At 36.7% G+C, this 66897-nt stretch overlaps 4 protein-coding genes across 4 annotated transcripts; 3 read left to right on the forward strand and 1 right to left on the reverse strand.

Annotated features, from left to right (window-relative positions):
* Window positions 1-3284: 3284 nt before the first annotated feature.
* LOC306862330 (solute carrier family 13 member 2-like) lies at window positions 3285-11611 on the forward strand (the record flags this gene model as incomplete). The annotated part of the gene is made up of 12 exons (XM_079405082.1): window positions 3285-3386; window positions 5353-5481; window positions 6622-6758; window positions 6840-7072; window positions 8717-8900; window positions 9080-9202; window positions 9305-9514; window positions 9616-9751; window positions 9851-9979; window positions 10923-11084; window positions 11202-11339; window positions 11474-11611. The coding sequence occupies 12 exons, from the start codon at window positions 3285-3287 to the stop codon at window positions 11609-11611; spliced, it is 1821 nt and encodes a 606-aa protein (XP_079261208.1).
* Window positions 11612-12789: 1178 nt separating this feature from the next.
* Window positions 12790-34707, reverse strand: LOC306862790 (protein unc-119 homolog A-like). The gene is made up of 5 exons (XM_079405782.1): window positions 34280-34707; window positions 19675-19788; window positions 18148-18247; window positions 17196-17368; window positions 12790-14264 (listed from the first exon to the last, which is right to left on the reverse strand). Exons 1-5 carry the CDS (start codon window positions 34563-34565, stop codon window positions 14152-14154), a joined length of 786 nt encoding a protein of 261 aa, XP_079261908.1. The 5' UTR covers window positions 34566-34707; the 3' UTR covers window positions 12790-14151.
* A 3408-nt stretch (window positions 34708-38115) lies between these two features.
* Window positions 38116-40724, forward strand: LOC306862791 (beta-crystallin A1-2-like; the record flags this gene model as incomplete). Its single annotated transcript, XM_079405783.1, has 5 exons — window positions 38116-38182; window positions 38873-38991; window positions 39080-39221; window positions 40203-40345; window positions 40577-40724. Exons 1-5 carry the CDS (start codon window positions 38138-38140, stop codon window positions 40722-40724), a joined length of 597 nt encoding a protein of 198 aa, XP_079261909.1. The 5' UTR covers window positions 38116-38137.
* Window positions 40725-42262: 1538 nt separating this feature from the next.
* LOC306862178 (carboxypeptidase D-like) lies at window positions 42263-58548 on the forward strand (the record flags this gene model as incomplete). Its single annotated transcript, XM_079404857.1, has 21 exons — window positions 42263-42858; window positions 44235-44437; window positions 44531-44673; window positions 44744-44910; window positions 44992-45335; window positions 50205-50396; window positions 50464-50646; window positions 50735-50817; window positions 50979-51069; window positions 53090-53235; window positions 53335-53504; window positions 53582-53857; window positions 54060-54255; window positions 56195-56333; window positions 56421-56552; window positions 56761-56856; window positions 56960-57021; window positions 57158-57289; window positions 57389-57574; window positions 57911-58007; window positions 58231-58548. 21 exons carry the CDS (start codon window positions 42263-42265, stop codon window positions 58440-58442), a joined length of 3846 nt encoding a protein of 1281 aa, XP_079260983.1. The 3' UTR covers window positions 58443-58548.
* Between the last annotated feature and the right edge of the window lie 8349 nt (window positions 58549-66897).

Raw genomic sequence — 66897 nt, forward strand, 5'->3', positions numbered from 1 at the left:
GACATGTTTCCATTTAAGGAGAATAGCTCGTCTAGCTAAAACAGTAGTAAAGGCGATGACCTGGCGGGATGAGACGGTTAAATCGGGTCTCGAGGAAATGCCAAAAAGAACTGTCAAGGGGTTAGGGTCTAAGTCTATGTTAAGAGCATTATTAAGTGTATCAAATACATTGGACCAAAAGTCTGTCAGCCGAGGGCAACTCCAGAACATATGAAGATGGTTGGCAGGAGATTGCTTGCAGCGATGACAAGCATCACTCCTATCTGGAAAATTTTTTGCTAGTTTGGCATTTGTTAAATGAGCTCTGTAGAGCACTTTACACTGCAATAGGCCATGTCTAGCACATATAGAAGAGGAGTGAACCAGATTTAAAATTTCTCCCCATTGATCATCAGTAATAGAGATACCTAGGCCATGCTCCCAAGATTCTCTAAGAGAAACAGTGGGGTCTTCATTAAGTACACTTATCAAATTATAAATAACTGAAATTAGATGCTTCTGGCTTGCACTTAAAGTGAGAAAGTGATCAAGAGGGCATTCAGGGGGACGGTTGGGAAAGTGGGGAAACAATTTCTTAACAAAGTGCCTAACCTGAAAGAAACGAAACAAATGGCTACTGGGCAGACTGTATTTAGTGGATAAAAATGAAAAGGATGCGAACACCCCATCTTCATACAAGTCGTTGAGCTCAACCAGTCCGTTGGTTGTCAGCTATCATTTTTAACTACAGTATGTAATTATTAGCTTGCATATTGGTTGTTTATTAGCACTTAAGCACATATTAATTCTGTATTCTGCATGACCATATTCTGCATCCCATAATCCTAAACTTAACAACTACAACGACTACCTTACAAGCTATTAATAAGCAGTAAATGAAGAGTTTATTGAGGCAAAAGTCATAGTTAATAGTGAATATGTGTTTATCATTCTAACGTGTGTAAATAATAATTTAGGATACAAATGATTGGTTATTGTTAGTGTACTTAATGTGTTATTTTCTTCTGTATGTCACTATTCCCTGTATGTACATGTTTCAAACACTGCTTTATTTGCTGTAGACAGAGGCAGAAGTGAATACAGAGTTGAGAGTGAATGAGGCAGAAGGTTTCAGTGAGGCTTCAGAGGTAAAGATTATTTACAGCATTGTCTATGATAAGATATTTCTTATACCTTAAAAAATAGTACCTTTATAAGGACATCTTTGTAACTTATACTCAAAAAGGTGCACATTAGTACATTAGAGTACCAATATGTACAACTATGAAACTTTTTGGGGTAAATAAGGTACAAAGATGTCCTTTTAAGGGTACTGTCCCAGTGACAAGCTGTTGTATTTCTTTCTTTTTCTTTTTTCTCTCTTTTTTTCCTTCTGTTTTATAATCATATATAATAATATAATCATAAAGCATATTAAGCAAAAAGGTATGATTAAAAATAAAACCTGTCAATTAGACAAGGGTTAACTGAAAAAAAAACAACAACAAAAAAACAGGTATAACACTAGACATCCCCCCCCCCCCACTTTTGAAATGATGGCTATACCCCTGCATATGTTGGACCTTTAGCACATATTAGCCAGTTAAAGCCATAATAGATGAAAGAGACTTTTCATAGTACTGGTCAATGGGCTTTAAAGGTGAACAACTGATAGTACTTGATTTAATTTCCAAAGTATGTCCTTAATAATTACAAGCGGAGAGTGCAAAGTCTGTAAAGGTTACTAATTAATGTTGATAAAGCTGTAAGGTCTCAGATTGTACCGAGCCGAAGATTATCAGGTGTATCACATGCTTGGCTGATCTGTTCCTCACTAATCTGAATGTATTACCGTAATCCGGCTCAGCACATTATGCTTATGCATGAATTTGGGTTTTATCTAAAGACTGAATTTTCTATGAAACATTCATTAACCCTTATCTTTTTTTGTCAAAAGTAAAATAAAAGCCATATTGCTCTTGTACAAGGCTATATACAACTATGACATTTTCAAAGTGAAGTTATAGAACTGTAAAAGTCCAACTGTAAAGGCACAAGACATTTTCATCCATCATCTGTTCCATACATTAACTCATTGTCATTTATTAACAGAATTATCTAGTCTGTTCATACGTTTGTGGTTAGTAAGATTTTAAATTTTTTGTTTTTTAAAGAAGTCTCTTGTATTCACTAAGTACATGATCAAAAATACATGTCATATGATCCTTCAAAAAATTAGTCTGACATACCGATTTGGCGATCAAGAACCCCCCCCCCCCAATCGATTTAATGAACAGTAGTGTGTGTTAAACAAGGCAACACCAAAGTGTTTATGTTTAAAATGTATACATTTTCTTTTGAATTTTCGCAAGAACTATTAGGTGTCTCCTAGTGACAAATTCATTACATTTGTTTTTTGACCATCTTAGTCTCTGCTTTTTGCTGTAAACAATCACGGCTAGTTTTGTGAATCCAGCAGGAAATGCTGGAGAAAATTCTTTGGATTCCATTGACATTAAATTCATTAAATAACAGATGTTATATAACACTTTCCAATAAGGTTCAATGCGCCAACATTCATTTTTATAGCATTATTAGTTTTGTTTAATGTTAATTTCTATATATAGGCTACCAACACTTTTTTTAACATTCATATAAATTAACACAAATGTATTATTAATGAACATATGACTTAACAATAGTAAATAATAGATCATTTATAAATTGAAAAGTAACCAGGAATAACAAACATTGTAAAAAATATTTCATGATACCTAATTAATTAACTAGTGTTAACTAAATTAAAGTGTTACTATTAAATCTTTTTTTGTTACTCATTTTCCAAACAACTCTTGACAGTGACTTTACAAGCCAGCTCAATGACAATTATATTCATACATTCCCACACTTTCCCCACATTTTTCCAGAAGTGAAACATTCTTTGCATATTTCTGGTGTAAAAGAGACACTGCTCTTCCATGATGACATTGGCAGTGGGAAAAGTTCATATATGCTTTTAATAAATCCATTAGTAAGTGCTTCAACAATACAATGAATTGTGGCCTTAGAAAAAGATAACAAAAGGGTTAATCTTTTGTGCTTCCCATCTCTTTTACCCTCCCCTCCTTCATACCCCTATTTACCCTCCCCTTGTTCACAGAGTTAATGTTTAATTTTCCTGATGTGATGATACCTATAAACACATTGATCAGACACGACCTCCTTTGCTGCGCTCACACCATCAGCACTCTGTTGTCCTCTCCATCCAGCACAAACCTGACATCTGCAGCCGAGGGCCAGAAGACATGGCATCGGTTCTACGCTGGCTGTGGGTTAACAGAAACTACTTCATCATCTTCATCACCCCCTTTCTTATATTGCCCCTGCCGCTAGTCGTCCCAACTCCGGTAAGTGCTTTTCTGTTGGAGCAGAAGTATTTTGTGAAAATCTTCTGCAAAGTCCTTGACATGAACTTCTTAAGCAAAACTTTTTTTGTGTTTGGGAATTTATATAAGCCAAATGACTGAACTATGAAAATGACATCTGCATATTTGGTTTTACTTGATTTTGATGGTCCCTTTAACACATTCTGTTGACTCTGAGTAATGTTGCACCTAACTCTCATTAGGGTTAGAAAAGCTGACATGTTCTTGCAAAGTTACTTATAGTCAGTAGAATGTCTTCTGGGAGACCATCACAAGAAAGAGTTAGCAGATATGAAGCACACAGTTTACTAATACTCTAATGAGAGTTAATTGACATGTAGCTGCAACATTACTTATTGTCAACAGAATGTTCAAAAGGGACCATGAAAATAAAGTGTTACCGTATATTTTAAAAGATTCGCCTCATCAGCAGCTGACTGATGGCTGAAAAATGCACTGTTCTTATTTATGAACTGCGGAACGCTGGACACTATTTACACAGCTTGCAGAGGTCATCCTCAAGTCACAAACAGAGAAAACAAAGTCATATGGCCCAAAGTTACTCAAGATCTGATCAGGTTACTCTGACCTAGAGAGCTTCAGCTGAAAAAATATTGAACAGAACTGGATATTTGACTCAAATATTGATATTACATTCTTAATAAAACGGAACAATCAGACATTTAAGAACCCTGAGTGGCTAAACTATTGAATGCACTTTATTTTTTGTATTTTTAAAAGCCCTTACACAAGACAGAATTTCACAGATGCTATTTAAACTAAACTGAGCTAGACTAAACTGAAATGCCTTTAACTGAAAATTGAGTGTTTAATCTTATTATTATACATTACTGACACTCTATCCTCCAAATTGATACTGTTAAATGCTTTTACACAATCTGTATTTTTAAAAGCGCTATATAAATAAAGGTGACTTGACTCTTGTACTGTACATTTTTATACTTTTTTAGCAAGTAAATTACTTTTAAAAATGTTCACCTTCAGGTCGTGGTACATGTGTGCTTTTGCTGTGAAAACCTTTACTGTAATAAAGTATACACAGGACATAGATATAAAGTAAACATTTATATAACATTGAATATTGTTAGTAATATTTCAAAATGAACACTTACTGGATTGAAGCAATTTAGGTTTAGCTGATTATCCAAACATCATATTTAGGAGGGGGGGGATGTTAAAATTATATCTAATCAAATATGCTTCAAATTTGACATACAACATATGTTTTGCCCGCTACTACAAACTAGCCACTTACTGTAAATATCTTACAAAGTCATAATATTGAGAGATACAAAGTGATCAAAACATTGATTTACATTACAAATTATGCGAATGTCATCTTACTTTTTGGCCATATAAACAGCAGCAAGTGCATCAAATTGCATATTTTAGCTCAGTTTGGGCCTTCAATAAAATTAGGTAAAAAATAAAACCGTATGAGCTCCATATTCTCATTACATTATTACATACATTGTATGGACCATAAATGATGTATCAAATATGATATCAAATATGTCAGACTTTATTAGGTTAAAGAGATTATACTGCCTTTTCTCTAGTGATAATATTCCTCCATAAAATAAACCAACCCATAAAAGAAAATGCATTAAAAATAGTTTATAGTCGTTTATGGACAAGGGTTACTTTCATCAGCATTCTGAGAGTGATAGATAAGTCTAAATGCATAAAAGCACAAGATACAGTAGTGACCCCTGGTACCTTCACCAGATGTAATAGATAGAATCGAAACCCACCTTTTCCTCCCCTAAAATGAAAGGATTGACATAGATCTAAGATTGCATCTTTTGATGTGTTATGCATCTCATTCACATCAAATAATTCTCTTCTATAGAAATGTGTTCCACTGCCACTTGAATAGGTGATGTATTCTCAAGTTCACTTACCTTGTGACACTTCTGCTCTTCAGGAGGCAAGATGTGGTTTTGCCATCATCCTGATGGCGCTGTACTGGTGTACAGAGTGCATGCCGCTGGCCGTCACTGCCCTGCTGCCTGTCATCCTCTTCCCAATGATGGGCATCATGGAGTCTGGAAAGGTATCTTACAAAAACATTTTGCATCATTGTATACCTAAACATAATGTACAAGCAAACTACTCACATAGCAATCGCTTAAAACAAATGTGTATATAATAGTTATCATAAAAGAAGATCAAGTATATTACCATCGTCACAAGCACTAAAGACACAGAAATTACATTGCTGGAGAGATTTTCCTTCATCAGCACGAAACCTGTTTCTATAAGTAGGGATGCACCGATACCACTTTTTACAGTACTCGCCCGATACCGATACTTTTATTTTTTTGGTACTTGCCGATACCGAGTACCGATACTGATATTTTTATTGCATTTGTACATTTTTAAAATATTGGGTACAGAAACCAAAAAAGTATGTATAATGTTAGTTTCTTAACTTCATTTATCAAATAGATACAGTCAAACCAAAATTTATTCAGACACATTTATTCAACATTTCTCACATTATCAGTTTATTCGCTATAGTTTAGAAAATGGTAATAAAATATGACAAGAACTCAGAGTTAAACTGTGTCAGAACAAATTCAGCTTGATAATGTTAGATAACTTTGATAGAAAGGTATGTAATGAATTACAATCAACCAAAAATGATTCATAGTAACTTGTGTTTATAACTTGAACGATCTTGACTGTTTTTTTTTAGATTGCCAACACATTTTTACACAAAGATGGATTAAAAATGCAAAATGACCAACTTTATTGTGGAGAGGTTAACTATTTACTACTGAAATGTTTACCATTGCATAATGGATTTTTGAAAAACAGTAGGTAGTATACAGTATACGACAGAGCCCCTAAGGTTGGACATGGGGAAATATGAGATGGAAAGAAAAAATGCTTTTGGATTCACTTGCAAAACTTTTGCCTTCTCTCGAAAAAGTCTTGCAAAAACAATAAAATAGTTTTCCTCATATTATTTGTAGCACAAACATTTTGCAACTGAACAAAATGTTTTGCGAGAGAGCAAAAAAAAAAAGATTGAAATATAATTTTTCCTAACATCTAAATTGTTTCCCATTGCCGTGTTATTTTGATGGCTCTGTAGTTCAGACTGTGAACAGCAGGCTAGTATTGCATTATAAACTGAAATCATATCGAGCAGAGGAACTAAATATGTAACTGTTACTTTGTCTTTCAGGTGTGTGTTGAGTACTTAAAGGACACCAACATGCTGTTTATTGGGGGTCTGCTGGTGGCTATAGCTGTTGAACACTGGAATCTCCATAAGCGCATCGCTCTGAGTGTCCTCCTAATAGTTGGAGTTCGGCCTGCTTTGTAAGATCACACACATTGAAAACGTATAGCCTATTTTATTTCTGTTTCACACTCACCTGTTTTGTCTGTTAACTTCTGCAGGCTGATGATGGGGTTCATGATCGTAACAGCATTCCTCTCCATGTGGATCAGCAACACGGCCACAACAGCCATGATGCTGCCCATTTCTCAAGCTGTTCTTGAACAGCTCAGCGCCACAGAGGCAGACTCTGATGAGAAAGAGCTGAGGGAAGGCCAAGATAACCATGCGTTTGAGTTGGCCGAGGTCAACATCAAACAAGCTTTAGATAATGTCACTGGAGACAAACCCAAAAGTAAGTCTGACATGTTGACACTTAAAACTTATTTTGTTATTCTGCTGCTTAGCAAATAAATCAATTTACACTGAATTGAAATTATTTTATTTTATTATTTTATAATGTTACGCTGTATAGACCTTAGTAAGTGCAGTTCATTTTTGACAGGAATAAAAATGAGGTAGTGAGAAACAGAAGTACAGCACATTCAATGGATTGGAGTGCTGTTGTTTAATGGCATACCGATTGCTCAACTGACAAAATGTCGTTCTCGAAAAACTTTCTGTAGACAAAATACCAAAATAGAGTTGTGAAAATTGCATGAGCTACCTTTATACAGTGCATGGCATTGTAAAGACTGTAGCGTTTCCTTCACAGCCTCGTTTATGTTAAATTAAATTATGAAAATTAACCATGGTTTTATTACAGTAAAATGTAGTAACTATGTTTTTTTGGCGTATTGATTACTAATTGTATAACCACAGTTTTACTACAAATAACACGGTTAAACTATGGTTAGTGTAGCAAAACCATGGTTAATTTGTGGTTTAACTATAGTAACCATGGTATTTTGGCTTTATTTGTAGTAAAACCATAGTAAATTTTCATAAGGGTATATGGCATCTAAAATAATTTAGGTCTACTATCTTAAATATCTCATAAAGCCTTGAATTCGCAAATCACGTGATTTCAGTAAATCAGGTATTGAAGCATTTCTGTATTCTGATTTGCCACAAGAAGGTGTTGATCTGGTAACCCACAAACCAGAGTCTAATATATCGGTTTAACTGATCTCAGGCCAGTTTTATAATATAGGTCCAGTTTTTATTTAATTATTATATTATTATATGTATATTACACGTTCATGAAAACATCTGCAACTGGTTTGTGTCTTTGCATTTGGGCTGTGTTCTCATTGCCGTTTTGATAATCAGCCTCCGACTTTCTTATTTCAAATGTTTCCAAAGAATGAATCAGAATTAAGCGATTGGTTCAGTTAATTTACACTCTAAAAAAAAATGGTGCTATATAGCACTAAAAGTGGTTCTTTGGCTCGTAATCATAGGGGAACCACTTTTGGTGCTTTATAGCACCAAATCTTGGTGCTTCAGTGGTTCTTCAGCAGTTCTTTGGCACTGCTACCATATACAGAACCTGTTAAACTCCTGTATGGTTCTTCAGCGGTTCTTTGAGGTGATTAAGATGCTATATAGCACCACTGCCGAACAAAGAACCTGTTAAGCTCCTTTAAAGGTTCTTTACGAGCCAAAGAACCATTGTTGGTGCTGTTTAGCACCATTTTTGTTGAAGAAATACAGTGCAATATGGCACCTCTTATGGTTCTAGATAGCACCATTTGACAAAGGTGCTGTATAGCACCTTTGAAGATATGGTGCTATATAGCACCAAAAGTGGTTCCCCTATGATTTACGAGCCAAGAACCACATTTAGTGCTATATAGCACCATTGTTTTTAGAGTGTAGAGTTTCAAAAAAATACATTTTGACTACAATCGATAAATGAGATCCAAAGTGGTGCCATGCTTTTGTATGAAATAAGAGAGTGGACTGAACGTTGCCAATATTGACCAATCAGAATCAGTGGTAATAGCCTAAAGCACAGTCTTAAAACTTACATCCCACCTGCTCTATATCTTGACAGACAACCCAGACATGGAGGCAGGAATCAATGCACTCTCTGAACGCAGGAGGAGAGAACGGGAAGCAAAGTACCTTTGTCTCTTTAAAGGAATGAGTCTATCTGTGTGTTACTCTGCCAGCATTGGAGGAACAGCCACCCTAACAGGCACCACACCAAATCTGATTCTCAAGGGCCAGATGGATGAGTATGTTTTTCAAGTATCCATTAAGTCTACATAAAATAACAATAATAATAATACATTTTGATATATATATATATATATATATATATATATATATGTGTGTGTGTGTATGTATGTATGTGTGTGTGTGTGTGTGTGTTGGTCAGGTCTCTTCTCACACATATTTTTGCACATTTTTGCAGCATTTTTCCAGATAACAATGACGTGATCAACTTTGCCAGCTGGTTCGGTTTTGCCTTTCCTAACATGGTGCTGATGCTTGCACTGTCTTGGGTTTGGCTGCAGTTCATGTACTTGGGCTTTAAGTAAGTAACTTGCATGCTTTACATTAAATTAGAGTGTTTCTAGGACATACAGTAAGTGTTATTAGTTAGATTATTTCAATTCAAGGTGATTTTGTTTTTCAGCTTTAAAAAAACTTTTGGCTGTGGTTCAAAAAATCAGGGAGACAAAGACGCTTACAGAGTGATGAAGAATGAATACAAGAAGTTGGGAACGATATCTTTTGCTGAGAGTGCTGTGCTAGTCATCTTTGTGATTTTGGTGATCCTATGGTTCACACGCGAACCAGGGTTCATGCCAGGCTGGGCTACTGAGCTCTTTAACCAAAATGGACAGTGAGTAAACTTTACCTAAAAACTTATTAATTGCTCACATTAAAAAAAGTTATGTTCTTTGCATTTTAATTTCTTTATATTTTCTATTTTTCTCTGCAAAGATATGTCACCGATGGCACTGTGGCCATTTTCATGTCAACCCTGTTCTTCGTCATTCCATCTCGGCTAGACTTTTCATGTTTAGCCAATGCTAAAGATGAACATAATGAAGATGCTGAAGAAGTGGAGGAAGGTAAGGTGCTTCTGCATTTGAACAGAACATTGTGCCATAAGTTTAAATTAGGTCTTAAACCAGATCTACTGGTCTATCTGTTTTATAAAGGAGGAGAAAAACAGAAGAATGACAAGAAGAACAAACTGAAGGGCACTCCTACTCTTCTAAACTGGAAGGTGGTGCATGAACGCATGCCCTGGAACATAGTTCTGCTCCTGGGCGGAGGATTTGCCTTGGCAAAAGGAAGTGAGGTAAGATGACTTAAAGGTGACATCTCATGAAAATCTGATCTGACTTTTTCCATGTTTAAGTGCTATAATCGGGTCCCCGGCACACCTACTAAGCCAGAAAACATGAAAAAGAACAACCCAGTAACTTACTTTCACAGACATAATCAAATCTATTGGTAACTCGTGTATTTGACAATTTAATTGCAATAAGACATGAAAGAGAAGAAGAGTTCAGTACTCACATGCCATGTGACAGCCGCTTTCTGTGCGCGTGCTTCAGATGTGTGCACTCAGAAAACCCTATATCAGAAGTTAGAACTAATACGGTTTAAAACGCATGATTTCAGCGCCATAGACATGATAATCAAAACCAAACAGATGTTGTTGTTTTTTTAGCAGAGTATCCGAGGAATAAGCTGTAAAGACACAGCCCTATTCTGGAAAAGGGGGCAGGGAGCAGCAGCTCATTTGCATTTAAAGAGATATGCTCAAAAACAGCGCGTTTCTGCTTCCACTCAAAATAGGCATTTTCAAAATGATATAATAAATGACCTGCGACTTATATTACATCTTGTAAAAAGGGGCATAATAGGTCTCCTTTCATTTGAAATGTTATATTAAAATAATCTAATGTACTTTAGATGCTAAAAAAACATCATATAATTAGTGCTGTCAAATGATTAATCGCGATTAATCACATACAAAATAAGTTTTTGTTTGCATAATATGTGTTTTGTGTATATTTATTATGTATATAAATACATAATTTTGAAAACATTACATGTCTATATTTATATAAATAAATATATTTAATATATAAAAAAACTTTTCTGAAATATATACGTTTATTTATATATACATAATAAATATACACAGCACACATACATATATTATGTAAACAAAAACTTTTATTTTTATATAATATAATAATGCCATGGTGTTTTTGTCTGTTTATTTTGTGTAGGTGTCTGGTCTGTCAAAATGGCTGGGTCAAAGTCTGGCTCCACTGAAGAGCATCCCACCCTTCGCCATCTCTCTGATACTGTGTTTCCTGGTGGGAACATTCACAGAGTGCTCCAGCAACACAGCCACCACCACACTGTTCCTGCCCATTCTGGCCTCTATGGTGAGTGCACAGAGTAGCCCAACAATACCTACCACATATTCTATGTTGCTGCGCTTTTCAGAAATGTAACTTGAGTATGGAAGTGCAAATAATAGGCTATGTCGCCTCTATTTGCAGGCCACAACCATTGGGCTCCATCCTCTCTATGTGATGCTGCCCTGCACCATCAGCGCATCGCTGGCTTTCATGCTTCCTGTAGCCACTCCACCCAACGCCATCGCTTTCTCCTATGGCAACCTCAAAGTCTTGGATATGGTATGGCTGAGCACATTTTACATGAATCTTTGATGTTCCAGTGGAAGTTTAACTGGGAGTTAAATGTCAAAATACATTTTTGAAGCAATGTTTATGAACAAATTTGTGGATAATTGTACTATTTTTGTTTGAAGGCAAAGGCAGGCTTCTTTCTCAACATCATTGGCATTCTATGCATCAACCTTGGCATCAACACATGGGGAATGGCCATGTTCAATCTAGGAACCTTTCCCTCATGGGCCAACGCAACAAATGTCACAAGTACACCATGAACATCACATCTAATTCTTTGGTTTTGTGAGAATGCTGAAGGGAGAGAGAGGGGGGGAAATCCCATCATCAAATGGACAAAAGGGTCACAGTATGCAGAGCATGTAGCGTCCGTCCCCTCACCGCTGCCCGCTGGAGCTAAAACTCAGTTTTTCTCAAATCTTTAGACATTGTATTGTAAGTGGCTGGTAAGGATTTACAGCCTCCATTTAGTGTTTGAAATTCTGTTTCATTATTTACATCTTTAAAGTCCCTCAAGTGTGAGGACTTTGTAAATGTGCGTTAGCTTCCATGTAGCGCTTTTCCTACCCCAGTACGGGTAAAAGGTTTTCTGGTCTTCCATTTGTGCTGGTTCACGAAAATTAATTTATAGGGTCTGGACAAGACCTTTTGTATTTTAGATCCCTTTTTGGATCACAGTCTATTTAATACATTTTAATATATGGCTGAATCATAAAATCTTAATCTGTTAAGTAACACAGTTGAAGATTTTCAAATGCCCCTACTTTGTAAAGTAAATAGTTGTAGGTAAAAGTCACAGCATTTTTCAGAATATGTGCCTTTTGTCAAATAAAAGTAATTTTGTGAAGTCTTGTGAGAAATGTCATTTTACAGAATCTGCAGCAACATTGATGGGAATCGATTTCAAGCATTTCAAGTAATCGTTTCATAAAATGTCATTTAATTGAAGAAAATTGCTATTGCAAGGTAAATATCAGGACCTGTATGTGTATGCTTTACAGATTTTTTTTATATATATATTTTAACTCTTACATCACTGATCAAAAGTTTAGGATTTTTGATAGAAGATGATTACCAAAGTTGCATTTATTTTATTAAAACGTTAATATTGTGAATGTTAAAATAACTGTTTTATATTTATTTCTGTGATGGCAAAGCTGATTTTTCAGCAGTCATTACTTCAGTCTTCATTGTCACATGATCACGAGATTAATATATCAATTTGATGCATAATATATCATTACAAATTTTGGAAAAGTTGTGCTGCTTAATATTTCTGTGGAAACCATGATGCACTTTTTGGGGGGATTCTTTGAAGGATACAAATTCTTTTTTTTTTTTTTATAATGTAAATAATTTAAATCAATTTTGATAATGCTAAGCACTAAATTAAAAATCTGAAATAAATGTTCCTAAGAAGATAAAAGACAACTTCAATCATTTCAAAAAAATTCAACATATACATTTATTTCTCTTTCATTCCAGACTGGCGTTTGAACTGTCCGAAACATACGTTTCATTTTCTCCCCCCCTCAAAATCATTTACAATAAATCACAATCATAAATAAAGCACATATTACATCTGACTAGAAACATTTTTCAAGTTATTCCTCCATTTTTCGCGCTTGTAGAAGTCTTTGAAAGCCTCCTTTTTATTCAGAAACCAAAAAAACAGGTAAAATCAATCATTCTCCTAAATGCACTTTTTGCACTATGAATACAAGGATCATAGATACAACACATCCTTGGATAAAACATTAAATCTAACCTCTGCTATGTGCACTAAACAGCCATGAAGGGCCTGGCTTTACTGGAATGTGTGAGAAAGGGAAATCTAGATGGAGAGATGAGAAGAACTACTGCACTACTGTTGTTTAGACAGCTCAGAACGGCTATTTCTTTCCTTTTGTTTTGTTCGAAGACATAAAGAAACCACACGAACCAGACGTTTGAAATGTCAAGGCTTATAACGTGCGCGGTGTTCCCTTTTCAGTAGGCGTTTTTTACAATGTTGTTTCATCTACAAAACCTCTCATTTGGAGCGTTAACTATGCATAATCAGAAACTTTACGCAGACCTTTGAATGCAAAAGTTATTCGTTTTCAGTTTTCACCATGAATGTCTGAACTGATTTGACTTCATTTTTTGCTTGTTTTTTTGTTTTTATCCACACAAATAATCAACATCTCAAAATTGAAAGCTTGTTCAAGTATCAAAATATATCTAATGCAACACAAATCTATCAATTATGTCAAGGTCTCACCATAAAATCATATCATATTCTATATCCACAAATATCATGAAATATGATGTAGCTTATTCTGACAGGGAAAGAAATACTCATCGACATCAACAATATATAATGGTCTTATCAGTGTTAAACATCCCCTCACACACACACACACACAAAATCATTTCATCAAAACCCACACACACACACACACAATGAATAGTAAAACCTAAGTACCATTCACATTGCAGTGCCTTGCCCATACAAAACATGGGACTGGAGGGAATTTGCTGACAAGTTTAATATCAAATAAGTGAAATTGATATTAAACACGTTAATATCTATTTTTGCTGATGTGAACGATGGCAGTGTGAAATCAGAATAGGATATGTATGCATTGGACGAGACCTTACGATACGACTCTCTAGATCTCAAACACAGGCATGGCGAACTGCAGGCGGTCGTCTATGACACTGATTCAAGGAAGGTGTGACTGCTGGACAAAGACATGTGATTGGTTCTTAGGTCTGTCAGTCAAACTCTCTGCCTCAGTCCCCTCCCACGGCTGTCCTAAGGGCCTCCGCTGTACGAATAATCTGCTTTGTTGTGCATGACCAGCTTGTTGTCCACAAAGTAGAAGCTGTCAGACTGCGTCTCGTAAGGATGGAGGATCATCTCACGTACTGAAATAAAGGGAAAACGCATAAAGTGATACACAAACAACAATTAAGCTTTTTAAAAGCTACAGTATTTTCCTTTCATAGATGCTAGGTCAATGACATGCTCATTTCTTTCTGGGTCTATTATTACATTCAGTGTATATCTCTTTCTCTTAAATGTATTTTTGTATATATTAATAGACCCTTCTATGATGAACTTGCTTTGAATATATAACATTTTTTGTGCTATATTCATTATTGGATGGATGGATGGATGGATGGATGGATGGATGGATGGATGGATGGATGGATGGATGGATGGATGGATGGATGGATGGATGGATGGATGGATGGATGGATGGATGGATGGATGGATGGATGGATGGATGGATGGATGGATGGATGGATGGATGGATGGATGGATGGATGGATGGATGGATGGATGGATGGATGGATGGATGGATGGATGGATGGATGGATGGATGGATGGATGGATGGATGGATGGATGGATGGATGGATGGATGGATGGATGGATGGATGGATGGATGGATATATAATTTTTTTTTTTTTAATTGTCCACCAAATTAATGTTGTGCAACCAACATACAGGTACAGTACAAGACCAAATTATCTTCTTGTATGTTGTTTATAAAGCTAGGAAGAGAATTCAAATAAACTTTTTGCATTTCCATCAGATGGGGTCAGTAAGGAAAATGAAAAAAAAAAGAAATGAATGAATACTTTACTCAAAAGTAACAGTAAAAATATTTATAATGTTACAAAAGATTTCCATTTCAAATAAATGCTGTTCTTAAATTAAAATTAAATTTCTGTTTAAAGATTCCTGAAAAAAGGTATAATTTTCACAAAATCATGATTTAATCAGTACAATTTTTCAACATCGAGAATAAACGTTACTTGAAGCTCAAATATTAGAACGATCTCTGAAGGATCACATGACACTGAAGACTCGAGTAGTAATGCTGAAAATTCAGGAATAATTTTTGACAATATTATGGTTTCTGTTGTATTTTTGATCAAATAAATACAACCTTTGTAATTAGAGGCTTCTTTCAAAAACAAAACAGTCCTACCCCTTTACAACAGAGTTTTGAGCGGTATAGCTAACAGTCTTTACTGATTTTTATTGCCATCCCAGCATCTATGACGTCTATGAAGATCAATGTATTTTAAAAGAAACAATAGTAACAGAAGTAATGAAAAACAACAATTGACAACCAACTCGCATCAATATAACAAACAAACAAACATAAGATTTTCATTACAATATTTGATAAAGTTCAAGATTATTCCTGGTGAAACATGTTTAAAAACACCTATTAGAGAACTTTGAGTAAAATGTTGCCAAGTAACATTGAAATCAGAACATTATAACAAAATATGCGGTCACACTTTATATTAGGTGGCCTTAACTACTATGTATTGACATCAAATAAAAGTACAATGTACTTATTGTATTGCAAAACACTTTTGCTGCTATTGAGGTGGGATACGGGTAAGGTTAGGCATAGGTTTGGTGGTATGGGTAGGTTTAAAGGTGGGTTAAGGTGTAAGGAATGGGAAAACAGTGTAATGACAGAAAATTCATTACATACAGTATGTAACTAGATAAAAGTTGGCTTGAGAAAGCCTGACAAGAAAGTTTGAAAAAGTTTGTTTAAAAAGTTTTAAGTTTGATGTTTTCAGTCTGAAATAGTTTGAAATTAGATAGATGGTTGCTAGGATGGGGTGGTTGCTAGGATGTTGCTATGCGGTTGCTAAGGTACCCAGGTTGGTTGCTAGGGTGTTGCTGTGCAGTTGCTAGGGTGCTCGGGGTAGTTGCTAGGGTGCCTGGTGTGGTTTCTAAGGTGTTGCTATGCGGTAGCTAGGATACTCTAGGTAGTGTCTAAGGTGTTGCTATATGGTTGCTAAGGTACCCAGGTTGGTTGCTAAGTAGTCTCTCGTAGCCAGACCTTCTGGAATCTATGGCAGGTTTTATTGGCCAAGGCCCGCCCCCGAGGCCGTTTGACCGACATGTCAAACAACCAATCATAGTTCGTTTCGTTCAGCGTCACGTTTCGAGGCGTGGAAATGTCGCCACAATAACAAACTTGTGTGAAACTCTCGGATGTATTTTAAAGATTCTTTCCCGCAAACTTTAAATATTCCACATCCTTTTGAAAATCCAGCATTTAGTTGACCCTGATAAGCGTTCGTCGTCACATTTGTAAACACGACGGCTTTCTTCTTTCGTGAGGGGGTTTGGCGACACGGCATCTTTGTTTCCCAGCAGACCGAAAATAAACGCGTCTCCCGGAAATCCGGTTTAATTCAACCAGTCAGATGACGACTTTGACATTCCTGAAGTGTTTCCAGAAAAGTGTGCCATATGCATCAGACGTTTAGCCAGCGATCCGTGGGCATGACGTCTGAGGCTGAGACTAGTTGCTAGGATGTTGCTATGCGGTTGCTAGGGTACTTGGGGTGGTTGCTAAGGTGTTGCTTGGATGTTGCTATGTGGTTGCTAGGCTAAAACATGCATGTACACACTAAGTGCATTGTATCAAATGATTAATTTAAATGTTAGTACATAGTAGTTAAGGAAACCTAATATAAAGTGGGATCAAATATGCTTCATACACAGGGGGTCTGACAAAAATTACAAATTGGTGGTAAATTGCCTTTCAGTAAAAACAAATGAGTAAGTTTGGCATGACCAATATGGCATCTTGTGTAAACAGTCTGTGGATGTCAAGAAAATTTGCACACACACAAAAAAAAAAAAAAAACTTTCACATATGACTGGATTGACTTCATGTAACTTATTATCTCAGTTGTCCCATTCAATTTGAACGGTGTATGTCAGCACTGAGATCCAGACAAACAATCAGCATAAATTAGCAATAGTATCTGCAGGGTTATATCTGACAGTTTACAATCTTCATGGCACTTACTGAGATCCTCTGAGAGCGGTGGGAACTCATAGATGTGCTCACAGGTGTTCTTGCTGCTCGGGATGCAGAAGCCAAACTCAAAGTCGAAGCTCTTCAGCAGCTGTTCACGGAAATAGTGCCTCTCGATCATCCGGAAGTTATTGATGGGGATGTCTCCTACTGTGAATTCAACACTAAAAACGCAGGAAAGATATTTAGTTGACAGTTTTAGTTCTTCAGTGTTCATTTCACTCTATAGTTCTTCACTTGGGTTTGTTGTTAACTACATCCTATTAATTTCCAACAACTGCTCAGCATTCCATTCCTCAATGTATTTTGTGAACCGGATTCATTATTTACGAGTAGCTTACTGCATCTACTTCTATATTCTGACCTTAAGCATGATGACTATATTCAGTCGACAGGTTTAATTTAGAGAAATGATTTATGCTTGCTTTGTTTTTATTATTATATCTGACCTGAATAAGCATGCAACTGTTGTTCTGGAATATGAGACGGCTCCACTAATGAATATCAGCTGTCTGTCCTTTCATGTGCTACTGTTTATTTTCTAAATATATAATCTCTTTGCTAGAGAGGACAATATAAGACAAGACAGCAGGACTACAGTGATGATCTAATAATAACCTGCATGGGCTCATTTTTAGTAACTTTACTTAACTCCAGTGTTTATTTGAAAAGATATTTAAATTCGAAGAACTGATCATTTAGTAATCTTTTGGTTTCTAGGAAAACTGTGGCCAACATATTTTGGATAGGTAAGATTTTTAATGTTAAATGTCTCTTCTGCTCACAAAGGTTGCATTTATTTGGGCAAAAATTAAAAAAACAGTAATATTGTTAAATTGTAATATTTAAAAGAACTATTTTCTGTTTCAATATGCTTTATATGTTTTTGAAAACTCTGGATTCTGTAGTGTGTACACTGACTATTGTTATGAGCTTTACTTACGTGGCTCCTACTTGACGTAACCGTAAGAAAGCTGGTGTGAACTGATAACGTACAAACCGGCCAGCATTTGGATCAACATCTCTTTTATCCCCTCCTTTATCTTGAAAAAAAAAACATCACAATGAGAATCAGTATAGTAATATAATTCATCATTGCAATTGATGAATCAAGTGTCTTCCTGGGCTTCACTTAAACTTATTAAATGGACTAAAACAACTAAGCAAAGCAGAGACAACAGACTTTTTCCATTCTTCCTGTTCCTCATATATCCACAAATATACATCATACACATTCAGAGCAGTTACTCCATGAATCACATCCCAGTTCAGTCCAGTGCAATAGTTTATGTTCACACAGTGTTTCTGTTCATATTCAAGCACAGCCATGATGATACCGGAGCAGTTTCAGGACAGTTCCACCTAGTGGTCAGAAAATTATCCTTACCTCTCTATAACTCTGGAAATCCTTGTAGGTGGTTAAAACGGTTTAATTTTCTCAAAACCTTTGAACTGCTCTGTCTAATATTATGTTTGTGGAATCATCAGATTCTTCAGACAAAGAGTCATGAATAATGAAACTGAAAACAGTCCTGGAATTATTATTTATAACATTTATAACAAGTCAAAAGCCAAAAGGCTAGTAATTACATAAATGGTAACCTCATGCAAACAAACACCTTTTTAGTGGCAAAAGATATTTGATATTCCAGCATATCACATACCACTGCTGCGCCTTATTATTAATTAATTTTATCTGTAACCACACACTCAAACTTTTCTTTGCAATGACAAGCGCGAAGCCCATACGTTTGTTGTCTAAAAAGGACTGTCAAGCAGTAACCCATTAAATATACAGTCAAACCAAAAATTATTCAGACACCAGATATAAGTTTTGATATCGTTTTACTAGTGGGTGCAGGACACTATAGTTCATTTATATAAGGATAGCAAAATAAAGTCAACTGTGACATATTGTACCCAAAAACTTTCTTTGATTGCTAATGTGACCTTTTTACACCACAGACTGAACAAAACTAAGCATTGCTGGTTGACCTGGTTGACCTAAATTGGTATTATAATGTGTACTTAAATGTAACAGCTGACAGCGATTCATACATTATCAAGATGAATTTGTTCTGACAGTTGAACGGAGTTCTTGTCATATTTTATTACTATTTTCTAAACTATAGTGAATAAACTGTGATAATGTGAGAAATGTAGAAAGTGCCTTGGTTTAACTGCATCTTGTTCAACATGACCCAAAACAATAAGTAGATGTAACAAAATGTAACTTGTGTAACAAAAGTTTGGGTACACACACAGAGAAGTAAATTAACTGCCTAACTGTGTCAATAACTGTGTATTTATGAATGTAACGCATTTATATTGGTAGCAAGTCCAATAGAGAACTGAAAGAGAGTGCACCTGACTTGTAAATGTTAGATAGCCACGAGATCCAATAACTCTCCATGGCACTGATCACATGACTAGAACCAGTAACCTGCTGGAAGTGGGTGCTCACACTCACCTGCGGCTGGTGGTTTGGTGATCTCAAACAGTACTGTTCCTGTCTCCATATCCCTGATCTTGAACCGTGTGAAGTCAATATTGTATACGTTCTCTTCTGGACTACACAGATAGTCTGCAGGAAAAAAATAAACAAATTTAGATTTTACAAATGCCATTCTACAAATTAAGTGATCCTGCTCCCTACAAGCATTATATAAACTTTGTGAGTCAATGTTGTAATGATTACATCAGCAGTTGAAGTTAGTATCTTTATACCCTCATGGGCAGCACTCTGACTTGTGGAGTCTCTATTGTCAATTAAATAAAGGTAAAAATGCCAAAAATTAATCTTAACCAAACCAAACCAAACCAAAAAACAAAAGAAAGAAAAACAAAATACAAAGAAAAGAAAGAAATATATATAAAAAATAATAATCACAATTGGAATTATTTTGACAAAATTTGGCCATTTAAAAGCATCTAGGGATACAGAGGTATGCGGGCATTATTATAATTATTAAAATACTTTTATTTTATTACATTTTAAACTAAAGAAACATAATAATAATAAAACATATATACAATAGTATAATATAAACATAAAACATACACAAAATTCGGATTGCACAAGACTTATTCAAGTGATTTCATATGTCCTTACATAAACTTATAATAGGCCACAGCAGTTTTCTCTTTCGCCTCTGAGTAAACAGCTTGTGCAGCCTTTAAAACAATGATAATTATTAACTAGTTCCTTATTAACATTCATCTTACTAGCATGTTGGCTGGATATTAGTACTTAGAAATGCCCATATTATAGATCCCTTTAATATCCTACCCCAAACCTAAACTTAACTATCTTACTGACTATTAATAAGCAGCAAATTAAGAGTTTGAGGCAAAAGCCTCAAAAGTCTATAGTTATTTAATAGTGAGAATTGGTCCTCACACTAAATTGTGACAGAAGACACTGTAGTATCTGCTACAAATACCCATGCAATCATTCACTTAGATGTTACAACCAAAATTGATCTTTAATTTGCACCTGAACTGGAGTGTTCTGTTAAAATCACACTGCTTCATGGTTGCAAAGGTGCTTGATTTAGTCAAGATCAGTGTGTTTCAACACTAAACCTGCACACATGTAATGTAAACACACGTGCACTCACAGACCACGCTATTTTTGCTTCAGTAATCCCCGCAACCATGAGAAGTGACAGTGCCAATTAGTGTTTGCTGCTCTGTAGGTAGTGCATTGTGGGTATGTTTTGTGAGACGTACCCATGAATTGTGCAGATCGGTATTCTGACTCATTCTTAGGCAGTTCATTAGAGATGCCAGAATGACTGTTCCCGTGGGATGTTATTTGACAAATAAATTAGACCCTGCTTAGACAAACAGAGGCCACATTAAAAATAAGCCATTACAAGTCAATGATTCGGTCATCACCCTTATGTTTTACTCAAAGCAACGGTAATCAATGAGTATTTTAGGCTAAGAGCAGTGATTCGTGATTTCCTGTTCAGAGTGCTAAAACAAACTACTGGGTATTTATAATATCTGTATTAAGATCCATCTTGAATAAACTTCCAAATGAGCACCAACTGAACTAAGTCTGGACAGATATAAATGTCTGAAAGGAAACGAACCCCTATCCACAGCATTTAGCCAAACAAGGACAAACAATAAAGCGAGTAAAAACATCACATGCAATTCATCAGGGCTTACACAACAGCAGCATTTAAATTGCAAATGAGTTCTCTATTAAAATGCACAGTTGCTGGCACTTAATATTCAGATTTTTTGTGTGTCTGATTTCCTGAGCAGACATTCTGGGGAGTGATTTGTGAAATCAGGGCTGGATAATGTTATTTCAGTTTCAAAATAAACCCCTTTTAGACATGATTGTGTCACACATCGTCTTATTGTGTAGAAATACATCGTCTGTTTAGTAATACTAAGTACTAATAATAACATGTTAACTGAAAACTCAGGATGATTTAGTATGTAATTTGTTACACTTTAAAAACATAAATGTAATAAAAATAAGTATTATTTGAAGAAATAATAAAGATGTTTGGTGACTTTACAAAATGTAGTTTGACAGTAGTTTTCCACAAATAAAAGCTTGTGAAGTGGCTTGTGGTCTTCATATTTGCCGTCATGATATTTGCAAATACTGCAAAACCGTATTTGTGACAAATTCTTCTATACCATTTAGAATGAATATGCACATCCAAATACATATATTATATATTCTATTTAAATATATTCCCCAATCATGTGCAATAACATGTTAAAACACATCTCCATTCCACAGTTATACAGATCCAGCCTCAGTGTTTTCAACACCACATCCATTCAGAATAACCATGCAGAATTCTGAGAGAGGGCGCATTCCCATGGCCACATGCAGCAGTTCAGCTCCTCTTCTCTGGACAGTGTACATGTGCTCCCCCAGGAGCCCAGGGCCCAGATTAGGCCCTAAGCAGCTTAAAGCGTCTCAGCATGGCAGGGGCGGATTGGGACGCGATCAGGAGATTTAAAGAGAAGGCAGGTTATGTGTACCTCTCTCTGCAGCGCTTCAATGTGATGTAACTGCAACTGACCAAACACAGTCCTCAATCATATGTTTTCCCATCCAAAACCGGTTTTGTAATGGCATTGCTCACACAGCACACAAAAACAGACGCTGACCTGGAAATGACTGAACAGAATGCCAACTGACCCATAATGCAGACATATAGTGAGCTCTCCAGAATAAGTTGGTTTCTGGATTTTGAGACGTTGCAATATAAAAATAATAATAATTTAATAAATCAGCAAAGAACCTGAAATTGACTTAACAGATAAACACTTCACAATAGTTTAATTTATTAATATTACTTAACGAAATTCATTAACATGAACAAAAAAATTTAAATACTAATAAAAATGCAAAATTTCTTAATCTTAATTTCAAAATTGCAAAAATATATAAACATACTATCTATACAGTAAATGGCAAAATACAAGATTTTCTTAAATTGTAGTAAATAAATTCATTTTCTACAGGAGCTGAGGGAAGAACATTGTGAGAGCGTCAAAAAGCAGAGAAATGCTCAACTTTATGCAAATGAAAAGGCTAAATAACTTGTTCAGAAACCAATTCTTGATGTGAACACACTGACGTCTGTCATAAGACTTTCAAAACATGTCAATAATTAAAGATCCGTATTTCTGTTTTTAATTCAGATTTCAAATTCAGTTTACACAAACCTTAAGGGGTTCGTTACAACCAGGAAGTGAGCCATTTCTATAGAGGTCAGAGGTCAAACATGCAGTAAACAGTCACACAAAAACAGGTGATGTATATTCATTCACTGGACGATGTTTACAATAACCTGACTCACCATTAAACCCATTAAGTAATCCGTGCAGTGAATGACAGTGATAGTAATGAGGATTATTGCTGCGATGTAATTCCGCTACATAACTAACACCTTCAGAGCAACACAAATTAATTTAACATCAACTGTTGTTCACTGACCACAAATGAAGCTTTGTACAAATTCACCTCTCCACCCCATCATGCCATCTGGCTATTCATCTATGCCAGATTTTTATCCAAGAGAGATGTGATGGAGTCTGCACGAGCGTGTATAGGAATGTGTGTAGCGGTACATTAATAAGAGGTGGCCTGTAATCCGCTCTCGGGCATGTCGCCCAGAACAGTGAGGTAATACACAGAGTAGCAGGTGTGTGTATATGAGTCGGGAATGAGCCGGTGTCACACTAACATGTCTCACGGTGGGCGGTAGAGACAGAGCGTGCCGGAAGCTTTCTACTCAACAGCTCCTGGAAGCTACACTACAGATTTTCTCTTTAGGAATATGGCCAACATTTTGTCAGAGCCATGGTTTAGGAGTTCCAACTTTGAGCTGTGGTGCTCAAGCAAACAATGATGCAACACTGAATCCAGCATGCAAATGTGAATGTAATGATACTAATTCCAGTTATGAGGGACAAAGGATTTTGGATACATTTTATTTTAAGGTGTCCTTGTTACAATGTAATTATCATTTAAGCACTGAATAATAAATAACAACATGGTTAGGTTTAGTGTTAGCTGTATGTAATTATGCATAATATACTGTTATTACTGTAGTAAGTGCATGTAACAAGAGCCATAAAAAATAAAGATTTTACATTCTAAAGTTAGCATTTATAAACTTTACACATGAACACTATACACAAACACTTACCCCCATGTCATTCCAAACCCATAAAAGTTTTGTTCGTCTTCGGAACACAATTTAAGATATTTTGGATGAAAAACAGGCTTGTGACCGTCCCGTTGACTGCCAAGTAAAAAACACTCTCAAGGCCCAGAAAAGTATGGTTCAATCTGACTGTTATGAAGCATCGAGAATACTTTTTGTACGGAAAGAAATTAGTTATTTTTATTTTCTTTGTGTACAAAATGCATTCTCGTCGCTTCATAGTGTTCAGATTGAACCACTGATGCCAGATGGATTTTTACGATGCCTTTCATACTTTTCTGGGCCTTGACAGTGTTATTTACTTGGCAGTCAATGGTACAGTCACGCGCCTCCCGGTTCTCATCCAAAACATCTTAAATTGTGTTCCGAAGACGAACAAAGCTTTTCCGGGTTTGGAACGACATGGGGGTAGGTGATTAATGACAAACTCTTAATTTTGGGGTGGAGTAACCCTTTAAGAGGGTTAACAATTTTATTACTTGGATGAAAATGCTTTGCAGATGATGACTGCCTGTAGTCTGGAGCCCATGGACATCACCAAATTCTGAGTTTCCTTCCTGGAGATGCTTTGCCAGGTCTTCACTGCAGCTACCTCGAGTTGCTGCTTGTTTGTGGGTCTTTCTGCCTTCAGTCTTGTCTTCAGTAACTGAATAGCATGCTCTATTGGATTGAGATCAGGCAACTCACTTGGCCATTGAAGAATATTCCATTTCTTTGCCTTCAAAAAGTCTTGAGTTGTTTTCACAGTATGTTCCTATCAGTTTTATAGCATTTGGCTGAATGTAAAAGCTGAGAGTATAGCCTTAAAGACCTCAGAATTCCTCTTGCTACTTCTGTCAGCAGTTACATCATCAATAAACAGCAGTGAGCCCCATTCCATTGGCAGCCATACATGCCCATGCCATAACACTGCCGCCACCATGTTTGGCACTTGATGTGGTGTGTTTTGGATTGTGAGCCGTTCCTTTTTTTTGCCATACTTTTCTCTTCCCATCAGTTTGGTACAAGTTGATCTTGATCAATCCAAAGAATCTTATTCCAGAACATGGGAGGCTTTTTTAGATGTTTTTTGGCAAAGTCTAATCTTGAATGTTACCAGTGGTTTGCACCTTGTTGTAAACCCTCTGCGTTTACATTCATGAAGGTGCCTCTTGATTGTAGATTTTGATATTGATGTGACTACCTTCTCCACAGTATTCTTGGTTTCTGTTGATGTTATGAAGTGGTTTTTCTTCACCAAGGAAAAGATTCTGCAATCGTCGCCTTTAGTTGTATCCCGTTGGCTTCCAGGCCTTTTGATGTTGTTAAGCTCACCACTGCTTGCTTTCTTCTTAAGAATGTAGCCAACCGTTGATCTGGACACACCTAAGGTTTTTGCTATCTCTCTCATAGATTTATGTTGTTTTTTCAGCTTAACGATGGCCTCCTTCACTTTCATCGAGATCTCCTAGGACTTCATATTGGTAGCACCAGTCAAACAGCTTCCAAATGCCAGTTTGATACCTCATATCAACTCCAGATTTTTTATCTGATTAATTTGTCTTGAAGAAATCAGCACCTGACCAATTAACCTCCTCTTAGTCAACTGTCCAAATACTATTGAGCCAAATCCATCGTAGTGGTGTTTAAGTGCGTAGTGGTGTTGTGCAAAAGCACAAAAACTCTGTCAGGTCCAGAAGTATTCGGACACTGACTGTGTGTGTGTGTGTGTGTGTGTGTGTGTACACACTAAAAATAAAGACAAAATATAAAAAACAGGCTAAAATACAAAAAAATAAAAAATTAAACAAGATAATGAAAAATATATAAAATAATGCAAAAGACAAGAAAATAGACAACCCCACATCAAAAAAGCACTACTTGCTTAAAGAATTTAGTGCTGGTATAGACTGTGAAGTTTTAATATGGACTAGATAATGGCCAATACAGCACAAATAGAGAGATGTGCATGAAACATGCCTCATTAAAATGAGAACATCAGTACTTTTTTTTTACCTTTAGGCACAACGTAACCAAATATTTAAAACATGCTGTGGTATATTCATACCATACTTGCTCAAATCACAAAGACCACTAGAGGCTGCTACATTCAGGCAGCCATAAACTGAAAAACAGCTTGCTAACTGTATCATCAGCAAAATAAACCACAAGGTCAGACGAAGCCTATACATGAGCAAACAATTTACCAATCAACAGTATATCACTAATACAGACATAGAATTCCACTTTACAGTGTTTATTTCATACAGATTAATTTTTTAAATATTTTCTGAGAATGCAATCAAAAGCTAAAACTAGATGTTTCAACATAAGTACAAAGCAATCCTTAACTAGCACTGACATTTTCAATGAATGGATCCAGATAAGTGGTTCTGAACTGACCTAAAATACATCACAGGTCTGTTCTGACAGGGTCAGCTGAGAACCACTGATCTAGACACATTCAGTAATCGCTCTGAACGGGACCAGAACATTTGTCATTCAGAAAGCATAAGAGAATTTCAGTGGTTTTGCACGGTCTTGCACGACTTGCACATGCTCACGAACAGGATGTAAAAACCTCAATAGGTTCTTGATGTTCTTATCAGACAAACATACATGCTCATTGTAGGGCAACAGAACCTGATAGAGGTCACAAAACTACATGTCTGGTAGATTTAGGCTCAGCTTTGTAAATGCCCATCCAAGAAATTCACTTCATGGCCAGCACAGGCATGACCGCCGTGCCTTTGGCAGGTTTAACGTGACCCTGGATCATTCTGCATTAGCATCAAGCAATGCAAGTGTGAGAGGATGGGCCGCTGTATAGAAACAAGACCAGCATGATATAGAAGTGTTTGAAGTGCTGAACAAGAATAGAAAACATGAGTCAAGTAATAAAAGAGCAACAAGAAGTCACTGAATGCATGTCTGGCAGTGGATGTGTGTGTGTTATATATAACTCTTTCTCTGTGCACATGTCCTTTAGCATCATCGAAACGTCAAAACTGAACAAATTTGTCTCTTTAAATAACCGTTCTCTGATTACAGAGTCTGGCTTTATACAAATATGTAAATCTATGTAAATGAGTCATATGACAAGTTGGATTTGTTTCGGATCAGCTGTATTGCTCTACAAAAACTCTTTGAATTAGCTTTCAGATGTCAGTTTGTCTCAGTGATTCATCAGTTTGAACATTGCAAAACTGACAAAAAATGCAAACTAGTCAGATATTAAAAAATAGTTCAGCATTATTAGACAGCCAAGCAGCCAATGGCGTATAATGCACACAAGAACCATCCAACGTTATTACTAATAATACAAGCAGAAAAAAAGATTGTATGTCTAAATTGGTCTAATTATTAAAAGGAACTGTTCGCCATCATGTCACTCCAAGCCCTTTAAACATAAAAGGCAAATTGTATAGTTTTTTTTTTTAAGTACTGTAATTAGTGCCCAATGAGACCGAGGTTTTCAAGCTTCAAAAAGGGTGCAGAAGTACAATACATCTCACATAGTACAACTCATGCACCATAATCTAAGTCTTGTTCAAACAGTAGCAAATAACAGGCCAAAATTTAAGTTATTCACTGATAATCCTCCCATGCATCCGGTAAACCATTAACTGCTGTGAACAATCACTGAGCCACATTCAGATTAAGAAACACATTTTTCTGATTTGTAAAGAAATTATTCAACCAGGTTTTACATTTTAATGCATTTAGCAGGTGCCTTTATCAAAATACACTTACACTGCATTTAAGATTCAGTTTTCAGTTCTTGCTTTCTCTGGGAATCAAACATATCACCTTGGCATTGCCAGGGCCAACCTCGCTGTTTGAAATACAGGATGGCTTTTGTGAATCTGATCAACCAAGTCAAATGATCCGACTCAAAAAGTCAATGTATCGTCATGTGCTCTATCTGCAGTCTAGGTACAGTACAATCAGGCACTGGTCCTGACAACCTGGCCTTTACCAAGTTAAAGTGTGTAATCATCAAAACCAGTTCAAACAAGAGGTCTTTTATACAGACTAGGGGTCTCATTTATAAACGTTGCGTATGCACAAAATGGGCATATACATATGCATAAGCAATTTTCCACGCACATTTCCGGATTTATAAAAAATAAACTTGGTGCACCGTACGAACATTAGAACATGTGTACAAATTATTTTTTCTGGAGTGAGAAAAGTAATGAAGTAAACAACGCTTTTAAACTGCTTTCATGTCGATACACACATTTCCATTAAATATTCCACTCTCATTAAAGAAGATAAGCACTGAAATGACAAAGAGTCATTACGCAGAAGCTAAACAAAAAAATAAGAATTTATAGACTACATATAGGCAAGTGGATGCGTTCGATCCCTTTTCCTGTTTTAATGACGCCGAGGAGTGCTATAGATGCACAATAATTCATATTTAAACTAAACTGCAGATCTCATGATACGAGTAACGGTCCATTCTCCGGTTTGAATAGGACCAATGATAATAGCTTACTGTACAACCACAGCACAGAGGTGTTGATGTCATGTGAAGGCATCTCCACAACATTATGAAAAATACCGCTGTATTTGAAGGAAACAACTTGAAGAAAACGGTAAGATTTGCATATTTACTTTTTAAAATAATGCGCCGAGTCTATTTAGACTGCAATAAATATAGGCCTAGCCTATCTGTTTCCACTAAAAATAGATGTTCACATTATGTTAACCTTATCAACAAAACTGCATAAATTTAATTTGTTTTGTTTTTATGGATATTTTATGGATTCATATATTTATTATAAAATATAAGGATACTGGATAACTTTTAGCAATACAAATTAATATGTATGGTACAAATGGCATTTAGTCCGTGTCTCATATGTCCTTAGTTTCTTGTACCTTTGACGGTGTTAAACATGGTGTCATGTGGATGGAATATGCATGGCAGTGATACGCAGATGAGGTTGTGCATAGTAAAACTAGGCGTTGTAAGCTCCATATATGGTGATTTTGGAGAGGCGTCGGGGTGGAGATACACGTACGCACAATCTTCTCATTACTGGGATTTATAAAGGGATTTTTGCGCAGGTTCTATACAACACATATGGTCAAGTGATTTTAACGGTAAAAAACTGTGAAAATGCTAAGGTAAAAACCTGTTACATGGTTAACGGAAAGTTCCTGTAAAATTTACAGGGAAAAACCGTAAACTTACGTTCCCAGAATTCCCTGCGTTCCATTTCAAATTCTGTTTGAATTTGACGTTTTTTCTTTGAAATAACTGTTTCTTCTTAGTTTTTTCTTATCAGTTATGTTTATTAGGGTTGTATGTTACATCTAATGTTGTTAAATTAATGTTTATAGCATATTTCAGTTTAATGAGTCTCACCATGATGGTGTTTAGTGCTTGTGTGAATGACACTGTGCACCTTCTGTATATTCTATTGTTTAAAAGTTGCTTGTGATGGGCTTTGGCTCATCATGTGACTTTCTCATCATCACCTGCATTTGGTGGATATCAGTGTATTTCAAAGGAACAAAACAGATTTCAGTACTTTAATAGGTTGGCATATTAAGATTATATCAGTTAAAGAAATTACGGTATTTAACTGTACATTTAAGTTAAAACCGTAAAACCTAAAACGTTGCTACCGTATTTTTACGGTAGAATTCTGGCAACCACAGCTGCCAGTTTTTTACCGTAAATTTTACGAATTTTTTTTTACAGTGTGGTTTTCAGTTAGCATATAAACCAATTAGCCTGCCAAGCTAATATTTCATCACCCATGTCCTAAAGTTTGGATACTTAATCATATCAAAACATTGATATTAAACATGGTAATACCATACATTCTATTCAAAAATATTAATCTTCAGATGTCAAAGGGAACAGTTATTATGAGCACTGTCATCATCTCTGGACAGGCATTACAAAGGACTATCCCTTGGGGTCCAAGGGGATTGGATTCTGCAGGAGGATTGAATCTTTCACGACACCGGGCCATGCTAAGGACACTAGGTTGCAAAGGAGTGGTGTACATTTTTAGCACATTAAGCTTGGCAGATTAGCCATCTGGAGTTTAGAGATGTAGATATAGACACTAGAACAAGACACAGGAAATGACAGTAAGAGCAGACAGTGGAGAGCACCAAAAGAGCAAGCGATGCTGTCAAATCTGTATGCACCTATATAGTTATGGTCAATAATTGTTATATTATAAACCGTATAAATGTACAGTTGGAAATACGGCCTGTTCAGACCAGTGTTGATCATTAAAATAAAGGCTAAAAATACAACATTTATGTTAGATTAATATTAATACTAAATTAATATATAGTAACATATTAGCCAGGATGATTTAAAATACAATTCTGCCAATGAAGCACAAGTTTTTAAAACAGAGATTTGCAGTATTTAATCAGTGGAGGAAAAAAGTTCAGAAGAAAAGATCAGGAGTTAGACTCTCACATGTCTTTAGCACTGAGGGACTAAAGTAGGCCTATACAGTATGAATCATTGTCATTCACACTGAAGATATGCATATATGAGATTTGATGTTCGAAGTTAAATTTTTACGGTCTGTATCAATTTGGCCTGGAGACAAATGGGTCAAGGGTAGTTTCACAGCAAGAACCACGACTAATTTGTTTAGTTAAAGGACAGTTTTCTGAAATAGTGCCTTAATTAGTCAAAATGTGGTTTAAATAACCCCATTTTTAATAAAGCATTTTAAAACTCCATCCCTGTCTTATATTCCAGTACAACTGGATTTGTTTAGGACTAATTACCATGAGAACTTGATTTCAACAGCCTGCCATCAACACAGAACAGGAAGTGAAACAGACACCGTCTTCTGGTGGGCTACTATTTGATGCACCTTTCACCTAGTATTGGTTAAGGTTACAATGAGGGTTAACTAGAGAAACAAAGCTAACTGTCTGAAAAGACCACTTGTTCTACAGGCCTAAAAGCATCTGACAAAGTTACTTTGATGACATTATGGCCTGATACTGACTTACTGTAAATTTAAGATAGTCATGCTCAGGAAAGACATTTACAATGATTAAAAAAACTATGAGCTCATCTAACATCCTGTGACCTTCATGTACTTCCCTTCCCTGTGGACAGTATAATAACTAATTTCATGTGGCAAATCCGCTGTAGTGACAGGAAATGTTGATACAAGGCAATTTGGATATGACACTTCCAACACTATAGACTAAAGCAAAAATAAATGCAATTAAATTACCTGGTGAATTTGGAACGGTTAGGCACTAAACTTCAGAACAATGATTTGCGATCAAGACTATATGTGATAACAAAACCAGTCTTAATTGCTGGGGTATATTTGTAGCAATAGCCAAAAATACATTGTATGGGTCAAAATTATTGATTTTCTTTTTACGCCAAAAATCATTGGGATATTAAGTAAAGATCATGTTCCATGAAGATATTTTGTAAATTTCCTACTGTAAATATATCAAAACGTAATTTTTTATTAGTAATATGCATTGCTAAGAACTTCATTGGACAACTTTAAAAGCGATTTTCTGGAACCCACAGATTCCAGATGTTCAAATAGTTGTATCTCGGACAAATTTTGTCCTATCATAACAATATATATCAAAGGAAAGCTCATTTATTCAGCATTTTGAAAAATTGACCCTTATGACTGGTTTTGTGGTCCAGGGTCACATATTAACATTACAACATCATACAAGCAAAGAAATAGATTTTATATACACTGTAAAAAGAAAGTTGAGCCAACTTAATTTTAAGGCAACCAGCTTTTTGCAGATTTTTGAGTTTAGGAGACTCAACTTTTTGTTGTATAAACTTAAAACAACAAGTTGAGAAAACTCAAAAATCTGCTGAAGCTGGTTGCCTTAAAATTTTAAGTTGGCTCAACTTTTTTTTTTTTTTACAGTGCACTACATTTATAAAAACAATGCCCATTTCTACATGAAACTGCATATATGTAATTGCTTCTCTAAAGCTTCAGGTCTCCAGGAAACTCTTAATGAGGCGATAATGAGGGACTCCTGCCCCACCTTCAACCTGCAGAAACGGTTGCCATGGTAAAAATCTCAACATATGCCTCAACAATTACGGAGCAATCAATGTTTTATCTAAAGGTGCTACTATTGGTCACTCAGAATAATCAGGTGCCAACACATATTTCTTCCAAGCCTCTGTCAATTACAAGAAGATATGACATGTTAAAGGCTCAGCAATAGATTAGATTAATAAACAGATTATATTGATATAAACATTATATCAATGGGCCAAGCTAAAATAGCAAAGAGTCAGATCAAAAAGAGTAGGACATGGTTATGGTGCACTAAAATTAATCAGGACTGAGGTTAGAATCGCTTGAGTCAGAGCAAAATATCGAAAGAAAAATATGTCTTGTGTACTTGTGAGCAAAGCACAGGTTGGTTGCTTTGAGTGGGCAGCATTTTTCAGATGATCAGAGAGGCCCAACAGGAAAGCTTATGAAGTCAAACACAGCAAACAGGTGAAATTATGTAACTGCTTTGAGCAAATAAACATGCTGGTTGAGTGGGCTGGAAACAAACATGATCTGCACATTTGTAGGGCACATCAAAAACTCACCACCCGACAGAAACAAGGCCCACTACCCTGCTCATTTACATATGCCACTTTACCAAGATATAGTTACGAGGGTGGCGAACACAGAACAGAACTTACTAGTCTCCAACAAACTAAAACAAATAAAAGCAGAATTTTCCAGCAAGAGTTCATAAATGTTTTTTTGTTCATGAATCTGTGTTATTGTCATGAGTAATTATAATTAATAATAATGTTTATAAATTATGAATAGCTGTTATGAGGTGAGGTAATTATTGTAATTTCAATAGCTTATACAGTTATTCAATAGCTTTTATTAATTTCTTTGACGCATAAAAATGTGTATCCAAACATACAATTTATCAAGTCTTGTGTTCATTCTTCATCTTCATTTGAATTTAACTTGTATTAAAACACCTGATATACTCTATATATTTTTAAACTTTTAATCCTTTCCTAAATTCTTAAAAAAAAGAAGAGAAGTCAGGTTTTTTATACATGATACAAAAATGATACAAGGACGATGCGCTAACATATTGACTGTAAACGGAGAAAGATGGCTGCCAAGAGAAGGATATAATCCTACACTCGTAAAAATAAAGCTGCTTCAAAAGGTTCTTCGAGCGATGCCATAGAGGAACCATTTTTGGTTCCACAAAGAACCATTCAGTCAAAGGTTCTTTAAAGAACCATCTCTTCCTTACCTTTTATAATCTGAAGAACCTTCCTTCAGCACAAAGAACCTTTTGTGAAACAGAAAGGTTCTTTATGGAACGATTTAGACAAAAAGGTTCTTCTATGGCATCATGAGGCACCTTTATTTTTAAGAGTGTAGGAAGTGAAAATATTTTACATATGCTTTACATAATTTATAAATGCACACATTTCAAGAGTGTTTTCAAATTAGGTTTCAGTAACCACTGAAGTTATTCAGTGCGTGCAAAGTTGCTCAAAAGTCACAAATGGATAAGTTAGCCATGGGACCTCGAGGGTTTTCTGCTCACCATCAACAGGAAAATGACAAAACTACTTATAATTCTATTGTAGATCCTAATTATGACCGAAAAAAAATTATATAATTCACAAAATGGTTGGAACTGATCAAATATTTATATATATATATATATATATATATATATATATATATATATATAAAAAAAAAAAAATTAATCAGAATGCAATTTTTTTTTAGGAGTCATTTCCAATACCTTAGCATTACATCCAGCCTCTTCACAGAGGTTCATGGGATGTGGATGTTGTATAAGCCATTGCACGGGCCTTTAAAAACAGTAATGTAGGGCTTATTGGCCACCTGTTACCTAACCATAGCCTACTTAGGACGGCAAGGCTGAAGAAGGTTAATTATAGTTGATCCACTGCTCATGCCATTTATTTCTTCCCATTTTCAAAGTCATTCAATAGCTGATAAGTTCAATTTCAATAGCATTACCAGTAAGATGAGGTCATATAACCCTAAAGACCTCTGAGGAGTGAGCTACATTGATGCACTGTAATGCAATATTTGCACACCAATAGGTCGAAATGTTGTTGATGGTCTGTATAAAACCTAATGTTTGGCTCAGTCTGCTCCTCAAGCAAGTCTTTCTTATTAAAGAAACCCGGTGATCTAGAATTGCTACAATATGGCGTATATAGCATAGTGAAGTGTTCATAAAGAAGAGGATCTACTGAAGCCTGCGTTGATACAAAGCGCAACCTATTCAATAGCGTTGCGACGATGTAAGTTACGATGTTTGGCGAAATGTTCCGAGTGTGTTCCGATCCTCTGGGTCACTTACTTTCAGTGATCTTCTGCAATCCCAGCACATCCTCCGGGGTGATCGTTTTGTTCGCAAGCAATTCCTCCTCTGTGGTGACGGGGACCCCGACGTCTGTCGTGTTGCAGCCCTTCTTGACTTTCATGGCCTCGGATAAATCAGGGTTCGAGTTCGCTTTGCTGCCGCGGATGCTGTGGCGGTTATTGCCGGTGTCTCCGCTGCTGCAACTACCGGGATTAACGCCGCCGGACTTCTTAGAGCTCGATGGGTCCTGGCTGTTGCCTGTGCTGGTACAAGAATAGCTCATTATCCGTTCCTCCTCCTCCTCCACCCCCCTGCTCCCCTGGTCTAGCAAAGACACAAAACAGTCACCCTCCCACACCCGAAGGGCTGAGCAGGTCGCCCGCTTAGCGGTATTTAAATCCTCCCGTTCTCCGCTCGATCTGAATCGCTCTGGCGCTCCAGCTGAGGGACGTACCACTGCACGCCGGAGGGGGCCGCCTGCAGTTCTGTGGCGCACGGCGACAACAGATGATACTGTTTGACTGATTAAAAAAAGACAGCTTTGAGTGCAGCGCGTTGTATTTCTAAAGAAATTGATTTAGATCTAATCAGTCGTCGAGCCTGAATTGAATTGGTCGTTCTGTAGTGTGCGCTTGCTATCTGTCTCGAATTCTCACCCATTTCTTGTGTGGTATGATCCAAGTTGATTCGTGAATTGTGTGAACGTAAATTAATTCAAACTCAAAACAAATCGAATAAATAAAACACAAACCCCCGCAAATACGAGACGTTGTAACGCCAATATTATTTATTATTAAAACATTAAAAATAAAACTTATATAGCTGATATAGATTTATTCAATTTTTTTTCTTTTTTGAACTTATTTATTAATTTATTTTAAGTTTGCTTTGACATGTTTGACAACTCATATGTCCCCAGGAGTTTAAAAATTTGATTCAACACTCTTAAAAATAAAATTTCCATAAAGGCTTCCCAAAGAACCTTTTGTAAACAGTTAAAATGGCCCCGCTTTTCTTTTAAGAAAAAGAAAACTTTTTAATAATTTAAAGAATCTTTTGCCACCATAAAGTACTTTTTGTGCAATTAAAAGTTCTTGATTGAACTATATATGCCAATAAAACTATCTTTACTGAATTTAGTGTAGCATTGAAGTCATGACAGTCCACCAGAGGACGCCACACGACAGTACAACAAAAAATGGCCTAACCTTTGATATAAATGAAATCAACATTTCATTCATTTATAACAGAGAATGAGACACTGCTTTCTAAACACTATTAAGAAAAAAACAACAACAACAAAACAAGCAGCTAATTCAGCAAATATTACATTTATAAGAGCTTGTATTTTCATGGTGTTGGTTTGCTTTAAAAGTTTTCACCAAATTATATAATAATGCTCTCTAATTAAATTTTGTGCCTGCCATCTTCGGATATGTCAAAAAACTCCCTTTTAACCAATATAGTTGTATTTATTGGTGTAATAGCTGTTATATTATATTATGATACAAACTAAGATAGAATCAAACCTTTATAGCTTAAAAGACAAAACAAAAGATTAAATAAATGTCATCGGCAACACGTTTATATTACAGTAATATTCATACAGAGGTGAGTTTATTAATAACATGACTGAGAGTGTGTATGTTTGTAGAAGAGGACACGCTCATTTCATCTCACGGGCCTGCTGAGCTGGCTTGTCTCTTTGTCATCACGATGTGGCTGCTCTCATCAGCAGAAATCCACACACACACACACACACATGCACATACAGACATTTTTACACACAACCAGAACTACATTTGACACACACACACACACACACACACACACACACACACACACTCACTCACACAGAGCTTAACAGATACACACTCTACACACACACACCTCCACCCTGGACAACAATGTGCTGACTGCAGTCTGTGTATGGCCATTGTTTTGCAAAGAGACCTGGGTCGAGGTTGTGAGCTGAGCATCAGAAGTCATTTCACAATGAATGCTAAAGCTGTTCAGTTCATCTCAAATCACACGGACAGAAATGTTCAGGTCTAGAAACTGTTCAAAAATCATTTTTTGAAATAAAAAAGATGTGTTTTACCAAAAAAAACTCAATTTTAGTCTTTCAGCTTCAACATTTTGCATTAATTCAATGCCATGTGAAATTAACCAGAAATTGAGTAAAAAATGTTTCAAAGTAAATCCTACACTATGCATATATGCATCTTTCAATGTAAATGTCTACTAGACTACATAGTTTTTCTAAAAACCCATGAATTGTTCCTCAATTTAATATAAGTTGCATTGGAACACAGTAGTTTTAAGATCTTTAAAGTGCTGTAATGTTATTTTTGACTGTATTTAAGGTCAAGCAGTATCCGCTTCTTCACTTTGGACTGATTCATATTAGCATCTGCATTGCAAAGTTTTTTCATTTGTGGGCCAGAAACTCATCCGCGTTACTCACTGCATTAATCAGACATCACCTCCGTAATCTGACCAAACCCCAGAAAACATGTAAGCAGCGGCTTGAAGATTGCACTCAGATGAACTGGAGACTAAAAACTGGAAATATAAATGAAGAGTTCATTTGCAAAAACAGATAACTACGTTTTTAACAATTCTCATTGTTTTTTTCATTGTGCATTCCAATTAATCTCAATCAAACTAGAGTTGGGTTATTTTGACTAGGTTAAAAAATAACTTTAATACACAGATAACTAACACAATAAAAACATGATAACATAATAAAAAAACATGATTTTTGAAAATGTAAAAAAAATGGAGTTATCTGTTTTTGCAAATAAACTCTTCAAATATTCACTATTGTTTAGATTATTATCATTTCATGACAGGCATCAACAAATTCAAATATTGTACATTGTGAAAACCACATATTGAAAGTAAATATATTTCAAATGCTGTTTTATCTCCGTAAAGAGTCTGTGAAATTCAAAATATTGTCGCAAAGATGTTTTCAATTCAAATTCGAAAGGCCTGAAATGAAAATCTTGTGTTATAGTAAATTACCTTTTATGTAATTCACATAAATATAACCTAAAATCAGATATTGGTATGCATTGCTACCTTTAGAATGTAAAAGTGAGGTGATCATCAGGGAAAGAGAGATGGTCGTACGGCTGCCATGCAGCTCCATGGCCGCTCATTGGTGGAGATCACTTCATTGTAAAGAGTATGTGGAGGAAAGAAAGGCCTACGGCTCAGGTCAGAAACAAAAGGCATCCAAAGCAAAATGCTGACAGCAGCCGGGGTCTGTGAGTATGGGAGCCCCATTGAAGCGGCGTCTGTATAAATAGCCCCACAGATGCCTGAGCAGGAGACCGCGTGGTGGATTCCCCTCAACGCATACAGCTCATTCTATTGGGTAAGTCTGGTAAACCCTGTACCTCTGCCAACTTTAAACCGGATAGTGATTAAACAAGCTTGGAACGCCATAGTGAGCATTAAATCTGCAGAATGATAAATCAAACAATGATCCACTGATACAATCAGGTATGCTAATTATAATTATGATAGAGGAGATACTTATGATTCAACAAGGTATTTGAACAAGATTGTTTTCATTACCTGATGTGCATTAGACAGTAATATAATCCACTCATTTTAATTGATCCAACAGAGTTCAGGCTTGTTGCACAAATAATGCTATACATGCCATTATCCTTGACAACACTTGTACTGGGTTTTTTTTCACAGTAGGACCAGTTAGTGAAAGTAGGAATGTATGAAAATTGATCATCATGCATAGAATTGTATAGATGTTAAACAATGGTGCAAACTCTTCTGACATGATTCCTTGCATGCAGGTCAGTCAGCGCTGAGATATCTGAAACAATGGCTCTGACAAACCCTATGTCAATGCCCATGGGACCATGGAAGGTGAAGTGATTTTATTTATTATTTTTTAAAGAAGAAAAAAATATTTTAATTTATTGTAAATAGATAATTTAATTATTTTGTTTTGTCACTTATACCCACCAAGGCTGCATTTATTTAATGCAATTATTTATTTTAAAATAAATTTTAAAATTTACCCCCCCCCCCCAAAAAGATAAAATAATATGTTTATTCAGCAAGGATGCTGTTTTTCTATTCATCAATTAAAGTATCTCAGTTTCCACAAAAATATAAAAAATATATATTTTTTTTTTATTATTAATATTTGAGTGCCAATAAAAATTGAGCATCAAATCAGCATATTAGAATGATGTCTGAAGGATCATGTGACACTAAATGCTGGAGTAATGGCTCCTGAAAATTCAGCTTTGTCATTACAGGAATAAATTATATTCTGAAATATATTCAGATAGAAAACAGTTTTACTGTATATTTGATCAAATAAATGCAGCCTTGTTGAGCATAAGACAGTTCTTCCAAAAAAAAAAAAAACTTTGAAAAAACCTTAATTATTCCTAACTTTTGACTGTTGACGTACAAAATTATTAGAACATAAATTAATTTAAAATAATTTTTAATGCAATTTGGAACAAACTAAATGGGTATCTAATTAAATAATGACTAACAACATGTTAAACTAAAGATATTTGTGTGTATTTCTGTCTTTCTCAGATTACCGTTTATGATCAGGAGCATTTCCAGGGCAGGCGTTGTGAATTCACCGCTTGCTGCCAGAACATCATGGAGTACGGAATGGAGACCGTCCGCTCCCTGAAGGTGGAGTGTGGCGCGTGAGTAAAAGCAAGCATCTTCAATTAACCAGAGTAAATCTCTCTTCCCCTTCCATTCCCGTCACCTAATCGTTTCTTCTGACTCTAGCTGGGTAGGGTTTGAGCACTCTACCTTCAATGGCCAGCAGTTCATCCTGGAGAAGGGCGATTACCCTTGCTGGGAGGCCTGGAGTGGCAACAATGCCTATCGCATTGAGAGGATGATGTCCTTCCGCCCCATCTATTCTGCTGTGAGTGAGACCATCTGCACCAGAGACACACAATATACACACTATGATCATCACTATTTCTCAACACATTAATATTTTTGACATAGTTGTAGATACATGGCATTAAATTGAATTGCGAATACATTGAATTTGAATAGCAAACAAATTGCATAAAGCGTAATTGAAATAGAATAAATGGAAATATCCGAAATCTAAATAATAAATCATATTAATAAAATGTTGTGTAAATATACTAATAATCATTGTTTGAAAAGCTACATTTATTTATTTACTTGCACACATTCCATACACCAGGGGTATAATGAGAAATATTAGAAATATAAATCTAAAATATGTGTTTAAAAGGTAATAAATAATAAAATATAAATCTTATTTACATAAAATATTAATAATCGATGTTAAACATGCTATCATACACAAAGGGGTAAAATGTATTTATATTTAGTCATTTAGGTGATGCTTTTATCTAAAGTGACATACAAATGAGGACAATGGAAGCAATCAAAATCAACAAAAGAGCAGTGATGCGCAAGTGCTATAACAAGTCTCAGTTAGCTTAACGCAGTACACGTGGCAAGGTTTTTTATTTTTAATTATATAATAAATAAAAAGATAGAATAGAAAAAGAATAGAGCAAGTGTTAGAGGCCTTTTTTGCTTTTGTTAAATGTATAATAAAAAGAAAACAAACAGATTGAATACAAAAAGATTAGAGAAGATAATGTGTTCGTTTTTAAGAAAACAAGCAGTTAGTAAATTAATAGAGTGCAAGTCTAAAAGCGACAAGTTTTTTTTTGAAGAAGAATAGAATTAGAATAGAGTGCTAGAGTTATAGAGTCAAATAAAGATGGAAGATATGTGTTTTTAGCCGATTCTTGAAGATGGATCTAATCATTCTAAACCAACTTAAAGGGAAACAGTTCTTCAAATCAGGATTTTCACTCAACAAGTGTCATGTCTTTCTCTCTCCATTGTGAATCAGATGCACAGTGATTGCCGTATGACGCTTTTCGAGTGTCAGAACATGACTGGAAAGCAGTGGGAGGTGTGCGGTGACTACCCCTCCCTGCAGGCTATGGGATGGTGCAACAACGAGATCGGCTCCATCCAAGTCATGAGTGGCGCGTAAGTACGATTGCCCGAATGGATTTTAATCACCTGATCATTACTGTCCAACATTTTTGGTCCAAAAATGGAGGCTGATTTTCTGGCTTTCTTCTCTAATGCTGGTTTTTATTCGTATCTTAAAAAGCATGGCGTCATGTATTCATCACTGCATTCGTCAACATTTGAGAAATCAAACGCTCCACTTGGCTTCCATGGTAACATTCCGCCTCTCTGTCCCTATTTCTCTAGCTGGGTATGCTACCAGTATCCTGGTTACCGTGGTTACCAGTACATTATGGAGTGCGACTGCCACGGAGGCGAGTACAGGCACTACAGGGAGTACGGCTGCCACGCTCAGACCCCTCAGATCCAGTCTATCCGTAGGATCCAGCATTGAGAGGAACCAGCTGTGTCCTTCCTCCCTTCCCTCCCTTCTTCCTCCTTCTGAGCCCTTCAAACTTCCACTTCCTCCACCCCTCCGTTCACAGCCTCGCAAGATGGTTTGTTGACCCGGACGGCAGGCTGGTGTACTGGTGCTACACTAATGTAACAAGTCCACAGCACGTTTTTTTACCCACTACACGAGGAAAGAAAGACAAACTATAGACGGCAGGAACGATGAGAAGACAAAGTCCTGTATGATGACAGCCGAACGGACGTGATGCGGTGAGAAGCCGGGAGCATTGCTCTTCTTTCGTCATGACTTGATCATCATGATCATAGCCGTTGCAGTCAACTTCTGTATGAAATTTGATGAATAAAGAACATGAGCATAAAATCTAAAGAAACAAACAAAAAAATAGAATAATTGATATCAGCTGACTGTGGCGTGTGGATCTTTCCTGACCTTAAATGAACATTAAAACAAACACAGAACTCTCACATCAGTCACTTTCAGAAAAGGTGTAATGAATTGTCTAACATTAAAATGTGAAATGAAAAGATATGATGTCTCAGAACTTACATTAAAACATAACAAGGACAGCCGTTTACTCACACGGCAATAGATGGGGCCTCTATTTAAATATATGTCAAATGTAAGTCAAGTCACCTTTATTTATATAGCACTTTATACAATACAGACTGTGTCAAAGCAGCTTTACAGTGTTAATCAGGAAAACAGTGTGTCGATAATGCAAGAGGTCAATTACTAAACACTCAATTTTCCAGTTAAGGTCAGATCATCATTGATTTAGTGATGCCATCCAAATATAATCCACTAATTTACCTTTCAGATGCTACTTTTTCAACATGCATATAAACGGACTGTAAATTAAATTTACAGGTGATAATGTCAAAACATTCGAAATGTAAACAAATCCAAAAAAGGAATGGTAAAGTGCTGCTTGTTCAAGCATCCCCCTATGTGTATTTTATTTATTAATTTTGTTACTTAATCTAAGTGATAATTAGGAAAAATATCTCTAAAAAGGCATATCTAAGTGTGTGTGTAATATGTAAACATTTTCCAGATAATTTAATAATTTTCTTTTAGTACGGTGATCAGAAACATGGTTAAAATTTACTTTTTTTACATAAAAAATATCGATGCCTTTATATTTAAGGGGGTTAAAACTTTAAATACCCTTGTGTACAACATTTTTATGACATCATATTGAGGGTTTCGTTTACCACACTGCAGGACTATTATGGGAACTGAAAAAACTTAAAATAAAATAAAAAATTGACAACCACCCCTTAACAAATGGCAGTGGTTTAATCCAGACTTTAGTTTGACCCTGTGCAAACCAATTTAATACTGATTATGCCAAGTGCAATCTATTAGAGTCCCTAATTTTGCTTCAGTGCGTTTAACCTGCACATTGTCAGGCCAGTGATGAACAATTCGTGATGGCTCAACAAAAAGGCAACTAACGATAAAACAACAAAAAAAATATTTTTTTTAAATCACTACTAAGCGACTACATTCACATAATGCATACTTTGTGGCTCATTTTGCCGCATATTTTAATAGTTTCGCACCAAATACTCGGTTTGAGACGCACCAAGAAAGTTCAGGAAGAAACATACAAAGGATACTACAACTACGCTGACATGACCGATCGTCTTCAGCGTTTTTCTCAAAAGTACGCGCATATTTGTAGCCTCTCGAGCATCGGACAGTCTGTCGAGGGAAGGCAGCTTTGGGTCATGAGAATAACAACGAATCCGACTAAGGACGTGCCGGGCAAACCGAGATTCAAGTATGTGGGCAACATCCACGGGGACGAGGCTTTATCGAGGCAGTTGTTGGTGTATCTGATAGAGCACCTGTTGACTCAGTATGGCCGCGATGTGAGAGTAGCAGAGCTGGTGAACCGGACTGACATCTATATAATGGCCAGCATGAATCCTGACGGCTTTGAGCGCGCGCTGGAGGGGGACTGCACTGGCAGCAGCAGCGAAGGACGCGAGAACACCAAACATTATGACCTCGATAAGAGCTTCCCACACCGGGATGAGTCCTTCAGTAAGACCTCGGAAGGCCTACCGGAGGTCACAGCTGTCATGAAATGGATTCTTGAGAAAAAGTATGTTGTTGTTTTTTTTGCTTTGTAGTTTTAATAGTCTATATTTTCTCTACACAGTTATTAAATTCAAACAAGTTTTTAAAGGCAAACACTATTATTATTATTATTATTATTATTATTATTATTATAAATTTACAAATGTTTTAATCAAATAATTTGGCGCTGATAACCTCAATTAACCTTGCCTTTAAAATCCGTGTCATTTAAAATGATTTGATGTGTATTATTAAGAGGGTCAGCAGGGGTCTTCCCTTTTGATTTTCTTCCCACATAAATTGGCTGACTGCAAATTGGTTGGCACACTGACTTTGATTTAGCAAACAAATCATTTTTAAATGAAACCACATTGACAGTTTTTTACAGAGTTCAGTTGACCGATTAAAACTATTTAAAGACTTTTAAATAATAATTAAAAGAAACTAGAGAGAGAGTTTGCCTTGGAAGCTAACTGGAATTATTTTATGGTGAAGCATTAAGGCCTGGGGCCAGTTGCGTAAACTTAGCCTAAACTTAGTTTGACCAACTGGCATTTGCCAAGGGTAAGAACAATCTACCTTTTCATAACTGAATTAAAAAGTTATGACCAGTCTTGAAGAGAAAAAATTAGGTGACTGACTTTTTAAGACTAGTCTAAACAGTTTATGCAACCGGCCCCTGGTTTCACAGACTTGGCTTAGACTAAACCAGGATGATCCAATGGGACATTTTAAGTAATTTTTAAAAACGTGCCTTAGTTAAAAACATTACTGGTATGAATCCTGAGATGAGACAAAAAGGCACTGACATGTTTTAAGATCAATCGATGCATGTTTCTTTCAGCTCAGAGTTACAATTTAGTCTGGGACTAGGTTTAAGCCTTGTCTATGAAACCAGGGGTTAAATTACTAACTGGAAGTTTAAAAAATACAAATAAATGAAACTAAAATGAAAACTAACTAAAAATAAGCCTAACTAGTAATATTCTTAAAAAAAATTAAAATGGCAAAAACATACACTATAAAATTAAAGTAAAAAATAAAATAAAACTGAAAATCTAAAAATAAAACTCATTCAGAATATTAATGAAACATACAATACTAAGTATATTAGTATATAGTACTAAACAATACCGTATGCACTACAAAATATCAAAATTAATTACTTTAAAATGAATTGATCCAGACGCCAAATGGGCTTTTTTAAATAAAGGAATTGGCGTAACATTTTATTCTAACCTGGAAAACATGAATCTCTGATTATTCGGTGATGAAACCAATTATTCAGTGGTGTAATGTTCTCTTGCTTCTGATTTGAGAATTTCACAAGTCAGATCTTTTCTCAAGAAATGCTTCCTACCATGCTTGCTTCCTCTGTGTCGCTTTTTTTTTTTTTCCAAGGTTTGTCTTGTCTGGTAGTCTACATGGGGGCTCAGTGATGGCCACCTACCCCTTTGATGACGGCAGTTCTTATGCAACCTCAGAGCTGACAGCAGATGATGCTGTCTTTCGCCATTTAGCACAAACCTACACTGAGATCCAACCCATCATGAGGATGGACAGTCCTGGCTGTCCTGACGATCCAGACAAAAGCTTGGGAAATGGTATAACAGTTTGACACTTAAAATCAGGCCTTGTACACAAGTGGAACTCAATTGAACTTTGGTTCAATGATATGGTGTCCTGTCTGTGCACAGGGGGAATGCAGGATTACAACTACTTCAAAGGGAACTGCTTTGAAGTCACTTTTGAGCTGAGCTGCTGCAAGTATCCACCAGCTTCTCAGCTTTTCACAGAATGGACTAACAACAAGGAGGCCCTTCTTGCTTACATACACCAAGTGAGCTGATTTGAATGTTTTGTGTAGTCCCACGGGTGGTCTAACAAACCTTATGTCACTTCTGTTTTAGGCTCATATTGGTGTGAGAGGTTTCGTAATGACCAGATCAGGCTTTGGTCTCCCAGATGCAACAATCTCGGTTTCTGGAACGGATCACAACATCACAACTTGGCTGTTTGGTGGTTATTATCGTCTGCTGCTGCCTGGAAGATATGACATCACTGCTAGCTCACCTGGGTGATTATATGTAGATGCATAAAAGAATAATTATGAAATGGAATTGGTCCAATTTAATGGAACTTTTCATGTTTCCTTCAGATATCTTTCAAATACTGTCAAGAATGTGCCAGTGATTGAAGGCAAAGCCACGCTGTTAAATTTCACTCTTGAGGAACCTGTAGAGGAGATGTTAATGCGAGATCCCTCTGAACAACCTATGGTAACCAATGAAGGTCTGAACACACCTGGGCCTCCCACCTCAAAAACTCCAACCCATACTTTGGATTTCCGATATCATAGTTATGATGAAATGGAGATGTCCTTGCAACTGCTTAGTGCTGTCCATCCTTCCATCACTTACCTGTACTCTGCTGGACGATCCGTGCAGGGGAGGAATCTTTACGTAATGGAGATTTCCACCAATCCTGGTGTTGATCAGAGAGGTGCGATCATGTGTGTGTGTGTGTATACAGGTGCATCTAAAAAAATTAGAATATCATAAATTTATTTTTTGGGAACTTATTTCAAAAAGTGAGACTTTCATATATTGTAGATTCTTTACATGTAAAGTGAAGTGTTAAAATGTTTTTTTTTTTTTTTTGATTACAGCTTACACCTCATGAAAAGTAAAAAAATGCAGTATCTCAAAATATTAGAATATTTACATTTTAGTTTCATTAAATGACCATTCATGCAATTCCGGATATCTTGTGTTCTTTGAAACCACAGTTATGGGGAAGAGTGCTGACTTTGCAATGATCCAGAAGATAATCATTGACACCCTCCACGAAGAAGGTAAGTCACAGAAGGTCATTACTGAAAGGGTGGCTGTTCACATCAAGGTTATTTTCGAAACTGAAGACAAAAACGATTGATAAACTATTTCGTAATGTCAAAGTATTTGAAAAACTAAAATGAAACTAACACCAGTTATTGAAAAACTTACTGAAATAAAATTAACAAAAATAATCATCTTTCTAATCGTTACGTTCTCACCCCTTGGTGGAAAAAATATATGAGCTGTGTGACCGTTTAGGGAAATGCCTGTAAACAGGACCGCACACAGACCTTTTGAGGGGCATGTGCTGAAACTGAAAAAGGGCACTATTTATTCACTATTAACCATAATAATAATATAGTTTGAAGAGAGAATTTTTTTTTTTAGCTATTGTTTGCTTCTATAAGCTTATTTACATGTCATTGAGGAGCGGGGAAGGTAAAGTCAAGTATTTTTGCCAAACTATTTTGAAATATAATTTAAATTACGTCCAACACAATTCTTGTCAAAATGGGAGATTATAAGAAACCATAGCCATACCGTCACTATAGCATATCCAACATGTGTCCGCCTACCTGGCAAAAACTTGATGCTGTTGAGGACCAGGGATGTTAGTCTCATGAATGGTGTCATGCATGTAGTTGTGTTAAGTGTCTTATGTGAACATGTTCTGCACTTATTTTCCCCAGTTTTTTTTTTTTTTTTGTATTTGAATGTGCGACAACTGTAGTTGCCGGTGGGCAAATATGTTGTATGCACCCCTCAGTGTCAAATTTGAATAGGAGGAGAACATTTGGAATCTCAAAATAACTGCTTTCAAAAGACCAATCTTTATTCATAAACAATTCATAAACAAATATATTTCCCCCCCCATTAAATGTATTCTAACTTGTTGGTTGAATAAATATTTGGATTTTATATTTAAAAATTACCTCAAGTTAGCATCAGGTAGCTAGTTAGCTAGCCAGTTAGCATCAGCAAACAATGTTTCAAGTAGGCTATTATAATTTTGTAATTCATAATTATTGATATTCATTTTAATTAAGCTAAAACTGCCTGTACTTTGATTTTGCTGTAGGCTAAATGTTTAAAGCAAACCGCTTTTTCCCACCACTACTCTACCCTACCTATAATGCTAACTATATAGGCACTAACAGTAACCCTAATCATTTTAGCATCATGTCAACAACATGCAACATGTTAATTGTGTTAGCACTATGCTAACGTGTTAAAACAAGTAAAATTGTTAAAACAAAATTAGCATGATTACCACATTGCTAGCATTGTTAACGTTTTAAACAAGCTGTTAATGTGATTAGCATGATGCTAACAACATACTAACATGATTAACATGTTGCTAGCATGATACTAACATGTTTTTAACAAGAAGGTAACATGAGTAGCATGATGCTAGCAACAGTATACCCCATTTCCCCATGATCTATGTTATATGTACTTAAGTCATTTTCGCTTGGACTTTTGACTAAGTATACAAAAAACTATAGATTTCTTGTAAGACTTGATTTGTTTGGATGATTCTAGAGACCTTCATGATTATGTAGATGTCAACAAAAAATATTTATTAGTAACATGAAACTTGTTTCTTTGGGAGGGTTTGTCTTTGCCATGGGGTAGGAAGTTGATAGCCTTTTTTTTTTTTTTTTTTTTTTTTTTTTTTTTTTTCTCTCTTGAAATCCTTTTATTTGGTTCTTTGCTTGCATGTCATTTAGACATAACATGGATAACATCTAGAAAAATACTTACAAAAGGAAAATTACAACTATAACCTATGGCAACTATAGTTGCCGGTGGGCTTAAATGGGTTAAAACAAAGACTATAGAAATACACGGTTCACTCCTATACTGATGAATGGGAGAAACTGCAACGCGCAATATGGAGGAATATTCCCACCTTCTAAATGAAAAAGCTAAATTTCCCATAGAAACCTGACTAGACCAGCCAATGCACATGTGCAGCATACAAGCACGGTACAGCTCTGCATGCACATTGGCTGGTCTAGCCTGAAAAATAAGCTTTTTAAATGCTATTTGAGCATAAGAAACAACATTCATGGGGCAATTAATTTCAGATTTTTGTTGCTGATGACATACGTAATTTAATTGAGTTCAATGAGCAGTTTGAGATTTCAGGATTCCCCCATTCATTAAGATGGGTCTTGTACGAGCTGCCTGGAAGCATTGCAAATATGGCCGCTTTTGAGACTTTTGAGAAAGGGAGTTTGTTTTAAAATGATTTATTTTCATTTAAATTTTTATGATTTATGTAATTGCCAGCTTTTCATTAAACTCACAACCCCCTGCAGTTCCTTTACAAACCCTAGTTTGGGAAACCTTGATGTAATATAATGTTTAATGCACTTCATGTTGCAAATTACAATGAATGGAACAAGTTTTCTTACTCCGTTTTTTGCATCATTATGGTACAAGGTAATGCTATTTAAATCAATGTGATTAACGAGTTAAATTAAAAATCTAAAAGTAATGATGATATTACATAAAATGTGTAATGTAACGGATTACGTTACTGAATACAATTTTTGTCATGTAATCTGGAATCAGTAACGGATTACAATTTGTAAGTAATCTACCCAGCTGTTATATGTGTATATATACATATGTAGGTGTATGTGTATATTATGTGTGTACAGAATATTACATTCTGCATGAAAAAATATAAAGATTTCACAGTGATCTGATTCTGTAATGTTTTTAGTTATGAAAACACTACTTAAAACCATGTTTTACTATGTTTATAGCTACATGTGAAGATATGTGTGTATGTAATATAGAATACTAATCAAGAAATGAGCTAGCTAGAGAATACCTGTATATTAACAGCGTAAACCTGAACCATGCGACCATATAATGATTAAATGTTAATAAATTACGTGTATCAGCAATCATAAATCAAATAAGTATTTGTTTTTTTAGAATACCTAGGTGACGAAGGTCACTCAGTCGCTTTGTGTCAAGCTCTAATGCAGTTACGGGGTGTTGACCAGCGAACGTGTGCAAATGCGCATTTTGTCCGTCATGGTGGTATCGCATTGAATTTTCATCAACCGGTTACAAAGTTTATTTTTTTTATTTTTTAATTTTTTTTGTAGCTATATGGGCACTCAGTTTTTGCCAAAATCTCATTAAAGAGATTAAATGCTATGCACAGGCTATTTAAGTGTATTGGCTATGACTAGATGGCAAATGTTACCCCTCTCTCTCTGGTCCCACACGTCTCGGATCTCAAATACATAAAATATGAGCCTTTTGTGTCTCTTGCGTAAAGAAAACGCTGTACTTATTCAAACAACAAGATCTTTATTTACCCTTGCAAGACTTCATTCAGCTGCTGTGGAACTTCAGTTAATTCGGTCTAGATAGAGGGGGTTGAGTTATGAGTTTGATCCAACAAGATCAAGTCACAAGCTCTTTTTAATACCTCTCACTGGCTAAATATTTGTAAAACAGGCAGACAAACGAAGAGGGTAACCAATAGCATTGATTTATTAAAGAAACTTTTCATGCCACAGGTTGAGCCCTACCTGTGCACGTGCCTGCCTGTAAATGGCACATCATGCACATGGGGGTTATCTGATGGAGAGACGGAAAGCAGTTTAAAGCAGAGTCCTGCACTGGTCCTGTTTGGTAAACGTGCACTAGCAGTAGGCTACTTAACAGAACACCTGACCCGTTATCCGACAGCAGTACTAATTTAATTCGGTACCAGACGAGAACCGTTTGACAAAGACCGTGAGTCCCGAACCGAACCCGCATTAATCTACAACTGGTGTTGGTCCATTGTGTTTTATCAAGTTCAATGCAGCGGTCTACCAGGAGATTTTGGAGAACTTTATACTTCCATCTGGTGACAAGCTTTATGGAGATGCTGATTTCCTTTTCCAGCAGGAATTTAGCACCTGCCCACAGTGCCAAAACCACTTCCAAGTGGTTTGCTGACCACAATATTACTGTGCTTGATTGACCAGCCAACAAACCTGGAATATGGAATATTGTAATCTATGGGATATTTTCCATATGGAATCTATGGGATATTTTGGAATCTATGGGATATTTTCAAGAGAAAGAGGAGTCGATTAAAAAAATCCAGACGAGCTGAAGGCTCAATAGTGCCTTAGAAGTCCCACAGGCTGATCGCTTCCACGCCATTCCTCACTGATGCTGTCATTTGTGCCAAAGGAGCCCCGACCAAGTATTGAGTGCATAAATGAACATACTTTAAACAACTTGAACTTTTCTATTTTGCAAATCCTTTTTTTGATTGCTCTTAGGAAATATTCTAATATTTTGATATACTGGATTTTTGACTTTCATCAGCTGTAAGCTCTAATCATCAAAAATGAAAAACTTTTGAAATGTTTTACTTTACGTGTAATGAATCTAGAATATATGAAAGTTACACTTTTTGAAGTGTTAACAAAAACTTCATGCTATTCAATTTTTTTTTGGGATGCACGTGTTCTGATCATCTATATGATCATCTCTTTACTTCATCCAGGCAAACCAGAGGTCATGTTTTTGGGTAACCTGCATGGAAATGAGTTTATTGGACGTGAGATACTCCTAAATCTGGTTGAGTACTTGTGCCGCAATTATGGCAAAGATCCATTGGTCACACGTCTGGTCAATAGCACAAGAATTCACATCATGCCTTCCATGAACCCGGATGGGTATGAATTGGCACTAAAAGGTACGAGCAAACACATTGGCAGGTTGTTTCATTGACTTCTGAATTTACCCTCATTTTCTTCTCGTAGCTCACAATGAACAGGTGTCAGGAGACTTAAGTATTATTGGACACGGTAACGGTCACCGTGTTGACCTGAATGCAAATTTCCCTAAACGGTCAGGATCGAGAAATACTGTTGAAGCAGAAACTCTGGCAGTGATAAACTGGATCAAGGATCACTTCTTTGTACTGTCTGCAAGTATACGTGGAGGTACAGAAAGTGGCTTGGTTTTCTCTTTAAAATGTAAAAAAAAAAAAAATTTTTTTTAATAAAACTGTCCTGCTACTGTTTTCTCTAGGGTTTAGGGGAGTTGTCTACCCCAGTTCCCTTGACTCTGTTGATGAGGACACGTTTAAATCGGTTGCGAAATCCTATTATGTGGTATGTATATTGTATATGCTGTATAATGTTGAATTATCTAATATTAATGTAACATTTGTGACTTAACTAAATCATCAGCATAAAACATGTTGAATATCAGTGTTTTTCTAATGCTTGTCACAAGTCTTAAATTGTCCTATATTGTTGTCATTTTATTCCAGAAATCTCAGGCTTTTCAAGAGCCTCAGGCCTGCGACGTGCCAAGAACCAGAGAGAAAAAAGGCGTTAAGCACCGTCGCCCAGTAATCACAGGTCAGACTAAAGCATAATAACTGATTTAAAGAATTATATCAGAATTGAATGTTTGGGAATGGCAAAAGTAGTAGCAGTATTTGTTATTGAAAGAAATCCCTTGTGATGACCAAGGCTGCAATTATTTATTCAAAAATAGAGTAAAACAGTAATATTGTGAACTATTACAATTAAATTTTTTCCATTTGATTATATTTATAAGTGACATTTATACTTGTGATTTGCAAAGCTGAAATTTCAGCAGCCATTACGCCAGTCTTCAGTCACATGGTTCTTCAGAAATTATACAAATATTGATTTGGTGCTCAAGAAACTTTTTATTAGGGGTTCAAGCGTATAGCGCTGAAACCCTACTGTAACTGTTAAAATGGTCACGGATGAATGATTTCCACGTAAAACTGATTGTGCAGACCAAACTGTAAGTTATAGAGACTTGGAGGGATGGGTAGTACTCGCAACACCTACAACATGGCCGAGGCTCGCCCCAATCGGCCTGATGGGGATGATACAGCAATCGAAAGCAGTCTCAGCCTCAGACGTCACGCCCACGGAACATTGGCTAAACGTCTGATGCATATGGCACACTTTTCTGGAAACACTTCAGGAATGTCAAAGTCATCATCTGACTGGTTGAATTCAACCGGATTTCCGGGAGACGTGAGTGTCGCGTTTTATATTCGGTCTGCTGGGAAACAAAGATGCCGTGGCGCCAAACCCCCTCACGAAAGAAGAAAGCTGTCGTGTTTACAATTGTGACGACGAACGCTTATCAGGGTCAACTAAATGCTGGATTTTCAAAAGTATGTGAAATATTTCATGTTCACGGCATATAATCTTTAAAATGCATCTGAGAGTTTCACACACCGGTTTGTGGCGACATAATAACTCCGGACAAAACGTATGCCTCAGAGCCTGGGGAAATTTTGGGGTGTGTTGCATTTTTTTGCAAAACCTACTTTTGCGAACTAGTCCTAGGTTTTTTGCCCGATCGGAACCAAACCAGTGCAGAAAGACTCTTTGGAGAGTGAATATCAATAATTACCAAAAAAAAAGTAGAAATTTCGACTCCCCTTGACAAAGGGACGCCAAAACGTTTGAAGGGGCAGGGCCACTTTTAGTAAAATGCCTATAACTCCTGAACGGAATATCTTCGCCAAACTCTGAACACTTATCTAAGAGCTCAAGCTGAAAAATAAAAGCAGAGATTGGCCACTTGCTGGCGCTATAAGAGGGAAAAACATACAAATGTCTATTACTATGCGACCATTTGTCCCATCAACATGGAAATCGCTGTGCACAGTCTTGGTCCAAAGTGCCACAAGTGTCTATGGGGACATTGTGTATCTCCAAAAATCTTGGCCGAGCACCTATTAGACAAGGTTAACGGAGGCCGGTCAGAGCGAAACTCAGTCGGTCTGTTTGACTCGGCCTCAAAGGTCTGTGAGAAATTTGAAAGAAATCAGCCACTGGGGGGGGGGTGTATTATCGCATTTTTTGAAGGCCTAAACAATTGTACATTGCACGTTTTTTTTGCACATACACGCGATATTCGTATCGTATGATGGACCTCCTTGTTCCGAACAACTTTGCCTCTAGAACCACTGCTGTCAATCAAACCATTTTTTTTTTTTTTTTTTTTTTTTTTTAGATGATTGAAATGTGATTGAAAGTCCTAGGTTTTTCGATCAATCTGGGAAAAACTACCGCAGTGCAGTTCTCTGGACTCTCTAGGTCAATAATTATCAAAAACTTTTAAATTTATCCTTTGGGAAGCTATAACGGGGTCCTTTTAGAAAAGGAGCCTGTCCAAATATACCCAAAAGCCTAAACGAAAACTCAAAACTTCATGAAACCCGCTGAACACATGCGACAGGTGATCGCATGTGTTCGAATGTCTTATTCCTTATGTGCTTAAATGTCTTATTATTTTTAGTCTTAATTGGTAGTTCATAAGTACATATTCCTAGAGTGTCCTGTTTCACATAGAAATCAACAGTTTTTGCCTTTTGCATAATGGTAGGAATTGATATGCTGTCTTGGGCATATCACAGCACAGACACTTTAGCCATTAACATTGGTCTGAGCTGTGAACTACTTCCACCAGAGGAGTTGCTCTCAGAATACTGGGAGAAGAATTACGGAGCACTCTTGCACTTTATACAACAGGTGATTCGTTCTTGATCATGATCAACACATTAGTAATTTTCTTGGGTGAGCTATTCCATTTTAACCTATGCATGGTTTGTGTGATGTCCCATATGTCAGGTTCATTTGTTTGTGAGGGGTATGGTGACTGATCGTTTTTCTGGCAAAGGCATTGCTAATGCCACAGTCGTGGTGGAAGGCTCAAGCCATCATGTCCACACCAGCCGCACGGGCCAATACTGGAGACCTCTGGCTCCTGGTTCTTACCATATCACTGCTTCTGCTCCAGGGTGAGAAATGGGCAAATGAACGGAATACCAGTAATAAAATGGGTCAGCCATTTATGTTTTCTGTGATCTGTCCACAGTTATACTCCAGTATCAGCATCTGTCCGGGTGTTGGAGACTCGGGTGGAGCAGGTGGACTTCAAGCTAACCAGAGATGCGTTGCAGCCATCTGTTGAGGAAGGAGAACAGAAGGAATTTGAGAAACTGGTGGAACGGCTTTTAGCCCCTGGTGAGTTGGATCAGTTGGTCCGCAGCCTTCTACCTGCTCAGACCTTGCGGTACCGAACCTACAGGGAACGTTCTAAGTTCCTGCGAGGATTGACCTTAAACTTCCCTCGCATCACACGGCTGTACAGGTATGTAATACTGAAGATGTGTCTTTTGGTTTTTAGCAAGCACCACAAACCATCCGATTAACTCGAGATGATTGAGCCAATAATTAACCAGAATGGCATAAGCAAACATCTCAACCAAACATCATGTAGATCATGGGTGTTTATTGAATGAAGTTGGAAGGTAAATTATGTTGGTGATCTATCCCCCCCCTCCTGGAGTCAGTTTGGGTCAAAGCACTGAGATTAGAACTATCTGGGCTCTTGAGATCGCTGGCAATTTGGAGATCCCTCAAGCTGCTGAATCCAAGATCCTTTTTGTGGCCGGAGTCCATGGCAATGCAGCAGTAGGTCCAGAGTTGCTGCTTGAATTTGCTTCGGTTCTCTGCCTCAACTATGACAGGAATCCCGCCATCACCAAGGCAAGTTTCACAAAAGTTCTCAATAAACCTATAAATACAGTGGCCGAGAAGTGCAAAACAAATCACGATTCTGAAAACGAAATAACAAATTACAAACTCAAATGCAAATCTAAAAAACAAAACCATTCAGAAAACGCAACAATTCCGAAAACATTATAACAAGAAAACGCAACGACAAATCGGAAAACGCAACGACAAATCGGAAAACGCAACGACAAATCGGAAAACGCAACGACAAATCGGAAAACGCAACGACAAATCGGAAAACGCAACGACAAATCGGAAAACGCAACGACAAATCGGAAAACGCAACGACAAATCGGAAAACCAAATAACAAATCAGAAAACTTAACGACAAACCGGAAGAGGTAGGTATAGTTTGAGACAGCGCCATTGGTTTGGGAATAGATTACTCATCACTGACTGGACGAGACTTTTTTTTTTAGATTTGCATTTGCGTTTGTAATTCGTTATTTTGTTTTCAGATTCGTGATTTGTTTTGCACTTCTCGGCCACCGTACATAACCTCCTTCAGTTATTTACTCTGTACCTCTGTTTGCAAAAGAATGGAAAGGTTTTTTGTTTTTTTCTGGGGAACCCAAAACATTCGAGAGAGAATGTAATACTTTGGATTTGACTGCAAAACTTTAGCATTCTAACAAAAGCATGTTAGCATGTCGCTAAGCTAACAGAAAATCGGGAAGGGACATGAAATGTGGCCAAGTATGGTGACCCATACTCTGAATTTGTGCTCTGCATTTAACCCATCCAAGTGTGCACACACAGCAGTGAGTAGTTGGCAGCCAATACTGCGGCGCCCGGGGAGTAGTTGGAGGATCGGTGCCTTGCTCAAGGGTCACACCTCAGTCGTGGAATTGAGGGTGGAGAGAGTGTTGGACATTCACTCCGCCCACCTACAGTCCCTTTTTTTTTTTTTTTTTTTTTTTTTTTTTAAGGAAAGGAATATATAGGATATCCAATATATTCAGTGTTGGAAAGGTTACTTTGGAAATGTAATGGATTACAAGTTACCGCATTTAAAATGTAACGAGTAGTGTAGTTTCAGTTACTTACAGTAACAAAGTAGCACTCAACACCGTCAGACTTTCAAAATCCTTTATCACTTGTATTAAGCTTGTAGTAATTTAATTTTAAAGCACAGCAACCACAAAATCAGACTTACTTTGAGATCATTCTGAGATTTAAATAAAGATTTAAAACCATAACAAGAAATGGTTTAATATGATGTTTTTGAAATCAAATCTTTGAATCGTTTTGACCGGAAACGCTGGCATCTAACAATAGCTTAGAAAAAAACAAGTTAATCACAAAAAATCAAATACATTAATCCAAATAGGAAATAAAACAGTTACTGAATAAGCATGTGTCCTAAACTCTTGAAACAATGGTGTCTCATATTTTAGAGCAGTCAATGCAATTTATGAAAAATATATGTATATCTGTGTGGGAGATGTAACCCCCTTTGTAATTCTTAACATTTTCACAAGTAACTAATTTAATTACAATTTTCTTTTTTCTCAGTAACTGATTACAATTACATTTTTGTAATTAAATTGCATAATTCCGTTACTAGTTACTCCCCAACACTGAACATATTGCATTAAAATGCAATTTCTTTTTAAATGATAAACCTTACAGGGTTTAATTAAATTAGTATATTCAATCAAAATTTGTAAATGTATTATTTTTAACTGTGCTTATATTTTACATGTAATGCATTCTGATGTTACTTTCACTGTGACGGATAAGTGCTGTGCTGCCTTATAATTAGGCCAAAGGAACCCAGCATAATTATTCTTCCTACCTTTTGGAACATTCTAGTGGGTCTGGAGTGGGTTTATCATTTAGGCAGCTCACTAGGTTTAGAGAACAGAGTCTGTGTATCTGTCATCAATACGGTTTGTTTCTTCCTCCTTAGCTGCTTGACAGGAGCAGGATACTGATTCTCCCATGTGTGAACCCTGATGGTAGAGAGCAGGCACAAGAGGGATTCTGCTCATCGAGTAAGGGGTACACCAATGCTCATGGCACAGACCTGGACACAGATTTCTTCTATGGTCAGTCAACACTCAGCAATGAAATCATGTAATTGAACGCGTCAAAGCTTTGGTTAGAGTAAATATAAGGTTTGTCTTTATACTTAGGCAATGCATCCGCACAGCCAGAGACGCGTGCCGTGATGGATCTGATTTATGGAGGGGGTTTCTCTCTCTCAGTAGTGTTGGAGGGAGGCTCTCTGCTGGCTACGTACCCCTATGACAGACCTAATCAGCATGGTAACCAACAGCACTATATATATATTTTGCATTATTAATATTACCCATTCTTTGTGTTTGAAGCCCCTTGATTTTAAGTATTAAACTCTGCCATATAAATGATCCAGCACAGTTTGATTGAGTGATTGATTCACTCAAGAATTTTCACATGTTCAAAGTCGTGTGATGGCAGCTGTACAGGTCATAAATTTTGATTATGACTCCACAGCACAAAATGAGGAGACATTGAGATATTTGGCCTCCTTGTATGCCAGCAGTCATCCTTTAATGCACTTGGGTAATCTGGGATGTACAGAAAAGTCAGGTACTTTCAAAAGACTCTTTCAAATTTGAAGATTACAAAGAAAATACTGCTATAATTATGGAGTCATCTTCATATGCTTTGTGATTTGGATACAACCCAACAGAGCATATCCCAGGAGGGATTCTTAGGGGTGCAGATTTCAGCGCTCACACTGGCAGTATGAAGGTACTGGAGTCGTTTCAGATCATCTGAATAGCAGATTATGTATCTTTTGTATCTCCTATATATTCTCCTCAAATTTCATTTTCTGCATATTCCAAGTTGTACGTCTTTTACGAAAATACAAATGTTACTCTTTCAGGACTTTAGTTTGGATGTGGGCGTTTGCCCTGAAATCACGGTATACATTGGCTGTTGTATGTTCCCATCTGAACGTCAGCTCTTCTCGCTGTGGATGGAGAACAGACTGCCTCTTTTCCGCATGCTGCTGGAGGTGGACACATTTGAACTACCTTTTATCATCTAATGACCAGAATTTCAGGCAACTTAAGCTCATTTTAATTCATGTTTTCCTCCTCTTTAATCTTTGAAGGTTCACAGAAGGCTGAGTGGTGTCGTGAGGGACAGTAAAGGCCGTCCGGTGTCGGATGCTGTTGTTGTGGTGAACGGCTCTATGAATGTTCATGCAGACAGTCAGGGTCACTTCACCACTCTTGTGGCACCAGGCACACTTCAGCTGCTGGTTCAGGCCCATGGATATCAGCAAGAGTTCCAGCAGGCAGGTTCTAATTTACTAACAGCTTTAAAGGGGTGTTGTCACTTTTTAAATGTTAAAATGTATATAATAACTTTTTTCCCATTTAATATGGATGATTTTGGCATAATAAAGTAGCCTGGGTGAGCACTTTAAAAAATTTAATGTATATTATGAATCCCAAACCTTTGAATGGTAATGTTATAAAATAATAATTTTATTATATTGTTTATGCTATTGGGCTGAGCTGATAGCACTGCTTCTGTCCAGCAGGGAGTGAAATTTTATACACACACACACACACACACACACACACACACACACACTACTATAATCTCATTCTCCTTCCTGTGGTTTTAGGTGAATATATCCTCAGACAAAGTGACCAGCCCCATTGTGATCGACTTTACAGCGGACAGGGCTCCCTTGAGTCATGCCATCTTTGTAATTGCCACAGGTATTAAAAAAAAAAAAAAAGTGATCTTATTGGTCTAAAAATCTGATTCTAAGTTACTATATGCAAAATATATTTTTTCCATTTTAAAAAATATAAAATAAGTTGTAGTAAGGCTGTAGTGATTATACGTTTAATGACTACTGCTTAAAAACTTTCAGGAGTGAACCGAACTAATAAATCCGTAATGTAGTAAAGTGTCCTAAAATTCTTCATCCTCCTCTAGCCTCTTTGATGAGCATCTTAATCTGTGCTCTCCTCATCTGGCACCTTCGCTCTACCAAATTCAGCCGTATACGAGACGGGGTTTGTTGGTTGCGTCATACGAGGGATGTCCTCCAAATGGAAGCGCTTGCTTCAGAGAAATCACCCTTGCGACAGGAGTTTCTGGATGAGAGCGAGAGTGAAGATGACCCTTTCCTTGTGGAGGGGCGCTGAATGTACTGTCACAGTGTTCAAGAATGAAATGTCATTCTGTCTTTATACTTAGATCTGCATCTGTCATTCGACGTACTGTCTATGTTTAATAAACAGTGAACTTTGCAACTTTTGGTCTCCTAAACTTCATATAATATGCATGTACCAAGCTTGGTGGAAGCGCAGCTGGTCTGGGGTTCAAGGGGAAGGGGAAGTCGTGGCCAGAGGTGGGTAGAGTACCCAAAAACTGTACTAAAGTAAAAGTAGTTCTAGAAATATTTACTCAAGTAAAAGTAATAGTCTGAATAGTTACTTGAGTAAGAGTAAAAAAGTATCGGATAAAAAAACTACTCAAGTAGTTAGTTACTAGTTACTTTGGATCATATATGTACTGAATATAGATTATTTTTATTTAGATATATAGATTACATTTATGTAATGTGTATGTGCATACACACACACACACACACACACACACTGCCGTTCAAAATATATATGCCCACCTCTGGTCGTGGCCTAATGGTTAGAGAGTCGGACTTGTAATCCAAAGGTTGCGGGTTCGAGTCCCCGGCCGGCAGGAATTGTAGGTGGAGTGAATGTCCAGCGCTCTCTCCACCCTCAATACCACGACTGAGGCTGCAAGGCACCGAACCCCCAACTGCTCCCCGGGCAGTATGTTCACGGTGTGTGTGTGTGTGTTCACTGCTGTGTGTGTGCAGGTTGGATGGATTAAATGCAGAGCACGAATTCCGAGTATGGGTCACCACGACACTTCACACAAACATGTAGCGCACTGGATGAACAGCAGGTGGCAGTAAAGCACCAAGACATTTGACAAAATAAACAAATGGGAGTAGGGTGAGGACTGTTACATCATATAACGGCTATGCAAAGCATTACTGTCACCCATTGAGTTACAATCCCTATAGGAACATAAGCACAGAACTTCTCTTTAATTATTCATGCTACTTAGATAAATGATAAACTGTGCAATCTATTGAGGTAAGGTGTACTATTACTTTTCTAAATGATCAGTCTTAAAGGGACAGTTCACCCTTAAAATTACCTCATGATTTACTTGCCCTCAAGCCATCCTACGCTCTAAAAAAATGCTGCTATTTTTTTTTTAATTAATCCAAATGCTGGGTTCCGCCTGTTGGGTCGTTTTGTTGGGTTTTTAATATTTTTACCCAGGTGCTGGGTTATTTTTACAACCCAAATGCTAGGTTCAGCTTGTTGGGTCATTTTTAATATTTTGTTTTTTGCCCTGGTGCTGGGTAGATTTTCTGTAATTAAGTTGCTGGCTGCTGGGTCTTCTTTTGTTTATTTTTTTCTGCCCAACCGCTGGGTTGAGCCGCTCTCTAACGAAACAACCCAGCTGAGTTCTAGTCAGTTGCGTGGGCTTTTTGCATCCTACAGGAGATGTTCTCAGCACCGCTGCTGCCGATTTGGTGGACGACTTCAGTGAAATAAAGGTTTGTATACATTTTTAGTTTATAAAGTCTTTACTGTATGTAGTATTTTAAACTGCCATATTCACCCAAATAAATTCAACTTGGATTTAAAAAAAAAAGACTTGTCATAGCATTTGCATTTTATTGCTCTTTATTGCTTCTATTGTCCTCATTTGTACAAAGCGTCTGCTAAATGACTAAATGTATTTAGTCCATGTCATCTTGCTTAATAATAAATGTTCATCTTTTGATTATTGCTGTTGCCTCTAGTAATTCTGTGTGTGATTTTAAAACAATATATACATGATCAATTTTAAACAATGCAGCAATATAATATATTTAAACAATCGTTGACTTAAATAAAACAACCCAGCTTGTTGGGTAAAAACGTTAACCCAATTATTGACTGAGCAATCACATAATCTTGGTGCCATTTTGGAGGTTTTACAATCTTTGTCGAGCGTTTAGGTCTCACACAGTCATCCTCGGTCTCCATTCTAGCAGCCTTTCCAGCTCAAAGGACCATGTTGAAAATTTGAAGGAAATTTAGGCTGGTTTGGAATGGTGAATCCATTAAAACTCATTCAGTCATCAATTTCATTTTCCCAGTTTATTTTCTCAACATGTAGGAGTAGACATTTCCCATGGCGACAAGTGCTGGTAACTGTTGGTTTCTGATAAACCATAAACAAAAAGAAACAATTAGTATATACAAACACATTAGCACAAATCATATATGAAGTCTAAATCAACTTTAACAAAGATCAAACAGAAACTAAACATGCCTCAATATAAACAAATCACATTATACATAATCAAAGAAACAAGCTTGCATAGTCAACCACTCAACAATTCCACACAGGCCAGGCATGCACTGAGAGACGGCTTCTCACACACTAAGGCAGGGGTGCCCAATCCTGCTCCAGGCGATCGACTGTCCTGCAAAGTTCAGCTCCAACTCTAATCAAACACACCTGCCTTTAATTTTCAAGCGATCCTGAAGACCTTAATTAGTTGCTTTAGGTGTGTTTGATTAGAGTTGGAGCTGAACTTTGCCGGACAGTCAATCGCCAATGGCAGGATTGAGCACCCCTGCACTAAGGCATTGAGACTGAGGCTTCTCCGAAATCAAACAGTGTCGGCCCAGATCCAGCCCACATCTGGCCCTTATGGATTTCATACGGGACAGGTGTGGGCTGGATCTGGGCCAACACTATCCCTGCTTTCCATTCGGAAGGGCTCATCCCTATGCTCTAATCCTTTCAAACGTTTTACCCTCCAGAGTGAGAGCTTCGAAGGGTTGAAGGGTGTAGGGGACCAAACAACTGTTTCTTGAAGGGCCCTTCTGCGTCATTATACGAAGGCGAAGTCATCATGCAAAGAATCAGCGCAAAGGATCATGGGAGCCCAAAGTGTCCATCAGTTGTACCCTTCGAAATCCTACATTCTGAAGGGCCTTATGAAGTTACTAATTTTGAGCACTTCGGTTTGGAACGACACTTCAATATGGCGGCCATGATTGTTTTCACTCCGAAGTGCCCTTCGGAGGGCGAAATATCCCGTTTGGAACGCACCGTGTGTTGCTGAGTTAATTAGTAAAAGGCCACAGGTGTTCTTATCAGGACTCAGTCAACCAATCAGATGACAACAGAATTTTCTACACTTAGGGCCTATTTACACCTGGTCACTTCATGCGTTTTCTCTGATCGGATATCTATCTGATTTGTTAAAACGTTTCCATTTACACTTGGCCACATAAATGTGTTTTCACAAAGCGGATATAAATCCGTTCTTCAATTCCCGCGCTATATGCAAATTTAATGGAGTTCACATTAATGAAAGCAATACATAGGTGCTGCATTTTATTCATTGTCAGCTAATTTCAATATCAGAGAACACAACAGGAGAGAGCGCGACATCAGCACTGGAAAGATAGGTTAGTCTCACTGCTTTTAATAAAGATGATTGTGTGTTGAGTGTCTGTGACTTATTTCAGTTTCATTCGCAGCATTTTGCATGTCGGCTTGCTGAAGAGATACTCAGCTACTCATCCGCGGTGATGCTTGTTGCATTAGCGCTGTCATATCTGACTGTAACATGCCTATAAAATTTATTTTGCCTATAAAACGCTCTCGCACGTTTATTATCTTAATATTTTGGGAGGAGTAAAATTAGCATATGTGGTTTTAACAACCAGATGCATTTACACTTGTCCAGTTCCGTCTGGAATTCTCCTGAAGTGGTTTGAGCGATCGGATTTATATCCGTCTCGAATGCGTTTCGGAGGGTATTTACCCCTGGTCTTTTCAGGATCGGGTAGCTATCCGATCAGAAAAAACGCATGAAGTGACCAGGTGTAAACAGGCCCTTAGGCTGGGGCACGTTCAAACTCACACTGGTGCCCACCGTTTTGCTTTGGTTGCCGGGTTGAACGGCATGTTTCCTGGAAACGGTGTGCAACGGGGTTTGAGATACGTTTTCTCTTGTTTGGTGGGTGTGTCAAAAATGTCAGCCCAATCAGCATCAACATAGAAACCATGTGGTATTAAAGAGACAGCTGGCACAATGGGTCCAAGTGAAGTCATTCACGTAGCATATCAACATGATGATGATGAATTTCTAAGTAAATGTAATTAACATCAAAATAAATTCACAAGAGCAAGAATATTGTTTGCACGTGTATTGACACTGAAGCCAAAATAACTGAAATAGAGCACAAGTATATAGATCTGGAACTTATTTAAGTCTGTCTAAATATCATGTAGTAATTGCAATGTCTTCTGGTTCATATCCTTTCCTTAGGAAGGTGTGCTAGAAACTGATTAATGTAACGTAAAAAATACTATATATTTTGCTATTGTATTGTGGAGTGACACTTTCATAAACATGAGGGGGTTCAAAAACAAGACAGAAAATAGCCTATTCTAAGTGCATGACCATTTTAAGGACTCAAATACAGGATTGTCAACTGTATTTTGTTGCTGTGTGAATGTGTCTATAACCACAGAAAACCCTGGTACAATGGAGAATTTTTCACAGCAAGCATCATTCACAATTTCTTTAGAAAGAGTTCAAATCTAGTATTGTACATTAAATTGGTGGATATTGAGTGCTGTATCAGTCTGAGAATTCAGATGGGAATGAGCTGATGGAGAAGCTAAGTAATGCAGGGAGTCCCATCACGCTCATTTCCTGTAATGTGGCAGAGCAGAGGGAGTCCATGTGCTGCTGGGGTGGGTGTTTATGTGTGACCAAAATCTTAAAGGGACCCTTCTCCCAAATATAAAATATATTTTTACTTATGCACCCTTCACTGGCATTTCAAAGCTGTATGACTGACATTCTGATAGATATTTAATACTGTTCACATCAAGGACAACGACTAAATTGTTAACTATAATGGATTATTATATTAGAGTCCACACCAACAAAGGATAATGCTGTTTTTTCATAATCGTGCGCTGCAGTTATGTCATCTGCCACTTTATGCTCAAGCGCTTTAAAATGGATTCTGATTGCCTTATATTTTTATCATTCATCAGCTTGAAAATAATTTTTCTGAAAGTGATACCAATGAAATCGTACCCTGTACACTTATCATTATGATTTTGGTATAGACTATTCTATTAAGTGTTTTTCAAGACTTAATTGTTATAGTTATGATCATTTATGTGGACGGCCCTGAAAGGAATAGTTCATCCAGAAATGAAAACTTGCTGTTAATTTCCTTTCACTTCATAAGACCTCAATATATCATCAGGAGCCATGGGTATTAATTAAATTTTGCCTGTAAATGACCTATGCTGTTTTTTGACTCTCATGTGATGGTAGCCATTGACTTGCATTTTATGAACCACCATGCTTTCAGCAAAAAATGATCTTTCCTGTTCTACTGAAGAAAGAATGCCATCTACATGTTAGATGGCCCAAGGTGGAGTAAATTAACAGCAAATTTTCATTTTTGGGAGAATTATCCTTTTAAAAATGAATGGTACGGTGTCCAAGAGAGCTCTGTTAGAAAACACATGCAAATATAAAGTAACAAATTAGTATTTGCACCAGCAAATTAAGAAAACATCATCAGTTTGCCAACACATGTACAGCAAATACTCACAACACAATCAAATACAGAAATGAGCTGCAAATTCTCACAGCGTAAAGACGAAATACAGAAAAGTGTTGCAAGTAGCACAGGCCACAACGGAATTGTTTCAAGGGGACCCCAACAACACTTATGAAAATGAACCATGGTTTTATCATAGTAAAAGTGTAACCAAGCTTTTTGGTATATTGATTACCATTTGTATAACTGCAGTTGTACAAATGCCATGGTTAAACTATGGTTAGTGTAAAACCATGGTTAATTTGTGGTTACCATGGTTTAAATATAGTAACTTTTTTTCTTAAATAGTAAAACCATGGTTAATTTTTAAAATGGAATTTGTAAACGTAAGTTAGCCAGCTTACATAACGTTTCAGTTACAGTAATTAAATTAGGCTGATTGTATCCAAAAGAAATCTAAGGAATCATATGATCAGGATGTTAAAATAAAAATAATTCTCACCTTTCAGAGTATACATTGATAAGCGTGTCCCAAACAGATTCGTCACTTGTTGCGGTTCCCTTAAACATTTCCGATGTGGTCCATGCGTATTTGTAGCACGTTCCTGTATTTGGTCGCTTTGGGCATATTTGCAGTGCGTTTCTGTATTTGGTTGCATTGTGCGTATTTGCAGCGCATTGCAGTATTTGGATGTGTTGTGAGTATTTGCAGTGCATTTCTATATTTGGTTGCATTGTGAGTGTTTGCAACACATTACAGTATTTGGTTGCGTTATGAGTATTTGCAGCACGTTACAGTATTTGTGTTGTGATTATTTGCAGCACGTTACAGTATTTCGTTACATTGTGAGTGTTTGCAGTGCGTTATAGTATTTGGTTGTGTTGCGACTATTTGCAGAACATTTCTGTATTTGGTTGCATTGTGAGTATTTGCAGTGCATTTACAGTATTTTGGCAGCATGTTTCTGTATTTGGTTACATTGTGAGTGTTTGCCACGTATTACAGTATTTAACCATGGTTTTATTAGAGTAAAAGTTTGGTAACCAAGCTGTTTTGGCATATTGATTACCTACAGTTGTACAAATACCATGGTTAAACTATAGTTAGTGTAGCAAAACCATGGTTAATTTGTGGTTACCATGGTTTAACTGTAGCAACCTTTTTTTCTTAAATAGTAAAACCATGCTTAAGTTGTGAGTATTTGCAGCGCATTACAGTATTTGGTTGTGAGTATTTGCAGAGTGTTTCTGTATTTGGTTGCATTGTGAGTATCTGCCACGCATTACAGTATTAGGTTGCATTGTGAGTATTTGCAGTGCGTTTCTGTATTTTGTCATGTATTTGCAGCACGTGTTGTGATGTTTTCTTAATTTGCTGTTGTTTTTCTATTTGCATGTATTTTGTTTTTGTTTGTTTTTTCATTTGCAGCCCGTTGAGACTCTTGGCCACTGTAGAATGAGGATCAGGGACTGTCATGGTCACCATTCACTTTCATTCTATTAAAAAGAGTAGTTGTGACATGCTGCTAAATATCACATTTTCATGGAAGATAAGAATCCATGAGGGGTTAGAACAACATGAGAGTAAATGAATTAATCATATCATCATATTAATTTGAATGTCCAAGGTTTTGTAAATAAGACTTCACACTTTAAGTTATACAAAGAACATTTGCCAGTAAATGTTAAATCAAATGAACCTGAAGCTTCCAACTGCTTTACATGATTTATTTAATAATTCATTTAATTTGTAACATACCCCTCTCTTCTTCATCTATACCAATACACTTGAGAACATTGCAGATAATGTTCTTTTTTATTGATGGCCCTTCAGATGGAGTAATGTCATGCTCACTACATTCTGGTATACTGCCATGATGCCAGCTTTCTCACATAGGGGTTCTGAGTGGGAAAGTCCATTAGAAGTTTCCTGGAATTGGCCTAACAGCTGTGGTTTACCTCATCAGCTTCCACAAACCCGTCTCTGTCTAACAACAGTTGCAGGAAAATAATCAGAGACAAGTGCTCCACTGCAGCATTGATGCTAAACCTCCTTTCAGCTCGTTTAACATCGCATGACTCTTTTTTTTGTCATGGCTTTATTGGATCTTCGGCTTCCATTGGCTCCATAAAACACATTTTTGTTCTTATTAAATCCTGCAAGCTTTCATGCTGTGCTCACAGGATATGTGAGCTGAGGAATCCACTCTCCTTTTATACATAAGTGAAGCCCACAAGCGTGCATTACTCCTCCTGCTGGGCTAACTGGGCCTTTCTGTCTGCAAGAGAATAAGATGGACTAAGTGCTATTGATTTTCTAAACTTCATTTGAGCATCCCACGATCTGCTTAAACACATTATCTATAAGCTCAAATATTATATTATTGAGACATCATTTTGTTCTGAGAAATAGTATTATAATATCTTAATTTTAGAGATATTTTATACAATATAATTCTTGAAAAAAATATATTATTGCAAATATGCAATGAAATATTATTATCAGATGGCAACAACATTACACATCAAATATTATGTTCATTTTTTTGAACCCTCCATTCTGATTAAACTGAAGAAACGAAAGCAATATATTATGATATATTGTAAAATGTCGTACTATACACGTTCTGTGGTATTGGCTTATGCATAAAACCCATTTACAACATGGTCAAAGCTTTTATCATCCGAACTAGCCCCATCTGACCACTCAGCCATTAGTGGAGGTTTGGATCACTTATGAACAGGAAGCAAACAAATGTTCTGTGGGTTTGGAAAATACATGCTTGCTACAAATGTCTTTGTGTGTCTCCATGTCAAAAAATATGAATAACTGCAAAATGCTTATGTCATTACACAACATTAAAAGTTAACATTTAACATTCTTCGGTACGTGTCTTACAATATAGACACCAACTTACACTTTGATGCAGGAATCGCTTAAGAATAACCTCTATTTGAG

This window comes from Barbus barbus (genome assembly GCF_936440315.1).
Source record: "Barbus barbus genome assembly, chromosome: 43".
NCBI classification, from domain to species: domain Eukaryota; kingdom Metazoa; phylum Chordata; class Actinopteri; order Cypriniformes; family Cyprinidae; genus Barbus; species Barbus barbus.

What these genes read in the sequence shown, in the direction of transcription:
- LOC306862790 (XM_079405782.1), bottom strand. Translation starts at nt 34,565, where the DNA reads ATGAGCTATTCTTGTACCAGCACAGGCAACAGCCAGGACCCATCGAGC. An exon ending in CACCAAACCACCAGCCGCAG is followed by an intron (nt 18,248 to 19,674) that starts GTGAGTGTGAGC and finishes TTTTTTTTCAAG; the next exon opens with ATAAAGGAGGGGATAAAAGA. An exon ending in TTACGTCAAGTAGGAGCCAC is followed by an intron (nt 17,369 to 18,147) that starts GTAAGTAAAGCT and finishes CTGCGTTTTTAG; the next exon opens with TGTTGAATTCACAGTAGGAG.